Source organism: Echiichthys vipera, assembly GCF_963691815.1.
Source record: "Echiichthys vipera genome assembly, chromosome: 8".
In the NCBI taxonomy this organism is placed as follows: Eukaryota; Metazoa; Chordata; class Actinopteri; order Perciformes; family Trachinidae; genus Echiichthys; species Echiichthys vipera.
The window spans coordinates 14,872,692-14,944,780 of NC_139833.1; the positions used below are offsets into that span (position 1 = coordinate 14,872,692).

The 72,089-nt window shown below is 41.1% G+C and overlaps 3 protein-coding genes across 6 annotated transcripts; 2 read left to right on the forward strand and 1 right to left on the reverse strand.

The window, feature by feature from the left end:
- The first annotated feature begins 5,735 nt into the window (after positions 1–5,735).
- On the forward strand, positions 5,736–9,124 carry frrs1l (ferric-chelate reductase 1-like). Its single transcript, XM_083918307.1, has 5 exons — positions 5,736–6,045; positions 6,405–6,489; positions 6,763–6,901; positions 7,857–8,103; positions 8,192–9,124. The coding sequence occupies exons 1-5, from the start codon at positions 5,841–5,843 to the stop codon at positions 8,362–8,364; spliced, it is 849 nt and encodes a 282-aa protein (XP_083774433.1). The 5' UTR covers positions 5,736–5,840; the 3' UTR covers positions 8,365–9,124.
- Positions 9,125–10,379: 1,255 nt separating this feature from the next.
- On the forward strand, positions 10,380–26,273 carry tmem245 (transmembrane protein 245). 4 transcript variants are annotated; one of them, XM_083917650.1, is made up of 19 exons: positions 10,380–10,990; positions 13,687–13,804; positions 14,404–14,499; positions 15,810–15,917; positions 16,744–16,947; positions 17,032–17,201; positions 18,480–18,503; positions 20,950–21,054; positions 21,154–21,236; positions 21,326–21,416; positions 21,515–21,613; positions 21,704–21,835; positions 21,969–22,007; positions 22,102–22,224; positions 23,071–23,216; positions 23,314–23,414; positions 23,522–23,696; positions 24,611–24,805; positions 24,887–26,273. In XM_083917650.1, exons 1-19 carry the CDS (start codon positions 10,391–10,393, stop codon positions 24,933–24,935), a joined length of 2,658 nt encoding a protein of 885 aa, XP_083773776.1. In that variant the 5' UTR covers positions 10,380–10,390; the 3' UTR covers positions 24,936–26,273. The 4 variants fall into 4 exon arrangements, with proteins under 4 accessions (XP_083773776.1, XP_083773778.1, XP_083773777.1 ...); XM_083917652.1 differs by lacking the exon at positions 21,969–22,007; XM_083917651.1 differs by lacking the exon at positions 18,480–18,503.
- Positions 26,274–29,989: 3,716 nt separating this feature from the next.
- galnt1 (UDP-N-acetyl-alpha-D-galactosamine:polypeptide N-acetylgalactosaminyltransferase 1) lies at positions 29,990–48,393 on the reverse strand. Its single transcript, XM_083919073.1, has 12 exons — positions 48,253–48,393; positions 47,998–48,165; positions 41,323–41,489; positions 40,563–40,690; positions 40,383–40,462; positions 39,877–40,047; positions 36,749–36,866; positions 36,254–36,434; positions 34,674–34,813; positions 34,398–34,496; positions 33,767–33,901; positions 29,990–32,199 (listed from the first exon to the last, which is right to left on the reverse strand). Exons 2-12 carry the CDS (start codon positions 48,087–48,089, stop codon positions 32,053–32,055), a joined length of 1,458 nt encoding a protein of 485 aa, XP_083775199.1. The 5' UTR covers positions 48,090–48,165; positions 48,253–48,393; the 3' UTR covers positions 29,990–32,052.
- Positions 48,394–72,089: the final 23,696 nt, after the last annotated feature.

A 72,089-nucleotide genomic window follows, 5' to 3' on the forward strand; every position in this document is an offset into this window, starting at 1 on the left:
TTGACAGTGTGTCATTCTGTGTGTGTCTCATTACCATGCATCTCGTGTCAGTGTTGTCCAGGAGGCTGAGCCTCTGTGTGGTGCTCCAGGGGAGAGTTATAGATTACTGGCTGGAGCAGTCAGGGGCCAGGGGAGCCACTGGAGCCCAGACCCGAGAACTGCAGGCTGGGCACGGCTCTCAGCTCATCAGCCTGTCTCTTGAGGCTGCGGAGCTTAACCTGGAGCAATGCTCTGATTAACCAGACTAATGATGGTGCAGCCCCCAGCTCCCACTGCCCAACACCATAATCACTGCTTAAGGCCCTGGCCGGTCGACATGTCTATATGGAGAGAGAGAGAGCAGTGTCACAGCTTAATGGATAAGTCTACGACAACAAGCATTTTAAGTCAGCTGTCAATACAAGCTTTTAGAGTCACTCACATGGCAGGAGACCAATGTATGAGAGGCTCGAATGAGATCAAATACATTCAGGGCTTAAATAAATGTTTCTGTGTTTATCAGCTGTATGTGTTCATGTGACCGAGTGTGTGCATGTGAATGTGTATCACCACAGTTGGAGATGTTTAATGAGTGTTGATCGATGTTTCATCTGTGCCTCCTTATCTCCAAAGCAAACATTTCATCAGCACAATGGATGCATTCAGCCTTTGGTACACACAGAGACCCCAACAGACAAACTGCACAAACCAAACAAAGTATGCAAATAAGATAAAGACAGACATGCTTTTGTACACATCCATACTCTTACAGAGAACTACCTAATAAGTGTAATGAGCATACACCAGTAAGGATGCATGTCTTTGTAGTGTCTTTGTGGTTGTTAAGGTGGGAGGGGTGGGGTGTAGGTGCATTTGCACTGCAGGCAGAAGAACATGCCAATAGTGCCTACTGTCCTCTGTGAGTAAAGTGATTTCTGACAACTCCTAAATGAAGCCCTGGGGGTGGGGAGGCCTGCGGCTAGATCACAGACCTGCTTTATTACTGTTTGTGTGTGTGAGAGGGTTAGAGACAGGGGTAATAGCTTTGTGTTATAAGAGTGGGTAAGTCGATAAGTGATCTAGCCACTCTCCGATAGAGAATGAGGTGGGAGGTAGCCAACATTGAGTTTAGACGTCAAATTAAGGCTAAATCTACAGGTTTATTTCTGCAGCTCTATGAGAGAATAACATAAGACCTCTGCAATTCTACTACACATACCATACAGCAATAGCCACCGAACAGAATAAAGGGAATGAGGAGAGGTGAAGAAGATATACAGTCAAACAACAGGCAGACCTGGATTAAATAATGAGGCTAAAGTTGTTCTGCTGTTTTTTCCCCCTTATTTTACTTATTGTCAACCAAAAACAGCAATATGAACTATGCCTCTCAATACAATTAATTCAGCCCCGAACACATTTGTTCGTACAATAGAAAACTGTAAAGCATTTTTATTTCTGAAAAAGGGATCATTAACAATACATAAAACTCACACAAATACAGATTTGGTGCACTACATGGCACTTGTTGCGCCTCTCGTGTATCACAATTTGGGAGTGAAATAAAATACAGTGCCTATGTTCATCTTGATGAAACATGTAATTCATTCATTTTTTAATAGTTTTTGGCCAATAACCTCTATGGCACAGAGGAATAAGCTACATCATGCTTTGGTGACGCAAACAATGCTGTTCGTAGGATCAATTCATTGTTGGTTATAGACCTGTCATAGGATTTTTGATAACATATATTAAAATAGTATTTTCCTGACAACAGAACATGAGACCGATAATCTGTAACAAAATCTCACTCCTGCAAGATTCCACTACGCTCCACAGCCAGTCAGAGCTGAGGAGGCCCTAACGCAGTGTCAAAGAAAGTTTGTAACCCTGGTAGCCATGTTGAAAACAATTTACTTACCGGCCCAGTGGAACAGCACACTGAAATATGTTTTTAAAAACATTTGAGGCAGTCACTGACACTGCATTAGAAACTCCTCATCTCTGAATGGCTGTTGTACTTATGCTGTCCGGATATAGTGACAGCTTCAAGTTCTTTATCAAAGTTACCAACTGCAGATTTGTGAGAAATATAGAATCTAATCAACTTTATAATTTTAGGTGACTAGGGGAAGAGAAGAAGCAGGGGCAGAGTGGATATGAGTATGCAGGACGTATGTTCAGTGTCTTTACCAGTCTACAGGGGCTGTTATTGACTGACAGCCCTGACTAAGCCACCCACATCACTGCTGATCCTCCATAACATCCAGGGCTTACCTTGTGTGTCCGGACGTACAGTTGTGGGTGGCTGGATGTCGCCAGCCATGCATTTTCCTATTAATATGTGTTAAATTGTGTGTATGTGTTTAGCTGTGCCTTTAGAAGCGCTGGTTGATGTCTAAGCAGAAGACAGATCCAGACATGCACCAGGCAGAAACACAGCTGTGTTTCTGAATGGATCCAGCGGCCATTGTTCTCCTGTCACTAACTCATCTCTCAGGCCCAGGAGACCCACCGCTGACATTTACCAGACCCCCCCCCCTCCCTCACTCTGCCTGCCTCACCCTCTCCTCATCGCTTCTCTCCCGCCATCCCCTTTCTCTCTCCTGTCTCATTCTCTCTTTCTCTCCCTTCTACTGCTTCCATCATGTACCACGCTCACTCTCTCTTAACGTCACTCCATCCCTTCCTGTGGCACGATATGCAGGGACAGATGTGTGTGGTTAGGTGTGTGTGTGTGTCTGAGAGAGAGAGACAGAGTGAGTGTTTTTGTTAATGAGTGGCCCTTTAAGGCTATTAAGATAAGATTGCTACACCCAGAGTCCCTCATTACCCAGCAAGCATTGCCCCCTACACGGAATGGTAATTGGGAAGGAGAAAGAGAGAGAGGGAGAGAGAGAGAGAGAGAGAGAGAGAGAGACAGAGAGACTGAGAGGGTGGTAGAAGTGGAAATAATAGGAGGATAAACGAGTGATAATTGGGCGGATCAAGAACAAGAGGAGCGATTGATCAGGTTGATTTGTGTCTGCAGAGAAGAGAGGAAGGGTTAAAGGTCATACACTTTTGTACGTACAAACATGTATTATGTGCATGCATCATACAGTAACACACATCTTACATGCATTATGCTCTTTAGACTTATATACTGAACAATGTAAACTTAAAAACACAAACCCACAGACATGTTACAACATACATGGAAACCCTGCTGTAGTTTTCTAATTTTTAAATTGATCTTAAATTGTCTCTGTTTTAGCTTTTTGCAATTGCCATTTCTTGTTGTTTTGCTATTGTTAAGTTACTATTGCTTTGCTGTTCATGTTGTTTACTTACAGCACTTTGGTGAAATTTTTTTTTTATATTGCTTGTTAAGGTTGCTTGTGTGTGTGTGTGTGTGTGTGTGTGTGTGTGTGTGTGTGTGTGTGTGTGTGTGTGTGTGTGTGTGTGTGTGTGTGTGTGTGTGTGTGTGTGTGTGTGTGTTGTGTGTGTGTGTGTGTGTGTGTGTGTGTGTGTGTGTGTGTGTGTGTGTGTGTGTGTGTGTGTGTGTGTGTGTGTGTGTGTGTGTGTGTGTGTGTGTGTGTGTGTGTGTGTGTGTGTGTCAGTCAGCCTCTTTGACAGTCTATTTACACTTTTACTTTTACTTGTTTCAGATTGTGTAACACCAGCATCACCTACAGGACACAGACGGTTTCTCAGTCTTCGTGCCTCCCTCTACTGTCCCTGCTAATATAAATCTGAATTTGGCCAAATACTGAACAAACTTGAACAGTTGAAGTGACTTTTTATATCATATATTGAAGCCATTTAGATAAGCAAAACCAGCATACCAAACGTGCTTTATTTGTGAGTAGAGGTGTGTTGTGATGATCCATTAAATATGATTGTCTACTGTCTGCACAATCTGTTACTAAAGAAATTAAATATTACGTATTACATTCATTTCTAGGGATCTGGTTGCCATAATTATGATTCCTATATGATTCTGATGCTAACTTGATTTCCTTTGAGATGGTCTGTTAAGCTTGCAAACAGTGTTAAACTTTCACTGTACTGTTTACACTTCTGAGAGTGTCGACTAAATGGACTGACTCATGGCGTATTAAGTGCTAAGAAAATGTGAATATGATGACTGGACACAGGAAGTGTGCAACTATTCATTTCACTGTCACCCATCATGAGTCAGAGGCATTTGAAATACTGTAATGTTTATTTGTAGAGGCACAGTAATGATTGATCATTGGCTATTCTCCTAATTCCTTCTGTATATCTGAATTATGGTAATCCATAATTAAGTATGCTCATAATATGTAGTGAAGTGAATGAATTCTTTAAAAATATCTAGGTAAAACTTTGTTTGTTGTTTGTCCTACAGCTTCACTGAAGGTAAGATAGAAAAGTTGATGAGGCATCTATTTCTAACCCACGGCAGCTCGATATCTCATGCATTGCATTAGTTGGAAAGTGGTTTTCTGTGGAAGTAAAGAGATAGTGGCCTAAGAAGAGACTCCCTAAGCTGACTTGAACATTAAGTTCAAACCATGGCTTTATATCACCACCAAGTGGCAGGACTGTGCACAACCACTGAAAAAAAGCAGAGGATGCAGTAACTGTTTGAGGATGTGAGTAAGGACGGTTAGATTATACTTTTTGTTCAGTTAATATTCAATATTCCCACATTATGTACACATTCATGTCTGTCTTATAATTGTGTATGAATTTAGAAATTCACCAGTAGGTTTACCAACTGTGCTGCCATGTTCCTAAAACAGTTGGAATGAGATATACTGTGACATTGTGAACTAAATACTCAAATTAAAGCAAAAGTGCACAAAATTAAATGAATAATGCATTCAGAGAGTGCATGCAAGACTGCACAATCTGCAATCATTTTTCAGTTGCATCTAGATTTGGATCTGCATTAAAATAATAGAAGACAGTCACGGGATGCACTTTTTTTTCATCAGGAGATTTGAGTACTTTAAACAAAGATTTGGGGATTAAAAACATGGTGAGTACACGTTTTATATATTGATTTCAGTATTTTGAGACAAAGTACACTTAAATTTAACTTTTAGCTAAATAAATAAAGAATTTCTCTTGAAGAATGTTATATATGGTGAAGAGGGCCTTGAAACACTTGACAGTTACAGAAAATGTAGGATAATTGCACAAATAACTGACTAAGAATACGAAAAAATGTAAATAAATAGGCTAATTTTAGAGACTTCATTAGTCTTAGTTTAGGGGGACTAAAATCGTGGCTATAACAATAAGTTTTATTTCAGATCATCCTATTTATTTCAGCCTTTCCATGCTTCTACTCCAAATCTCTGAAAGATTGTGTGTGAACTGATTTGTAAACAGCTTCTCTGTCTCTGACTGTGGGGCATAAATAATCCCCAATTGATTGATCCTGATATCAGCACGTAGCAGCTCCTCATTGGATCTTATAGTGATGGACTGCGGAGGGAGGAGAGAGAGGGAAGGCCGGGCGAAACCATTCATCCGGCCAATACTCCGACCGAACAATATGTGAAGATTATTCAGCACTGCTTGGCATCTAGATTCGGATTTCAAAGAGGATTATGGGCGCGTATCTGAATTAGATGGTGCGATTACAAATATGGGTAATTTAGGAATGGATTAGCCTTGCGATCACACGGTCATCGGCGCCGAATCCCCCCCTCACACTCCTGCGAATAAACAGCCAAACAGGCAACGGGGATGCGGGGATGATTTTTGGTGACGCTGCGATGGGTCCCTGCGAAAATACCAAAATTCAAACAATAATGGGGATCCGATTTGATTTCAAGTTGCTTTAGTCGATTTTTTAATCGCTTCTTTGTTGACGTTATTTGGCCATGGTTTCCAAGCGGGGGCTCGTGCAGCTGTTAGTGCTGCTGATCCAGAGCGAATATAGGGGGGTCGCGCCGAGCCCCACCGACGAGGGAGCACTCCGGACGGGCCACGGGGAGCACGGAGAGCCGGGACACCAGGAGCCTCACAAGGACTCCTACAGCACCTTCGCCTCCGAATTCCTGGAGTCCAGATATCTGTCCGATGACGGTGAGGATCTGATGCATTGTACTAAAGATTCTTATTTGGTGCGTTTTGTTGACATGTTGTTGACAAGCAGACAAACTTCTATCATACGAGCTTAAAACATAAACAGAGCTAATAAACAGAAAGCAGTGACTGAACATGTTTATTTTGTCTCGAGTACAACCTTCCAACCTGTGCAAGGCCTTTCAGCACCAAGGCCAGCTCCCCCTAGCTGCCCCCCCCCCCCCCCCCCCCACACACACACACACATACACGCACACACAGATGGCCTCCCCTGTAGTTGGCCCTTTGACTGTCTTGAAAACGCACCAACTGTTTTTTTTTGTGTGGAACCAACAGAGTGCTGATTTTGCCTCTTGCAGGTTACCCATTCCCCACAGCCCCGCCAGTGGATCCCTTTGCCAGGATCAAAGTCACTGACTGTGGAGTAACCAAAGGCTGCATAAGGTGAGAGAAGGATACATCTTTTGCCAGCTCTCACTTTCTGAACAGATGCAGCTGTATTCTCCTGGGTTGCTTTATCCTAGATGCTGGCCCCGACTTCAGAGAGAAGGAGCTTAACATGGACTATACTCCAACTGTATAGTCTTTGTTCTCTGAAACCTGGGGGAAATTCATTTAAAAAGTGCCCTAGTTTGGTCCTTAATATTGTGACTCTCACCTTCTCAACATAGATCTGCACTGCCTTCAAAGTGAAAGTTTGTATTTGTCTGTATACAGATATGGGAAGCCAGGGTGTGATGCAGAAACATGTGACTACTTTCTGAGTTATCGTCGCATCGGGACAGATGTGGAGTATGAGATGAGTGCAGACACAGACGGCTGGGTGGCCGTAGGCTTCTCCTCTGACAAGAAAATGGTGAGTAGCTGCACAACAAGACCTGTAAACTATTATTGTTTAAAATATATATTTGATCATAATTAGCTGTTTTGTTGCACTTGCATACCAATCACTTTTTTTTACAAGCATTATAGATGCAATCAAATGTTTAGAGCCCCATAATAAAGGTTTGGCACCATATCAATATTTATTATGTATTGTCTGATATCTCGAGGGATGCGGTGGTTAGCACTATTGCCTCACAGCAAGAGAGTTCTGGGTTCAAACCCCCGGCCCATTGGTGTGGAGTTTGCTTGTTCCCTCTGTGGGAGTGTGGGTTTTCACCTGGTCCTTAGACTTCCTCCCACAGCCCAAAGACATGCAGGTTTGTCTAAACTGTGCATAGGTGTGAATGTGAGTGTGTATGGTCGTCTGTCTCTGTGTGTCAGCCCTGTGATGAACTGGTGACCTGTCAACGGAGTACTCCACCACTCGCCAATGTAGCTGCGATCAGCTCAAGCTCCTCACAACCCTGTAATGGATAAGCAGTTACAGATAATAACAATTCAAAGCACTTACAAAATGAATCTCCCACGAATGGACTTTGACATATCTGCCAGCTGAAGATTGGTTTGATATCCATTATGATGGACATCAATCAAACAGTGAACTCGAGTATATCAATATTTAAAGGAGTTTTGACAATTGCTTTTTTTAATTTAATTTTTCCTTTACTGCCTATTGCTACAGGAAAACCAACTGAAGACTAGACATAGCACTTGTTCATTTTCACAAACATTTTGTTCAAATTTAAGAGAATCAGTTTTAGAGTCAAAATATGCCTGCAGTATCATTTCGGCCTTCCTGCATTAATAATAGCATCTGTCCCAATTACTATATTTATACTTTGTATTAGAATCTAACCTTTTTTTTTTTCAAGAAATGAATATGTAGCAATTAAGAATAAAGTTCTTATTCCTTGCTATTTCCTCAGGGAGGGGACGATGTTATGGGATGCGTCCATGATGACAACGGACGCGTACGGATTCATCACTTCTACAACGTCGGCCAGTGGGCAAAGGAAATAAAAAGGAACCCTGCTAGAGACGAAGAGGGCATTTTTGAGAACAACCGCGTGACCTGCCGCTTCAAACGGCCGTTATACGTCCCCAGAGAGGAAACACTCGTGGACTTACACCTGTCATGGTATTACCTGTTTGCATGGGGACCTGCCATACAAGGTGATTGATCTAGTTGTATGAAGTTAACTGTCTTTGTGGGTTTTTTGGTCTTTCATGACATCTTACTGCGTCTTACCTTTTCCAACAGGTTCCATCACGAGGCATGACATTGACAATCCACCTGTCAGTGACCGCATGATCAGCATCTATAAGTATGAGGACATCTTCATGCCTTCTACGGCCTACCAGACCTTCAACTCTCCCCTCTGCTTACTCCTCATTGTAGCCCTCACCTTCTACTTACTAATGGGAACGCCGTAATGAAGCACAGTGGAGCGCATAGTGGAAAAAGGAGGAAAGAGAAGATGAAGCAGCAATAAAAAAAAAGTTGTCTGAGGCCACATTCAAGTGTGCACAAAGAGACACTGTATTAGATATATTAAACACAACAGAGAGTATATATTCATTACTCTGAACTCATACAGAGGATCTCTACAAAGTATTAAACATATATTGTAGAGGTATCGTGTACTGGTGTCAGTACAAAACAAGAGGTCTGATAAAAGAGTAGTGTTGTAGTATAAATTGGCCAATTATTTTCAGTGTTGATGATAGCTTCCAAGTATTTAAAAAAATATGAGGATTACTTATGACAATAAATAAATCTCACAAGTCTTCGAAATACTGCATGCACTGGGAAATCTGGAAATGATTTCAAAGACCTGCTGTTCTCTGATGATGAGAAGACAGTGCCTCACATTGTACTCGGCTGAATGCAAAGGTTTTCTGAGGACGAAAGAAAACAAGCAGCTCACAGCTGTATGCACACACTCTTCCTGTCCCTTCACCCTCTTACGTTCATGGATATCATGCAAAAGCAAAACAATTATTTATTTATTGTTTGTGCCATCACAAAATATAATTTCCAAGAGTTTAGGGACTGCCTACAGTATGTGTTTACCATGCAAAATGTTTTCATAAACTTGTTGCTCATCTCACTTTTCCTCAGTTTCCTTTTAATAAGATCTTTTCCTCTTCCCAACCACAGTGGTTGTTATGTTTGTTTATCAGTACTGCGGCACTGTGACTGCGTTTAACAGACAGAGAGAGAGACTGCTATGAGTTACTGTTGTTGACAATAACACACTGATCAGGAGCAAACTGTGGATTGAAGAACAGTTTGCTTGGACGTGGACATTTTTTCTTCCCCAGGCTGTTATTGTAGCCTTTTGATCTGTATTAAAAATGGATGGATATGTTAAAATGCCTCCCACTGAAACAATCTGCCACAGTTGCGTTTGGAGACCTGTGAAGAAATAAAAAAAACTTACACAAGACAGTACAGATCTTGCTGTGCATGAACAGACAGATCTGTCACAGTATACAAGTCATAAGAGATGATTTTTAATAGAATTAAAAATAATTATACTTCATATCTACCATCGAGGACATTGATGTCATGTCCTCAACCTCAACAACCTGTTATGTGTAACTTTAGATTAAGTGGAAATCAGGTGTGGAAATAGTCTTCCATGGTAAGGATCAGTGACTACTCCAACTAACATTCAACGTTTTTAAATGAATAATAATTAAAAAAAATAGCAATTCATCTTTGAAAATACAAATAACGGTTTAGTTAAAAGCTTCAAAACTCACACATGCCATATACTGTATTATTGATTAAATACGTATTTTACAATACATTCAACCATCAACATTTTTGAAAGGGGCCTGCTTTCTTGGCTTCCATGCACAAATTGTATGCAGTATTTACATAAAATAAAAAATAAGACCTGTTAATAAAAATGTGTCGTGTTATGATCAAATAGTGGCTGTTACCATGAGCCAACTGTAAAGTCATTGTTCTAACCACACCAGATAAAAACACTTGGTATCTATGAAGGCCACATGCACAGCATGGCAAACATGACATACTCCCTCCTTTTTAAAATACCAACATTAAATGAAAACATACATACATACATACTATTTATTTTAAATAATAGACTTAATACATCATGCAGCACCACACTTTAAAACAAAACCAAAACATCATGTGTTTATTTAGATAAAATGCTTAAGTTATCATTATTATTAGTATTATTATTAAGAATATATTTTTTAAATCTATTATTATAATAACAATACATAGTGATAAGAGTAAATAAACAATTCAACACCGAACAAAAAAAGTCAAATAAAAGTAAAATCTTTTTTTTTTGTTTCTCTGACTACAATACCCATGGTGCTCTTGGGCTTTATCTTAGTGCTACGTCACATGTTTTCCTCCCTCACGCGGTTGATCTCTCTGGTAGACTCTCGACTGCCGACGCGGAATCAGGGAAACATGGCAGACGAGGAGGACTCGGCACCGGAGCCTGCCGCTGTCTCTTCCCCGGAGACCCCCCTCACTGGGCGGCCTCACTCTGTCTTTTTCTCCGAGAGCGTGCAGCCAGCCGTCGGGATGGTGAGCCAGCTGCTGAGCCAGCCGTCCTCCCTGAAGTTTGATAAAAACATCAAACAGGCCTTCTACAACACGGGGGCGATGATATTTGTGGCTATATGCTGCGGGGCCACTGTCCTTGTCTACTTCATCCTGGAGGCCTTCCTCCGCCCGCTGCTCTGGGCGGTGCTCTGCGGGACCTTCCTGCACCCCTTCAAGTACTCCCTGGCTCGGCTCGGCCGCTCGTGGCTCAGCGGGCTGCAGGAAACGGGGACGCCCATCGTGCTGGGGACGCTGCTGATCCCCGTGTGGTGTGTGAACTTCGGGGTGGAGGCGATGGGCAGGCTGGTGCTGGAGAGGCTCACGGTGCTGCTGGTGATCGGGGCAGGGGCGCCGCTGGTCTACTTCCTGTACCTTTTCTGGAGTGTCATCGGTATGCAGGTGATCCTCGGACACGTCTGTGGGATCATCGGGGCCGCGCTGGACTGTTTCCACACTGTGTGGGTGAGTGAATGGACAGTGGAAACTACTTGGGTAGTACTGCCCCCCCTGTAACGATGACTAAAGACCCTCTGTGTCACTCAGCATGATAGCATCAGAGTGGATGCTGCTGGGCGAGGTCCTCTCTGACATCTGGATCAGGCTGCTCAGAGTGGAGCCGGTTCAAATGGTTGAAATATCACAATATTAATAAGAATTTGTTTCCAATACTGTCTGGAACATAATGTACAATCCAGAGATGAAAAAAGTACACAGAGCTTTTACTAATACCACACTGTAGAAATACTCTGTTACAAGTAAAAGTCCTGCATTCAAAATGTTACTTAAGTAAAAGTACAAAAGTATCAGCATCGTAGTATATTACTCATGATACAGAATGGGTTATTTCAGAATATTAGATTATTAGATCATAATTATCCTTAGATCAGTGTTAATATCACTTTAATGCTGCAGCTGGTGAAGGTGTGGCTAATTTCAAATATCAAATAAATGTAGTGGAATCAAAAGTACAGTGTTTCCTCTGAAATGTAGTGGAGTAGGAGTGTAAGGTAGATTCAAATGGAATTACTCTAGTCAAAAGTACAAGTACCTCAGAATTATACTTAAGTACAGTACTTGAGTAAGAGTACTTTGTTACTTTACACCACTGGTACAATCACATGATTCTGAAATGGATGCAGTTCATCAGATGTAGTAGAATACAATAATAAATAAATAAAACATTTAAAACAAGAAGTTAAAGTCAGAGCTTAAACAACTAATTGATTAGTTGATGGACAAAAAATTCAGCAACAAGTTCGATGCTCATTCATCATTCAGATCTTTTCTTAAAGTAAGAAAGTGCCCTGGTTCTTGCTGCTCCGGGTGTCACTACCTGCTGGTTTCTATGATATTTAATTATTTTTGATTGATTGGCATTTTTCATTTTAATCTAACACTTTATAGACTAACTTATTAGTTGAGAAATAATATGTGGAGTGAATTATAATACAAAATAAGCGTTTGTTGCAGCCCTACTTAAATTAGTGTTTGTATTTTAATTAAATTGAGCCCAGAATCATTAATGTACAAGTTCCATTATTAAGGATGACACTTTGATATTATCGTCCCAACATAACTCTGTGAATGATGATCAAACTGAACTGAAAGCTTTGCAGAATGACAAATCACTGCAAAAAGTCGGTATAGCGTTTCCTTGAATGTGCCTCATAATGGGTTATTCCATTAACCTAATTTTCTTGGAATACACGCCTAAACTTTTATCTCAGCTAATCAGATTTCCTGCAGTTTCAGTGTCTGATCGATCAGTACCTTATTATTCTAAAACAGCTGCAGGGGCCTGAGTCCAGGTACACTCTGACTAGATACTAATTGAATTAAATGTTCCTCCTCAGACAGCACGTCCTTTCTCTAAACGCAGTCGACTGACACGGGCCCTTGTTCAAAAATAGGATTGAGGACACCGTATTAAATTACAGCGAAAGATGTCTTTGTGTGGAGTAGATCCAGCTGAAACCTTTGTGAGCAGCTGACCACAGATGGAGGATTGTGTTTCAGGCTTTTCCTCCCAAACAGCGGCAGATTGTCGGTAATTCAAGTCTGGGAAAGTCCAAAAAGTACAGTTTGATCACTTCGAGGTCTTTATTTGTTATGTTTTCTAATCTATTTTATTCATAAATATTTTTAAAATGTGTTTAGAAAAGAGATCAGGAATATAGTGAGATATTAGCCGACACTCTTGATATCATGTGATATTTCTATGTTGAGCTAAGAACTGATGTCGTCTTGTTGACAATCAATCTTTGCCGCGAGCTTCATAGCACTCGCCAGCCAGTGTGGTTGGAATCAGTATCATGATATTATAATATTCATCACAATATGGCACATTTATGCAACATTACATATGAAATAATGAGATGGATATTCAGTACAATGAGTTATGTTCTATTGTTACGCATTATAGTAGACAAAAATCTTCAAATTAGGGCCGCAACAGGCGATTATTCATTCATTCATTCATCTTCAACCGCTTATCCCGGGGCCAGGGTCGCGGGGGGCTGGAGCCGATCCCAGCTGACATCGGGCGTGAGGCGGGGTACACCCTGGACAGGACGCCAGTTTATCGCAGGGCACATAGAGACGAATAGAGACAGACGACCATTCACACTTAAGGGCAATTCTTAGAGAAATCAATTAACCTAACACGTGCATGTCTTTGGACTGTGGGAGGAAACCGGAGAACCCAGGGGAAACCCACGCAGACACGGGGAGAACATGCAAACTCCACACAGAAAGGCCCAGGCCGGGATTTCTTGATTAATCAATGAATTGTTTTAGCTATAAAATAGTGAAAAATGGTCAACACAAGCAATTAAACATACAATATGCAAGATATTCAATTGATGATCAAGTGGGACACATCATTAGATTTAAATGTTTAAACTTTATTATTTTTCTATTGACTAATAGATTAAAAATGCCACCTCTAAATGTGTAAAATGACGAAAGTAAACTCTGCTTTGAATGATTGCTGAGCTCTTCTTTCTGAGTATAAACCATAAACTCTGACCAAAATGAAATAATACTGTGTGTTAAAGAAGCGTTGACTGAGCAGCAGAAGTTAAACCACTTGCCTTTATCTGATTGTGCCCCGTGCCCCCTCTTATTTTTTATTATCTTGGTCTTTTGTTTCCTCTCAGGTGTGCACTGTGGTGTTTGGCTACTTGTTGGCGGTTTGTTTCAAGTGGCGACCTCACACTGAGCACTACCTGAGGGCTCTGGCTCTTCCTGTCTGGGCCGTCCTGCTCTTCTACATTGGTGAGTGTGCGGAGTCTGCTCAGACATGTTTGTTGTCATTCCACACTTTTATTCAAACTCCCTCTTTGCCTCTGGAAAAGATCTCTTCAGATTTTTGGATACTTGGCAGGTAGCTTGAAGCAGGGTTTCAGAAAATGAAGCTGAACTCTGTGTTCGTCCTAAGTGGAGCGAGTGAAGTCATTTTCTGGTATCCATTAGACAGAGCACATGCGGAGTTGCATGGTGAGATGATAAAGTCTCCAGTATTTTTAGCACACTTAAGGCGTGCTGAAGAGAGGTGTTGACCTTAAGCCGTGAAATGTTAAAAGTGACTGAGAGCTGTTGAGAAGAAGTTCTGCTCAAGAGGAGAGCAAGGAGGGTTGTGACATGACTGTGGGCAAATCTGGCAAAATGCTCTCTGTTTGGTATTGTGAACAATAAATCTATCATTTTAAATAAGCCTTATATACGTGATCATTTTATTTCAAAACATCTAGACATATGTTCCGCCTGACACAGTCACGCACCAGAGAAAATTTCACACAGTTTAAGGGCCTCATGTTTCTCCACAATAGCGAGAAACCCCTCATGACCAGTCTGATTCCTGCATCTGTTTTTAGTATCTCTGACCGGCTCGTGGAGAGTTCCGATATTCGTGGTCGTGGTTATACTCGTCATCGTGGGCTCCCAGGAGAAACCACCTGTCCCTGGCCGAGGTGAAGATTTATGGACACACACACATTCACATTTACCACAGTAAGAAGCCTCTGCTCCCCGTCAACTGGGCATTCATAAATATGGTATAAAAGAGTACCGGTAAATGTATGAATTAAAGTTGTACTCTTTAAGATTTTCATCTGTTTAATTGTCTTTTTAGTTACTATCTATCAAAGAGTGAGTTAAAACAATGGTGACTGATCATATGAACCACTGATGACAGCACTTCTACTTGCCTTTTTGCTGATTATTATAATATATGTGTCTGTGGCGACATTCCCTATCTAAATGTAAATAATTCGCAATGTGAGTGACGCTGCTGACAGTGGTTGGTCTGCCAGACCTGATCGTCACTAATGATTATGCTGCATTCACTTTGGAAATTGGGAATTTCCAACTTCTGAGTCAGGCTTGTAGTAAGGGCAGAAGTGTAATAGAATAGAATAGAATAGAATTACTTTAATGATCCCAGACTAGGATGAAATTATTTTGTAACAGCAGTAGTAGTGGGTCAGCAAATAAACACTTATAGCACACTAATAGGAACATAGCTGTGTATATGGATTTGTGTAAGAGGGTAACATATAGGGAATGGACTGGAAGTACAGAGGTGAATGTGTTTCAATAAAGTTTACAAAAGAGCTAAAAACACACATAGTGACCAGTAAGGTGACAAGGTGGAGGGCTCTGAGAGAACAGGCTCTCTTGCAATTACATCTTACAGCCAAAGAGACCGCTTTATACAATAAAGATGTAACATATTATACTTTGTGATCCTTTGTGAGCTTTAGGTACAGTAGGGGGGATTTAGCTCCCTTTGCACAGAGCTAGGCTAGCTATTTCACCATGTTTATAGTATTTATGCTAAGCTAAGCTAACTGGGTGCAGCTAGCTGTAACTTCATATTTACTGTACAACATGAGGGTGGTGTCAATCTTCTCATCCATCTCTCAGCATTACAGCAAACAAGTTCCCAAAATGTCAAAGTATTGCTTTTAAGGTCAAGGGGGTCAAATCAGCTTATAATTAACTCTGATGAACTGCCTTAGAAAACAATCTTGTTTAATAGCTATTATACTTTTAACAGCGTAAAACATTATTATAATTTTAAGTTTCTACTCCTCAAGCTCAATCGGCATTTTAGATTAAGTTATACAGTATCTCAATACAGGTTTTCCTAAACTATAAGCAACTGAAGGTGGACTGTTTGGCCCATTAGACCATTTGAGGAACACACAAAGAAATGTGTTGCTTTTTGCTCTGCCATTATGTGTCATCTTTTTTCTTTGGTCTCTCTTCATATCTCCAGGAGAGCTGTCGGGGCAAGTTCTGTCCTTCGCTGCTAACACTATTTACATGGCAATCTCCTGTAGCAACCTTCAGGTGAAGACTGAGCCCAGTGAAAACTCCGCCACGGGTAAGAGAGCTCACTTTCAACTCTGCACAGAGGCAATGTGTTATAGATACACTGGGCCTCATACAACACCATCCTTTTTCTGCGAAGAGAAAAAGTCATAGAAGTCAACTCCAGATGCACCAAATGTTCTTTACCATCCAAATCTGCTTTAATGCAGATGTGCAGAATCCCACTTGACCATAAATTGTTTATTAGCATTGGTAATGCCCCACTAAGCATTATATTAGGGCAGAACCGGCCCAGTGAAGGGTCCAGTCTGTCCCACTGGATGACTTAGCAAAGTGTTAAAATTGCAGAGAAGTCATTAAATTCAAGTTTCATAATAAAATGCCATAAAGGAGAAAAGTGGAGCCTGAGGGTGAGTTTGTGAAGACATGCTGAAGACTGCAGAATATTCATGCCCCGACAAGGTCTTTGCCAACATCAGCCTGAAGAGAAACTCTGCGGCAGAAAGGATTTCGTAATTAGCTGCAGTGGTTTTTCTGGTCCGGCCTACTGGAAAATATACTGGGCTGCAAGTGGCCCATCAGTTGGTCAACACTGCACTAAAGCATACTGTTTTATACATGTTAATATCTCTTTAATGGGGTTTAATCTGGCCATTACTTTTTAATAGAGAAATTTAATTTTTATTATTTATTTTCAACATTTTCCGACTCATCTTCTAGCAGCCAACAGGGGATCTGCAGCTCAAGACACTTCTGCTTTGGCTTCACCATTTAGCTATGGTGGTTTGCACTTGTGCGACAAACCTATGTCCATCCTCATTGCGCTGTTCTGCCTTTCTCTTCCTCTCATGGGTTTTCTCTACCACATCTCCTCCAAGGTGATGTGCAGTCTGTGGGCCCCCTTCCCTCCACACCGGGGCTCCCTCGAGGCTCTCGTTCATTCCCAGCTGGCCTCTTCCAGAAAGAGAAAAGCTCCCACAGAGCCAGTGATATCTACTTTATCCTGCTAGTCTGGGCCATTATACTGGTTCAGGTGTGGCTCAACCTCTGGATTCTACAACTGCTGCCTATCCCTGTGGCTGGTAACATACACACATGCACACCCCCTTTCACATGCTTCCTCTCAGATCTGCTGTACTCAAACTAATCTTGCATTGTTACTTTAGTGTGGGTGCTGAAGAAGCTGGTGGTCCATTTTGGTCTGAAGGGCTTTGCAGAGCGGACTCTCATCTCATGGTGGGCGGTGCTGGAGAAGCTTGGACGTGAGCGAGAGGAGGCCCTGCTGCCCGGACCAATCAAAGGCCTGGCTCAGTTCCTGCTGCGTATCGACACTAAGGTAACGTCTCTGACCGATCTGCCGGTGCCACTGGTGCGGGCGCTTCCTCTTTCTTTGATTTCACACATCCTCTTCCAGCCACGAACATATTTTCTGTTCCACTTGTACGTCTTTCTTGTGTTCATATAGTATATTCATCACTCTCCACGTCAAAGACTCTCAGTGGCTGTCAAGGACTTTTTGGACCACAAATGTTGAAGTATTCTACTAGTATGGAAATAGTTGAGCAAAAATGAGAATTCTGTGTGTAGGGGAATTGAATTGTTCACTAAGAAGGGATCCCCAACTTTATCTGAAGTTATCTAGGACTAAGATTCAGGTGTTTTTCGGTCAATGTGTGGGATCCTCTCTTTATCATTTGTCCTGATGGAGCCTTTGATGCACCTATTCCACAGGACTTCAGTACATGAATGCAGGAGGACGTCTTGCATATATAATCTGCGATATAACACGATATTACTTTATTGTCAGAACAAGGCAAAAACAAAACAAATAATACTGGCACAAAATAGATAAAGTTCAAAAGCATTTTAAGATCAAAACCAACTAGGTTTTGGCAGTTTATTTGTGCCATGTTATACTCTTAAAATTATTTTTCTGATACAAATGTATTTCTTTAATTTAGTCAATGCAAACGATGGAGCTGCACTAATCAAGATTTTTACATTAGAAACGTATCAAAGTATGATGTGAAAGGTGTCCCACAGAGAATTATCACCGGACTTTGCATTTCCCTGTCACTTCTACAGAGGTTTCTAACGTCTTTCAGCTCATTGGTTTGGTACATCCTACAATTACGTTTCCATTTAGTCTCAATGCCCACATCGCGCCGTTTCGAGACGCAGCAGGCAGCTGTTTTAAAAAATAAAAAGGAATAAAAAGAAGCTCTGATAAAACCAACCTTAGTATCAAACAGTTGACATAACTAGTAACTAGCTGGCAAACATCCAAGTAAATAATCAAGCTGCTACATGTCTGCTGGATGTATAAGTAGGCAACATGTTCGTCATAAAAACTTGGCAGCTGGCACCTTTTACACTACAAGATGTCTTTCTCATGGTGTTTTTGGGATGTCGTTGTGTTTTGTGTTTATAAACAATGATTTGCGTCTCACGGTATAGCCAGTCCACACTCTGTAGTGACTCTTGCCACTCTCCACTTCCTGGTCCCTCACTGCCTGAACCCAAAGAGGTTGTGTCGCACGGGTACATGTGATGACTGCTGCACAGGTCTTTCCAATAATAATCTTCCCAATGTCTCTTTGTCTCCTCCCCCAAGCTCTGGCATTGGCTTAACAAGCAGGTAATGATTTGAAGGAGCAGAGTGCTGAGAGAAAGAGAGACTGACAGGAAGAGTGTGCATGAGAGAAAGCAACAGAAGAAGTGTGTGTGTGTGCGTGCGTGTGTGCGTGCGTGTATGTGTGCGTGCGTGCGTGCTTAGACTGGCGCTTTACTCATCCACTGTCATCACCCTCTCATCCCGCCCAGTGTCTGTCCTCTCGCTGCTTCCTGCTTTTATTTTTTACAGGAAGCTACAGACGGGGAGGAGGGACTCTTAGGTCCCTCGGCCTCGTCCGTACCTTCCCTGCTGTGCTCTAACTGGCAGGTTTGGCTTGAGAGTGTATAAGCTGCATGTAGAGATGGCCGACGTAAACGGTGCAGAGCTGAGTGGGTGGAGAGGGCAGTGTTTCTGAAAACGTGTGTCCGCCAATGAACTTGGTGTTAACTACGTTTTTTTATAGAGATGTAAGAAACGCTGCCTGTGGATCCCTTGCAGAGATGTGGTTACGCTTCAGGAGCTTTTATGGATTGGAATACGGCTGGGGATGGACAAAATGATGGAAACACCTAACAGTTTTTCAATAGGACGCACTAAATAAACTGTCTTTGGCCCTCTTTTACCTTTTTAGAAGAACTTTACTTCTCCTTGTGGTGCTGTTATATGAGGCCTGGACTGTACGTAGCAGCATATTAGTGTTGCCTGTGTATCCAAAGTAAATATTGAGAAAGACTGAGATATAACTTGTTGGTTTTTCATGTTCAATGTTGGGGCAATGTTGAGATTTCTGAATACATAGTTTGTAATATTAATGATTTACTTTTATTTCTCGTGTTTAACTATAGCTGGCCTTTTTAGATTTAGATTTATTAGTGGTCTTGTGTTGCAAAAAGGGTGTGATTTGGTGTTTCCATTTTTTTGTTTACCTTTTTTTTTGTTGCTGTACTGGATTTAATCCACATCAATTAGCCTACGAAGTATCTTCTGTGACGTAAGGCGAGATTCTTATAGATGGTCAGAAAAAAAGCTGTTTATCTAGAATAATATACTATTTATTCTGAACTTTAGGATATTTTCTCCAACCAACCATGTAAGACCTACATATATTGAATTTATATGAAAATCTCTTTTACTCAACTAGAAGTACTAATACTACAACTAGAAGTAAATGTCCTGTATTTGAAATCTTGGTCAATGAATGGCTGAGATATTAAATATTATGACAGCATTACTGACACAATAGTGTGACTTTAATGTTGTAGTGTGAGCTCATTTGAACTACTTTTACATATTTTTGGGTAGTTAACTATCCTGATGTTAAATGTATTACACTTTTAAGACTTTTAAGCCCTCTCCATACATTTGAATATAAAACAAGCATAGAAAGTCATAGTATAATGTCTTAAAGAAGTAAAAAGAAAAGTCATGGTATAGTACAGTATGTCATAAGTTTGCTTTAAAAGTCATATTATAGTATGTCATATTTTTTTAAAGTGTAGTAAAGTACATTGAAAAAGTAAAAAAAAATTATAGTATGTCATAACAAAATAAAAAAAAAAAAGACTTGGTATGTCCATTTGTTTTTTAAAGTCACTACATTGTATAAAAAAGAAAAAAAACCTCATTAACATAGTATGTCATAAAAATGTTATAGTATATCTCATACAAATGTCATATAATGTGTTTATTCTGAACATCGGGACTGTATCAAATTGTGTTGCTGAAATGCAGCAGGACCTTTGCTCATCATTTCACCATCAATATAATGGCAAACCATTAGAACATGGCCTTACAGTAGAGAGGTGTCCACTAACGATGACTAACCATTGACTCCAGTGACTTGATGTTAACACATGGTTTGTGTGACATTAACACACACACACACACACACACACACACACACACACACACACACACACACACACACACACACACACACACACACACACACACACACACACACACACACACACACACACACACACACACACACACACACAGAAACGGAGACTAAAGCTGGCAGTTGATGTAGTTTTGAAGCATTGAGAAACCTGAGTTAAGAAATTCACCACCTTTCAATAGAATGAACTTTGAAAGAATGATGGATGGGGCTTGCAACAGTTTTCAAACACAATATACTGAAAGAAAAAAGTCATGCATTCAAAGGAACACGCAGCCTGAGTTTTTCCACTTGCATGTTTCTATGTTTAAGTGCAAGGATGTGTGCATGCATGTGTGCAAATATCCTGGCTCACTCAGTCGACTACCTTGCTTTTTTCTCTGGGACCAAGGGGGCAATTTTTTTAGATCCAAAATGGCTTCTTCGCATCGTGGGAAGGACACAGGTTTCTCCATGTGTTTGATCACTGTATGTTTACAACCCCATTTGGAATTGTTCTGACTTTGTATCAACTCTCTGTCACCTCCCTGTTTCCACCCTTCCTGTCTGTCCTCCTCTGTGTGTGTGTAGATGATTGTGTGGCTAGAGCGATCTCTGGATAAAATCATCAGCATCTTCATCATCTTCCTCCTGGTCACCGGGACCTTGCTCATGGCTCTGCTGCTCACCGCTATGGTACAGTTTTTGTACCTTTTAAAAAAAAATAAAATAAATGTTTACTTTAGAAGGCACTGACGTCGTCATGGATAACAAAGTGACTTTTTTTCTTTCTAGGTTCACCATGAAAGTGTTCACATCATCGACGTAACCAGTAACCTCATCAACGAAACTGTGTCTAACCATCCAGAATGGGCCAAGTATGATCTTTTTTATTTGTTTTCTTTTGTGTTTGGATATTACTATTTGTCAATTCTAATCTTTTTTTTCCTACATTGTCCTCCTCTAGTTGGCTCCCAGAGGCTCGTGTGGTGCAGAAGGCTCTGAACTCAGCTGCTACTAATGTTTATCAACACGGTAGAGAATGGATAACGCAGAAGGTAAGACTAATAATTGCCTATATGTTTTCCATTGATTTCTTATCGTCAAATACTTTTTTTTAACTTGTTATGCATTCACTCTTCCTTCTTTTGTGCAGCTCCATAAGATGTTAGGAGACAAAGTGAACAACACCGCTGTGATTGAGAAACAGGTTTTGGAGCTCTGGGACAGACTGTACCACTCCTGGTTTGTGAAGGTCAGACCAGTCCATTTGACTTATTGATATTGGGGACAGGTTTGTCCTCTAAAACTATTATATGAAAAAGAGAATCCATGTATTTTCCAGAACATGACCCACCCTGGACGCCACCGCGGTCAGAAGATGATGGTTCAGAGAGGGAACAGCTGGCTAGGTGACATCCTGGACTGGAAGGATATCGCCTCCTTTCTGCAGGAAAATATTGAGACTTTGCTTTCTGTAAGTATGACTGCATAAAATGCCATCTTCTGTATGACGCAGATCATTTGCAACACACTTCATTGTACAAGTTTGAAAAGCCAAGGGGGGGTTCTACCTCATTTATTTGTCCTGTCCTATTTGTTTGTATCAGACCCTGATTGGTTTACAGCGGGCGGTTCAACAACAGCAGGTCATAAGTCGTGACATATTTAACTGTGTGGCTCAGAGAGGTGTACATTTTTTCCTATTGATGAAGTGTTTACTGTTGCCTCGTTGTTTTGTAGATCCTGGAGTCTCTGTGGGTGGTGATGAGTAGAAACGTTGGCCTCCTCATCTCCACCACGACCACTCTCCTCACCGTCTTGTTCCACAGCGGCACGGCTCTGCTCAACTTTGTCCTGAGTCTGGTATGAAACACAACCATCTAATACAAAATGACATGGAGTGAGATTGTCGACAAGTTTATTAATTTGCTTTAAAACCAGCGAAAAGTCCAACCGAGGTAAAACTGCCTTGCACTCAGAAAAAAAATCTCTTTTGAAGTTTGCACGTATGCAGCATCTTTATTCTTACAATTAGTAACTAGCACAAAGATTTGAGCTGATGTAATATGTTTATTAGAAAACAACATATCAGGCTTTATCAGAGATGGGACAATATTATTTGAGTTTTTGTTACTGCTGTTGGCACAGTCCACCGACATTAAAACAAACCTTGTTTGCTTAAGGTGAGAGTTGGTGGGGGATCCATCACATACGGCTTTATGCATGGGTTTAAAAGAAACGTGTTCTTTGTCCAGATAGTGCAGTAAATTATTTTATTTATCCCTCAAAGGTTGTAAAAAGTGAGTGTTTTTCTTATAAAGCACGTCTAGGTGCGTTATACATATTGTAAAAGTATCAAAACACTCAATCCATGAAGATCCAATCCTATATTCAGAAACTGTGTCTTCTTGAACGTTTAAAGCTTGCAAACATGATTTTCTAGAAACCCAAAATACAAGTTTGAAACTGAAGATGAGCATGATATAAGACCTTTAATTTTCACTTGGACATCTAGAAGTTACAGAACACTTCTGCAGACTGGTCTTAATGGAAACAGTTGGAACAGATCTTGAAGTTTGATACATCTGTGAAGGTCATGATTATTCTTAGTGGTACATGCTTTAGGGGTTAAGTAGACATCCCACATGTACAAAGTCCACTCTGTTCAAGTACAGGTTGGATAATCTGAATTTGTTTGTACTCTTTCAGGTGATTTTCCTGACCACTCTCTTCTACCTGCTAAGCTCCAGTGGTGAATACTATAAACCTGTCAAATGGGTGATCCGCCTGACCCCCCTCTCTCAGCCTGGACCCTCCTCAAATATCATAGGCCAGTCTGTAGAAGAGGCCATCAGGTAGTCACACACACACACACACACAAAAACAATTTAAACAATGTAAACACGAACCTAAAGAAGATCATTTTTGACCTTGTGTGTGTTTGTTTTGAAGAGGAGTGTTTGACGCCTCTCTGAAGATGGCTGGCTTCTACGGCCTCTACACTTGGCTCACTCACACCATCTTTGGCATCAACATAGTTTTCATTCCTTCTGGTGAGTCAGCGTGTTCACAGCAGCATCGCGCCGTCACCGTAACTGCACTTGCCAAGCCACAGACAGTGTATTCTCATTCTTTGAATCTCTTTCCTCTTGGCCTGAAGCTCTGGCTGCCATCCTGGGTGCGGTGCCGTTCCTGGGGACCTACTGGGCCGCGGTGCCGGCAATGTGTGATCTGTGGTTGGTGCAGGGCGAAGGCGTCAAGGCCCTGCTGCTGCTGATCTTCCATCTGCTCCCAACCTATTTTGTAGATACAGCGATCTACTCTGACATATCAGGGTAAGTAAGTGTGACACAAGCTTGTATTTTTTTCTTTGAGTTTCCCCCTGTAGTGTTGACACATTTGACCACCCGATTTCAAAGAGCCAACTGCCTAGTTGGTACCAGAATATGGCTTTGAAAGGAAATAATTATAAACAGTGTGTCCACTTGCCTTGGTCAGTTTCAGAAACAGACAGCGGGCCACATAATGCTCCATCTCAGCTGTGGTTGGGTTAGGGTTATGCTCGGCATGAAGATACGTTTTTTTGGACACACTGTAATATGACTTTTCTTGACTTTTTTTCAATAAATTATGCTATGCTTATTTATGCATTTTTTGGGAATATTATATCTTGACTTGACTTTTTTTTTTTTTGCTTTTTTGGACGCAATACTATGACTTTTCTTGACTTTTTCTGAGAAAATATGTTGTGATTGGCATAGACACGATATGTTGTGACTGATTTAAGCATTTTTTGGACATATTATATTTTTCCCTTTTTTTTTAAACTTAGGTTAATGTCGGGTTATAATTAGGTGTCAGAAAAAAAGTCATAGAGTAAAAAAAAGTTCTGTAGTATGTCAGTATGTAGTTTGGATTTGGCTCAACGTAAAGGGAAACACAGTTATGGAGGAACTGACTACAGTCAGGTATAATTAGGGTTGCGGCGGTGTATCGTAATATGAAAATTGATGGTTATCATTCCACATACGTTTGCTTATGTATGATATTAAAAATACATTTCATTAATTTCCATTAAAGTGATTTCAAGTTTGTTACAATAAAGGTTTGTTTTGTTTTCATTCATTTTAGGGTCATTGTAATTATGTAAGAATTCCACTACCCATTTCTCTAAATAGATATTTTCTAATTTCAGTCATTTTCTTGGAATTAATTTGTATCGATCTGTTTTCATGTCTCCCTGCCTCAGGGGGGGACACCCGTATCTGACAGGTCTGGCGGTGGCAGGTGGAGCGTACTATCTGGGTCTGGAGGGCGCCATCATCGGGCCCATCCTCCTCTGCATCCTGGTAGTTGCAGCCAACATCTACAGTGCCATGCTGATGAGTCCCAGCTCTGCTGCGCCGACACCGGTGCAGCAGAGCTGGCCGCACAACCCCATCAGGTAAAGATCAAATCTGGAACACATTCAAAAGAACTGAACAAATCTAGAGAAAGATTTACTATCATTGCCTATTGCTCTCAGGACCTTCACAGACTCCACTCCCTCTGTCCTGAAGAAGACTAGTGAGTGAGAGCGAGAGGGTGTGTTCCTGTGGAATGCCACTCCCTATTGGCTGATTCCTCGGGAGGGGGGCGCTCCCCTCCCTGAAGCCCTTCCCTACGCCGCCCGGCACCGACGAGAAGAGATGGCGGCGTAATGGCTGGTCACCCATGATGCTGTCTGCTTACCAGAGCTGTTTCTCTGAGCACCGTGGCATCAACTGCTCTAGTTCAAGACCCTAAAATTACAGATGCGAGCGTTCATCCTGACCCCTAACATGGACCAATCACAACACACTGGGCATGGCGATTATGAATGATGTCGACGTTAATGCTAATTCCATTATCTCTCAAAACTCCAGTGCCTAAATTGATTTTGTAATGTTTAGAAATGCCTAAAATGAGCGTGCGGTTGGTAAGATATTATATTTTATCTACAAAGGCCCCTGATTTCCACCCTGGCTGTGTTCGAGGCATCAGTATGTGGTTGGGCAGTAGTTGTACTCCCTACCTCTCTACTCATGGAGCCTCACGTAGAGCCCCTTCGCCTGGCTCAGTAAAAGGAGTCGTTGACTGTTTTGTAGTTTAACTCAATGTGTCATTCACGTTTCAGTGATAACAGCTGTGAGTTTGCAACACTAGATCTCTGCTTTTACAGAGATTGACACTCCTGCACCAGGCTTTGTTAGCACTGTTTCACTTTTTTTAGTGTCTGCAGTTGAATCACAGCCAATGTGTTATTTTTAGATGGTTAACTTCTTTAGTGGATCACTCTGGTCTGTATCCAGGACCAGAAGATTACTGAGGGATTGTGTTTTTACATTTTGAATTTATCTGAAGCTTTAGTTTGTTAACTGGGAGCTTTTCATTTTTTAAACAAGCTTAGCTGATCCGTCAGTATTGAAGCACGTTTACACTCAGAATAACTTGATATTGACAAGTTTGATTGAGTATTTCTGTGAGCACTTTAAAGTTTGGTAACTGTCATCCCCATCACATTGTTTCATTATAGTTTTAACCTCACACACCTCAAATCTGTTCGAAATGTCTTTGTATGTATGTTCTTCTCAGCTCATCCACTCCCGCACTTGTCCACTCCATACTTTTCTGTACAGAGAGTATGAAGTAATTAACATAATTTGAAGCTTTAATAAATGAGCTGTACAGATGAATTGTGTATGTAATGTGACACATTGATTATACATGGCTACTGTGTTAGCTGTCTGAGGGCTGTGATGTGTTCTGGGTTGGGACAAGTGTTGAGTTTAGTAACAGTTTCACTGTTTAACTAAATGAGTGTAGTTTTCATTCGGTACTGTTTTTTTTTTTTAGTAACAACGGATATGCACTGACACAATAAACATTATTAAACTGCAGAAGCTTCTTTGGATGCCTTATTACAGGTTTGCTCTTTGACTGAATCATGATTTTTGTTTTATACACTTATCAAATGTTTGTTCTATAAAATCTTAGGAAATGGTGACGAATTTCAATTTCCTAGGTGACATTTTCTACTGCCAACTTTACTACAAGGTATGTCATTAAAAGTCATGGTATAATATGTCATAAAAAAGGGAAAAAAGTAATTGTATAGTATGGCAAAGATTTAATAGAAATTTAGTAGTCTGTCATAAAAAGTCATGGCATAGTATGTCATTTTTTATAAAAAGCCATAGAATAGTATGTCATAAAAAGTCAGTATAGTATGTCATAACGTTTTTATAAAAAGTCACGGTAAAGTATGTTATGAAAATGTATTAAAAAGTCATAGTATAGGTCATAAAAACCCCAGTACAGTATGTCAAAAGAGTAAAAAAAGTCATGTATACTATGTCATAAAATTAAAAAAAGTAAATTGTATAGTTTGTTGAAAATTAAATAGAAAGTCATTGAGTGTCAATAAAGTCATAAGAGTACCATAGATAAGTTATAGTATGTCACAAAAAAATATAATTAGTATGTTATAAAAATGTAAAAGTTCTGGTAAACTTTACAATTACATGCACATGTCTAATGCCCCTTTAATAAGTAGTAACTCCTTCAGAACGCCTGCAGTGGAGGACAGAGTTGCATTGGGCAGCTTCCAGATATTTGAGAAGCATTAGCATAATGTTTAACTGAACCATTGTGATGGAAATTACAATTTACATGTTGTGGGCTAAAACACAAAACACATTCTAGCCTCCTGGCGCAGAAGTTCTTTATCTGGGCGTGCAATGTTCAGCTCTGGAAAACGCACAGAAAACAAAACATATCTACATCAGGATGAGTTTAAAGTTTATCTTGTGAGATACTGCATGACACTGCTCCATCTGCTACTGTATCCTGTGATACAAGTATGACTAAGTTTATTGCCTGATTGCATGCTACTGAGAAATCCTATGATATGAATGTGACTAATGTTACTGCTTCACCTTGTAGCCTACGTCTCCCATCTAAACGCTGATTCATGTTCTGTATAACATATAACTGCCCTCAGCTCTGGGTCTGTCTCTCTACCAGCCTGTGTTTGTGTGTGTGTGTAGAGCACAGTCCTTTCCTGCAGGAAAACTTGAAAATAAAACCACGGAGAGTAGCAAAAACTTGTTTGGTGTCTGATCTTTGCAGGACGGATGCAGGGTGAATTTTCCTATATTCATTGATATTCATCTACGCCAACTTTCCCTTGATAAATCAAAGTTAAAACTTCCTTCTGTGTTCACATGAGTCGAGTCAGACAGTTTCATCTGTTCTGTGAAGTCTAGCGAAGAGGAATGCAAGATAGTAAATGTGGATGTTGACATTAAAAATATTTCAAAAAGCACATTTTCAAATGATTTGAGGATGAACAGAATCAAATCAATGGAAACCCACAGTACAGCTGCCGCTACAGCCAGACATGCTTTACCTCAAGTCTCCAGTAAACTAATCAGAAAAACACATTACTCACATTGCATCTCGATTACTAATATGATATAGATCATGTTGCAGGACGTAGAGGATGTAATTCTTGATAAACGTTAAAGTACATTTCTATTTAACTGACAGAAGTCAGATCTAAGAAAGGTGTCTGTGCTGAATGTGGGACACCAGAAAATGTGGGCCAACGGTTGGATACTAGTGGTGGACAGTGGAGGGCGTGTGAAAGTTACAAATATGTATTATATCCTAGGAAGGTTATATTGTAATTGATGATGACCACATTAAGACTACAGCGTATAAAAAAGTAAAATAAAAATAATACATTCAACATTATCCTACCTGAGAGCTGATGCTAAATGTATGGCCGCAACTTCACACACGGATAACCTGTAAAAAAGCAACTTTTTTTATTGTTAAAAAGTCATTTTCCACAGTTTGGAGACTTCATCAATTGATAGAAGAAAAGAGGAAAGGGACACAAAATAATGCATTTTATTAACCTCAGTTAAACTCCACATGGATGCTGTTGCTGGTCCCCGTCCCTCAGTTTCAGGCTTAAACTATTTAAAGTGAGCTTGGTGACTTGTAAAAGCTGCAAATGTAAAATCTGGTCAAACACGAACAAAAAAAGATTTCTAAACTCCTGATGCTTTTCTTATCCTTCCAAAATATTGCTTTACTACTCAAAATTGTTAATATCACTACATATGAGCTAAAAACCCACTCATATTATGAAGAAATAACTGCTGATTGAATAAGAAGTCATTCCATTATCTAGCCATAATTTATAACTCCATTTCTTTGTGAGAAAACATTCGACCAATCCGTCCAGAAATGCAACATATAACCCAGTTCCACTCCACCAAATATGAGCCTAATTAAAGTGTCAGCGTAGCATCTTAATAATAAAATATAAAGCCTATTTGACAAACAAGGATCAATAAAACATTAAAAGTATTCAATTAGATGGACACACGTCTAAGTTTATAAATTCACTCTGTTCCTCTGAACACGATTCAATATTCTGTCTTTTCTTGGATGTTTCCCTTCGGGGAGCAGTCTGATTCAGCTTTGATCCATTTCTCCAGATCAAAGACTGCACACAGTTCTTCTGAAGTCTACAGCACAAACCAGAGCGGAGTCTTCCCGAGCCCACTGCTCTAAATCTCCTTAACGACAGAATAACTCATTTCATTTGCACAGAGTGACCAGGGTGAGGTGTCTCCTTGAAGAAGACCATCTGATCTTAAGAGAAGATTAGTCTTCATCGAGGACCAGGAGGAAACGGGAACTCTGCAGATTGACTTTTTGACATCCGAGTTGTCAATTTAGAGAGACTGATATATATTTTTGGCTTTACTCGTGACAACAAGAATGTCTGGCAATAGTAGGCCTAGTATGCCAATATCCAATTTGAATGCATGAGGTGCTTTGACAAAAAAAAAAGCAGAGAATCAGCATCTTTTCTTAAAGACGTATATGCAAAACACTGTTGTCTAATATGTCTTCCCGGTGGCACTCTGTGGGTCTAATCCAGACACATGAATGATTCAACAGATCAAAGCTGAATAATCCAGTCTCCACAAAATATGCAGTGAGCCTGCTCCTCAGCTCCATTGCCTTCTCTGCAGGGCCATTTTTATAAAAAAAAAAAGACAAGAGTCCCATTTCCCCACAAGACTTGAGACACTGATCTCTTCACATGGGTGCCTCATGCAACAGTGGTCACATCCCATGACCATGTGGTTGCCACTGAGTCAAACTCTTCCTCTTTCTGTTAAATACTAAGTTTTTACGAATGCCTTCCCATTTTGTTTGAACGTTTGGTGTCGTAACCAAGAAATGTAGTAATTTGCCAAGAAAAGGTAGCGAAGAGGAATGCAAGATAGTAAATGTGGATGTTGACAATGTGTGATTAAAAATATTTCAAAAAGCACATTTTCAAGCGATTTGAGGAAGGAAATGCATTCATGACCTCAAGGATACACACAGTGCCTTTTATCCAGAAACACTAAATGTAAACTTCACTTTTGTTTACCCCCAAAAAAAGCTTAACTCTTGTTTCTTAACTCTGTTTTATGAGTGGGTGTACAGGCAAAAAGAGACTGAAATCATCATTTTCCTCGTATCATTCTGTAAACTTTTTCACCTTTATTTTCTACATTTGGATCAGCTCAGTGTGGAAGCCTGGACATGTCAGTTAACTTCAAACCCTCCCCCCCAAAAAACAAACACAAAATCTGAACAATCGTTACACTCCTTCTGTCTCACAATCAAAAAAACGTTTGCATCTTCCCTTAGCAGTCACTCTTTCAGACATGAAATCCGTCGATGGCGTCCTCTCGCCATCGTGTCCAGTACAAAGATGAACCAGGGTCCTATGTGTTAACCCCATCCTCCACTGGAGGAAGCCCAAATGGTTAAAACCTTTTAAGAAATCACCTCTCCTGCTCTGACTCACAAGACTGATACAAAAAAATTAAAATAAAAAGGAAGCATGATGGCTGAAATGAAATGACACACGTGTAACCATCCAGCTGTCTGGTTCACTGAGATATGAAAAGTGAAATACTGTAGGTGAGCTTGCAAAGTGAGATATGAAGTTATGGATTAAGATATGTCTGCTGCTGCGCTTTTTGTAATCCACAGTTGAACTCTTTACTCCCTTCAACTTTCTACAACTATAATTCTGTCCCTGATTAAGTCTCCTAACACACCTGTGTAACGTCTCCTTGATACTGTAAAAAATGCTTCCCAGGCTTTCATTTCCTACTGTAGATATGTCCTTAGGAGAGTGCAGAGACTCTTGCTCTCTTTAGAAAATAAAAGCAGCTTTTGCTCTTTTGTACAACGGACGTAGGGATACGCTAATCTGACGTCAATCTACGCTACAGGCTCCGTTTGTCGACAGCGAAGAATTTGAGTCCTAGAAAACAGGGAGCTGATGGACTGGGGGATTAGTACTGAAGACACATGCGCGCACGCACGCACATGCACACACACTGACGCATCCATCCACACACTCCACTGGAGGAAAGAAGCCCTTGGAGTGTATTTTTTAAGAGGTCATTGAGAAGAAGATATGACAAAATGGATTAAAGTATCAGGCTAGTGCAGCCTTTTTTCCTATATGTATACAGGATGTGTGTGTGTGCCTTATGGGAGAGTTCCCCATAGTTTAACACTACATTAGGCAGTGAATGAACATCAGTTACATATGCAGAGTCCTCTGTGTGTGTGTGTGTGTGTGTGTGTGTGTGTGTGTGTGTGTGTGTGTGTGTGTGTGTGTGTGTGTGTGTGTGTGTGTGTGTGTGTGTGTGTGTGTGTGTGTGTGTGTGTGTGTGTGTGTGTGTGTGTGTGTGTGTGTGAGTGAAACATCTTTAAAGACAACAGAGACGGACAGACTAGGATTACTGCTCTGTGGCACTCTCACAGTTATGTAGAAACAGACAAAGCCATGTAAAAACTTGACATATAAATCTCAAGATATCACAAACATCATAATTCTCTATCTCTAGATCAAAGACGTCGTTGACACACGTCGGGTCCTTGTGTTCCGTCGTCTCGTATGTTTTTATGTGCAGTCCCTTGGAAATTCAGGTTTCAGTCTGTAGAATGAGATGCCGAGGAGTAACACCAGAGGGAGACATACACTGCTGCAAGACTGTAGGAGTTCATTTTTAAAATCCATTTCAAAATTAAATTAAAAAAAGAAAATAAGGAATTCAGCCCCCTTCTCAAAGCATACATTCGTCTCAGAGCACACACACACACACACACACACACACGCACACTTACATAAGTGCACACACTCGCTCATAAGAGGCAGTCAGTAAACGTTAAGTGATGAGTTGAGGGGTGGACTGCGTTGTCCAGGGAAGCTGTGAGTGCAATCCTTGACTCCACTGGCCAGTTCAATAGTTTTCATATTTGCGCCCAGTAATCGAGTCACTCTCCACGGTTAAAATCTCTTTAAAAAAACAACAAACGCACGTAAAACAACAGCCATCGTCTCCTAGGGGGAGTCTGTCTTCCTTTCTCGTTCTGAGGAGAGTCAAACACACTCCTCCCTCTGATCTCTGGCAGAGGTAGTACCATCCCATCCGTCCTCCTCTCTTCCCGAATCCCCTCATGGGAAGTCTTTCCTTTCCTTGTGCCCAGTTTTAATAAACACATCGGTTCCCCGGATTGCTTACTCTGGGCCGCTGTGTGTGTGAGTGTGTGTGTTTGTGAGTGTGTGGAGTGTGGTCAGAAGACCTCTGGTAGTGTGACGTTGCGGAGTAGCCACTGTTGGGAGCGTGCGTGTGTGCAGTCTTTGACGCTGGGCACCTGGCTGTCCTCCTCGCTGGCCTTGTCCAGACACTGGTTACTGTTGACGTGGATCAGGGTGAGCTTCTGCACAGTGGAGAAACACAGACACAGTATGTGTGAGAGGTGTGTATGTGTGTGTGTGTGTGTGTGTGTGTGTGTGGGGGGGAGAAATAAAATAAATACATATTCATATATATGCAGATTATATTTTCAAAATTCCATGTCAGACTTTAATCTTGAAGTTCCACTTAGTTTCGGCTTTGCTCTCAGCGTGAGGCATGTGTCAACTAGGATATATATCAGCCTAAAACTGAATATTCCACTTACTGAAATGACAGCTGCGCTTAAATATATGTAGTTGGAATATACACCGTTTATCAGGTTTTGGCTCGACCGCAGGAGGGCCAGCCATATGAAGGCAACTGTCGCTGACTGACTGACTCAGGCTTGTCACACAGAGATTCCGCAACAGTGCCTGCAATCACGCCCGTAAAGTATACGAATATCCCATGTGTTTGTGTTACGGTGCTGGCTGCAACGAAAGAATGCTAGAACTCCGGCATTTTGGCAAAGAGGCCTCGGTATCTAGTGTGTGTGAGCCGACCCGACCCAAAAGCTGTCAACTTCATACATTATTGTGACACAACTGTCAGTAGACAGAAGGACAGGGACAGACTGCAGCGCCACAGCACACGCCTATGGGTTTGTTAGATGGAGAGAAAGAGAAAAGCGAGAGGGGAAGAGATGTTGGACTATTGCATGCAATGTGTCTGTAAGTTATTAAGTACTATTCTGAATGATGATTTGTCACTTTTTGACCTCGTTCCGCCCTTCCGGCTTTCCCATTCACACAGATGTCAGTTTGACACTGTTGCGGCTGTGACTCTCTCTGTTGCCGACTCAAAGGCGCTACAGATCTTTCCCCTCGTTCCGTCTCAGTGCCCAGCCCCCAAAATGAAAAGGCAGCGTGAAACGGCTAACTGACTGAGTGAGTGAGTGAAAGAGTTACACCATTAGTTGGGGTAGTCAGCTGGTATTGGTATCCACTTCCTATAACAGAGCGCATTTAAGCCCTGCCACGTGAATATAGGCAATAGGACGTGAGGACGAATAACAGGAAGAATGGGAAAACTGTCAAATATCCAAAGGTCAGTTTTTTCTAACTATGCTTTTTTACTGTAAACACATGCCTCTCTAAGTATGAGCACACACGTTTTACAAGCACTTGAAGTGGAACCTTTTGTCTGGATGATATCGTGATGCTAATTTCCATAAGTGCTTTATTGGTAATTCCCAGCATATGTTAGCACTGACTATTGTATATCAGTCAACATTGAAGTGATACAAATTAACTGTTACAGTTTCTCTACTTCGTTAAATACATTTTGGAGCTTAAGCAGCAACTCAGTTGTGTTTTATCCTATTTTCATGTTAACTGTAAACTGCAGTGATCAGTGTCTTTTTAAGACAGGAAACACTGAAAATCAATCAGAACAACCTAGTCTCCAGTACATTGAAGAGCTGGACAAGAACCCTCTGCGGATGTTCATATGTGCAGATTTAATAAATCGGTTAATCTGTGTATTTATCATGTCCTCACATACACACTAACATATACAGTGCATGCATATTTATCATTTCTTCCACTCACCACAGGGTCATACTCCCACAGCTGGTTGCCTTTGAGGTGATGGCACTTGAGCATCATGACAGGTCCGTTTAGCTTCGATACATCTAGACACAAGTCGTCTGTTCTGATCTCCTTATTTGCCGTGTAAGAGAAAACCTGCACGTCACACAAACAGATTCCAGGTTTTAAAACACGTTTCCATCTTTCTTTTCTCTTTCATGATTACTGCTAGGAATGGCCGTAATTTCTCTGAGGAAGGGGTCACTGTTAGGAGCAACGGCTCTACTCTAAGCTCCCTCCGAGCTGAGCTCCTCACCTGTCTGAGGCCTAGAGTCTGAGACCTAGAGACACATGCGTCGTTTACCACCTGGAAAACGCAAGGTCGGGCATTTTTGTGCACAGGTTTAAGAGTGCAGAGGCCAGTTACGCCTGACGTTGATAAGTGACCATAGCCACCTAACTGTATCATCTCCATCATACATAAAATAACAGAGCCATGAAGCCTGATGAATCGTACCATACTTGAACACGATGTTTGAAGTCCAATAACTTTTAGATAAGGCAGGTCATAAAATCATTTAAAAAAGTGTAAACGATTTACAGTTTTTCAGTCATTTTGTGTCAGTATTTGTTTTTTTTCTTCTTCAGATACCTGGTTGCCTCCCATGCCGTGGCAGTTGAAGATGCCGACTTTTTCATTCTCCTTGCGGGCCATGTTGTCCAAGCATTGGTTGGTCTCCACGTTACGGATCTGAGCAGAATACACAGAGAAACCACATGAAGCAACATCATTCCTTGAACATAAAACCACACCCTTTAATTCAATTCACACAGATTAAGAATGATTGTGTCGGCTTGAATTTCAGCCCTAGGCAGTGAATCACAGATGCATCTGTGACTGTCTGTGTGTGTGTGTGTATGAGTATACCTCTCCCAGGGAGTAATAGTGTCTGGGGATCTGAGAATCAGGGTAGACGTTCTCCAAGTACCAACTGAAGGGTTTACATTGAAGCTTCTGTCTAAGAGCTGAGCGAGACGTGATATCCCCATAGTCGACTTTGGTCACACCTGGACACACACACAAACAGGGTGGTCAGTAACTAAGACATCGAACTTTACTGATGCAGAAGGTTTACAGAAAGACCCAATATCCCTGAATTGCAAAGTTCACATGTCTGATGTTCAAGAACATGAAAAGGCCTATTGTTGAAGTGACACATGAATAGAGGCTTCACAACTCTCCAAATGCACTATTTTAAGGTCACAATTTGTTTCAATAAAGAAAAGAAAATTCAGTGCAGACAGCTTTGCAAATATTAGATTAGGGAGTCTTAATTTGTATAAATCAACATGTGAATGACCATTTGACAATGGTCATTCACATTTTCTAATTCTTCTTTAAAGGTGCTGTACTCGAAATGCAGAAGGATGCCGAAAGGTTGCCTCCACATGGTTTTCATCCCATAACACCAAATACCGATGATTTAGGACGGCCCTCGGCATCTGATTCCGACCCACAGGCACTCCCATGCACGGCTATCAAAACAAAGAGAAACCCTGATTACGCACGTACGCACGCACGCACCTGTAGAGATCAACATCATCTTTTTTAATCAGGCTGAGAAAAAGTATTTTTCTGATGTAAATTTGGGCAGTCTAACATCGGGGTCTCTGAGGAATGACTTGCTTTTGGGGGCAGCTTCTACGTTGGCCTAATTTTTTAGCTTTGGATGTTACTGCTTGGAGTCATCTAACATGAAAAAACCTTAAACCAATATCCTGGATTAACAATGCTACGTTAACCGCGCTGAGCAATGGTTACCACTAACGTCTTATGTGTTGACTCAAATTACTTTTACAGGACAGACACATCAGTTACTGCTGATGGCAAAATAATACCCCATGAACACATACAATCTCACATCTAATAATGACGTGAAAAGAGAATAATCAGGCCCCATGCTGAAACTGTTAAAGTCACTGCATGCAGGTGGTTAAGTGTTAAGATTGCATCAACTGTTACTCTCTTTGCCTGTAGGTGGCCACATCAACAAGTCTACATCTGCAAATCCAACTAGCTCCTGCTGTTACTTTCCTTTCTTGAAGGTCGCACAGATTTAGCAAGTTAAAAACCGGTTTGAGGATAACAGATCAGCTCCCCCATGGGTGAATCTGCAGCCTGCTAAACAAAAATTGAGTATTGGTTTTCGAATGACTAACGAGCTAGTTCAAAAATATTCTCCATTTAGGGACTTTTGCTTTACTTTTGATCGTCTCTCCTTTGCTGGCGTGTGCGAGGGTGTATGTGCAAGTCAATAGATGCTTTGTAGCGTGAAATTAATCCCCCCCCCCCCCATCCCGCACTGTTGGGTCACCACTGCAATATCGCACTGTCACCGGGTTAATGGATAGATCACACCTGCCACAGAGAGTAAACTCCACACATGAGCACATACATGCATACTTACATGAGCGCAAATACACACATTCACTCGCATACACTCTCACCAGGAGAGATGATGTAGAAGAAGTTTTTAAATTCATCCATCCAGACTTCTGCCAGGCGTCGGTTGTTTTTGTTGATGATCTGTCCCGTTCCTCCAGGAAATGTGTAAGGTGTTGCCTTTCTGAACACGTGGCCCACATGGGAACATGTGACAATCTCTAGAGTCCCACCGCACTGCCAAATCTGTGAAATACAACATGTTTGGCATCAACACACATATACTGTACAGTATACTGTGTAGAATAGACATACTGTAAGGCCTCAGCTGGGAGATGGGTGACGTAGTCTGGTCCCGTCTGTGTTGTGACTGAATAAGTTTGATTGAATGCCAGTCAGGATGACGTCTGACAAACTATTAGTCAAGTCAACAATTTAGTCAGAGAAGTCAAGTGTAATGTGCATGAGTGTGTTTCTGAACCCAAGCAGACACTCCTGAATGTCTGCCAGTGCATGGAAGAATAAAGTCATGTCAATTGGCTGCGGGTGTGTTCACTCACTCTGAAAGAGATTTCCAGGTTCTCTCCACCCCAAATGTCCATGCCTGCGTCATATGTGCCGATCTCCTGGAAATAATCTCTGTCTATGGAGAATAAGCCACCTGCCATGGTGGGAGTCCTGGAGAGAGACAAGACAGCAGGGTAAATTAAGAGTGAGGTGGGTAAGGAGCACTTGATTCACTAAAGACCTGCTTTTTAAAAGGTTACACAGTATCTACAGATCCCATCAGAGTTTTAGGTTTCGCCACTCTCACCCCCTGTTCTTTACTGTTTTCCTGTGTTTTTCATTCTCTGTTTTTCTGCTAACTTCTCTATTGCGTGTCAGTGTTTAATGGCCTTAAGGCCCCCCCCGTTTCTGCTGCTGACAGAATGGTTTCCTCCTTTTTAGATCAGGCTTATTTTCTTTACTGCCTGTTTTTGCATTTGTTTGCCACAAGTTCCCTTACCAACACAATATCTTGCAAACAAACAGATTAAACATATCCTGAGAGCACAGAGGGTAAACTTCTGAGAGCAAGAAATAATGAGCAACACAAATACTACAGAAGCTTATTGAAGAACACACAGATGTGACTTAACAAAAACAGAAAATCAGTGTAAAACTAAAACAAAGTGGTGAAGTATGGCAATGTTAATGTGTGCTTCTGTGTGCTGTAAACATGCCAAAGCTCTCTTAACTCTTCAGCTCAGAAATAACCTTTTTTACAAGACTCAAGCACATCACAGTAAAACAAAAACCCACAAAAAACGTATGTACATTTGCACAGTACTGTCAATAACAAGGTAGACAAGCCCCTAACAACAAATTCAGCCGTTGAGGTGTCCTCCTGTTCCATCACTATCTGAGGCTCCTTGCTATGAATTGGCTAATGAAGAACAACTCTCAAGGCAGTAATATTATATTAGCTGACATGACACACCAGATGCACCGTCATTGGAAACCGTTTGGAGAAAGGCAGGCACTTAAAAAAAAAAATTGGCAGGTGTTTGGCAGGAACATACATCTATCAAACTCGCTGAAGTCACGTTGGAGAAGAATTAAAACATCTTTTCCATTGAGAAAAGCCTTACGTTCTCTCAGTGAAGATCTGATATAACTGATGCTACACTAACCTCTTTAGAAGCCGCCATTTTTGAAAGATTTTTTATGACGAATCGCCTCCCTGTGTTGTCACTCACACTTAAACCACACAGGACACTGATTGGTGTAAGCCAGAGTGGCTCGTACACAAACACATTACTTAAAGCATGGTATGGCTCACTGGCTGTACACTACTGTGAAAAGGCATTTCCCCCCTTACAGATTTTCTCTGTTCTTGCTTTTTTGTCACACTTACATGCTTCAGATCATCAAACAAATTTCAATATCAAACATGATTCCATTTATTAAGGGAAAAAAAGCTATCTAAACCAACCCCTATGTGAATCTGTTAAATTATTAATTAGTTCAGTCTGGAAAGGGTTACAAAGCCATTTCTAAGGCTTTGGGACTTTAGTGAACCACAGTGAGAGCAGTAGTGAACCTTCCCAGGAGTGGCCGGCCGACAAAAATTACCCCAGGAACCCAGAACAACACCTAAAGAACTGCAGACCTCCCTTGCCTCAGTTAAGGTCAGTGTTCATGATTCAACAATAAGAAAGAGACGGGGCAAAAATGGCATTCATGGGAGAGTTCCAAGGCAAAAACCACTGCTGACCAAAAATAACACAGCAGCCTATGTCAAAAAAAAAAGCAGCATCTTGATGATCCCCAAGTCTTTGGGTAAGTATTCTGTGGACTAACAAGTTGAAAGTGGAATTTTTTGGAAGTTGTGGATCCTGAACATCATACCAACAGTCAAACATGGTGGTGGAAGAGTGACGGTCTGGGGCTGCTTGGCTGCCTTAGGACCTGGAGACTTGCCGTAATTGATGAAATCATAAATTCTGCTCTCGACCAGACAATCCTGCAGGAGAACGTCCGGCCATCAGTTTGTGACCTTGAACTCAAGGGCACTTGGGCTATACAATGGGACACTAGCAAGTCCACCAAACAAGCCTTAAACAGGCCGTTCATGCTCCAAAACCCTCCATTGTGGCTGAATTAAAACAATTCGGCCACAAGTATGGGCCAAAATCCTTTCTGAAGCCATGTACGACTCCTTGCCAGTTATCGTAAACACTTGATGGCAGCTGTTGCCGCCAAGGGTTGCACAACCAATTATTAGGATTGGGGGTAATTACTTTTTTCACATAGGGCTTGGCAGGTTGTTTTGGATAGCTTTTTTTTCCCTTAACAAATTAAATCATCAACTGCATTTTGTATGTACTCAGGTTATCTTTGTCTGATATTAAAATGTGTTTGTTGATCTCAAACATGTAAGTATGACAAAAAAGCAAGAACGGAAGAAACCTGTAAGGGGGCAAATACTTTTTCAAGGCATTGTACAGTGCTCGGATAAAGTCTAAATGACTTCTATCTTTTTTTTTCCAACCGTGACCCTACAACCCATTTTTGTTTTTCAGGCCAGCCACAAGTCCCCCTGAGGGAGGTTTTGCCACGCACAACTGTGAAAAACAACCGAAAACAGGAGAAGAGTGTTACATAAGTTATATGATGTGTGTGTGACCTTGAATAATGGCGTCAAGCGTGCTTAGAAACAAGAGCAGGAAGAAGAGATGATAGACAGGCAGTAATAAGCTCTTGATTTTCGTTCCAAGGCCTGAGCCATGAGAAATGATAGAGAACAAAACTACACAGAATCTTAATAAACACCTCGACTTAAGCTGCACAGGAAAGTTCAATCTCCTCTTCCATTATTTCTGCAGTAAGGACATTTTACGATTATTAACTGCGGTAAATTAAATGGTGAAGTATGATTACTCTGCACACATCAATTGTAAAAGCCTGTCAGTAACGCTGAAACTCTCAGGCTATAAGTTATTTTTAACCGCTGACTGACAGAGTGGTTGATAGTGTTTATGTATGATCATGTGGTATTTGTCTAATGATTCGAGTTTGCCCCTTTAGGCAAATTCTCTTCTCACTTGACCAACAAAGAGGAGTAAGGGTCAGCTGCACAACAGCAACCCTGGAGCTGGTAGGGATGAAATAAAACAGGCCCGGATGGTCCCACTGTATCACCAACCTGACAGGCAGCGTGCGGTCTCCTTTGCGGCGGTCCATCTCTCTCTGGGGTACCGGGTACCAGCGGAAGTTGAGCTTCCAGTTGAAGCCCCCGTAAGTCATGTCAGATCCTGCCATGTACTCAAAAGTATCATCACTGATCACGTCGATGATGGGACACACCACCGTTCTCCTACAGACACACAAATACACATTCATCAGCCTGCTGTCCATAACCTTGGGGGGGGGGGGACTACATGCCCATCTGCATTTTGTGACACCTCCAGGATTTAATGCATTTAAACGATGGACCATGCTGTGACATCACATCATCACTTATCACACTTCTCTCTTAAACCCTGCGTCTGTGTGTGTGTGTGTGTGTGTTTCTATTACAGGAAGCAGTAAACAAGGAATAAGTAATTAAGCATCAAATTAACACAGGGGCAAGCCCCCTGTAGGCTTAACAATAGATTATGTTTTTTAAGTGCTTGTTATAGGTGTATACGTCTTTTGCGTGTGTCTTACTTGTCTTGCTTGATGCGGGCGAGCAGAGGCTCTAGCCACCCTGTTGTGCATTCACAATGAGCATCCAGAAAGGTTATGACCTAGAAACATGGAGAAAAAATAAACATTAGATAAACCCAACAGTGCACGCACCATATGGTGAGCACATCACTGGCTAGTGGATGTTACGCGCACACACACCTGGCCAGTGGAGATGGACGCTCCCTTGAGGCGAGCACGAATAAGTCCAGACCGCTGCTCCATCCTCACCACTCTGACAGGGACTTCCAGCCTTCTGACATATTGCTCCAATGGCCGCTTTAGGAAATCTTTGACATACAAACAAACATATATGCAATAAAAGAATCCAAGAAACACACGTAAGCACCCAAGACAGACGAAAACACACAAACGCACAACAGAAGACGGATTACGAGTCACTCCTCCGAACTATTTCCTTTGTAGCGACAGAGATCAAAGGTGAGAGCATGCTTGGGTTTTTGCTTGCGTGATTGTGCCTCAGCATGCCTGCCGACATCCCTTCTATCTAAAGAGAGCTCCTGTACCTGCATTCACCCGCCATCCCACCCCACCGCACACACACATCCTCTGATTTGCACCATCCAACCTGAGATCCCATAGGGTAAAATGATGCTGTGTGGTGGCGGATGGTGGGGATTGAGGGTAATAACAGAGTGTAATCCCTACGGCTGGCGAATTAAAGACCTAATCTCCCCCAAACAGGGATTAGCAACATTGCACAGGGTGGAGTGGCGCACACAGGCCATATATGCTGACTGGGTGTTGGGCACCAACACAGACACTTATACACACATGCACAAACACAGCTACACACACACAAACCTGGCAAAATCATAGAGTAGGTCTAAAAAATAGGCTAAGCCCCAAACAAGAGGGAAAAGCACTAAAGGAATTATCTGCAGTGTGTGAGTGTGTATACCTCTCTCGCTGGCATCGTCCACCAGGACGATTTCCTCCAGCAGAGTGTGTGGAGAGCGGTCAATGACTGAGTGGACAGTTCGCAGCAGTGTGCTCCACGCCTCATTGTGAAATACAATCACCACGCTGGTTCGAGGAAGATTATCGGGGTATAACTTGTTCTTACACCTACAAAGAGAAGAGAACAAAAATGCAACTTAATGCAAATACGTATATGGGGGAAAAAAAAGCAAAATTAAATCACTCCAACACTGAACATTGAAGGATGTTAGGAAAACACTGAACAGTGAGTTTCAAAAAATTATCTCTTGACAACAAAATGGCTACTATGCAGACTAAAATGATCACACATGAATACAATTGGGCTCACTGAATCCACAAGAGCCTCAGATTTCCAGTCATACCCAATTTATTCAATTCCAAGACTGTTCATGGAATGCAGAAATATTCAAATACACCATTTTTAGAGCAGCCAAAATAACACATGTACACTGCATGCAAAAAAATCCATGGTTATTGCCCCAAACTGCATGGGATTAACATACATGTCAGTAAAGGGATACTTCTGTGTACGCACAGAAGCCATTTTTATTCACATATCTTGGGACCCATATAAAAAAGGCCATTCCAGTTTTTCCATGCCGAAATTAAGCCTAACTACAGTAGAGAGCGTTATTAAGCCCCCTTTTTGGTGAGCTAGCACGGCAGTTGGTATTAATGGATTCCTTAAGTTTTCTAGTTTCGTATGATGTCATCATCATGTCATCCTGACAGCACAATCTGTGAAAAGGTAATGTACCTCTCCCTCCACCTGCTGCTCCCTGAGTGCCCCTAATGACATCTGAAAGATTCCTCCTCAGCCGACCTAAAACAACCAATCAGAGCTAAGGAGTCTCTGATGAAGTGTCAATGACTGCTTATGAACTCCGATCAAACCTGAAAACTAAATATGAATGAATATGCTGTTACTGTATTGCCTATTTCTCGCATAAAGTGTTTTTAGAAATATATTTTAGTTTTCTGTTCAGCCTGTTTTTTAAAATGAGAAGGTTTGTGACCAAGTGCAGCAGGCAATACAGTAACAGTTGATCAGCGCGCAAGGAGTTCACAAGGCAGAGTTACAGGACTTTTTCACAGATTGTCTGACAGGAAATAGTGACAGTGTCAACCACTAAGAAAAAAAAACTTAAATATAAAGTTACCTACTTCCGCTTTTAAACTGAGATACAGCCTCTTAAACATAATAATGTTGGCCAAGATCACCAGCGGTCCTGCGAGTTTTAGGTGGTTTATAAAAAATGTGTTTTTGTGAATCGATACAGCTTCACAAATCCGAATATCACCATACTCAAGTTTATTGATCTGTCCTTACACCCCTATGACACACTATCAAATGACCCAGAAAATGGCATGGTACACTAACAGGAAGTGTGACAATTTCATCGGAAATCAACATAGATGTGGTTACACAAACTAACCACATGTGCACTAAGTGAAGTTTTTCGTCTTTGTACACAGACAAAACTGAACTGACAGAGACAGAGTGAGAAAAGCGAAAAACACTCTAGTAGAGACATCACAATCCTGCCTCTGTCTTATTGTAAGAGACAGCTACAGAGTGCTACAGCTGAAGTGAGTCTATACAAAGGGAGAGCTGAACAAGAGGGAAATCGCTGGGACTTAAACATCAACTAAACCGCATTAGTCTGTCATGGAATCGCTGCATTAATCAGATCATCCTTTATGACCTCGTGAAAAATCGAATTTTTATCGACTTCAAACGCTGAAAACTGAGGGTGAAAAATGAGCAAGCAGCTGAGCGCATATCCCCAGATTTAGACAGAGAAAGACAGACACATAGAAATAGTGGGTCAGCATGATGACAGTTGATTAGTGATGCTAATTAGAGTGAGTCATTATCATAGCAGTGTAGAGCACACACATCAAACGCTCTTATTGAGAGACACACAGGGATGTAAACGTGTAACAGAGGAGAGCAGGCATGAGTGGAGATGAGAAGATGTATATTAGTGTCAAAAGACTAATTTAAATAGTTCTCCACAGTATTCACTGTAATACTTCAATGATCATACTGATTGGTTTTCATTGTTTAGGTCATTAATAAAAACAAAGTCTGTGATGTCTAGATAACACCTGACCACTTAGTTATGGTTTTTAAGATTCACTTTGTACCTCACAGACAGCCACTGATTAAGGTTTATTTTAGTACCTATTTAACCTGCTTGATGTAGCAACTTCAAAACATAGTGAACCTTTACAGCAGTTGCTTTATAGGTTCAAAACAAATCAAATTTATTTACATAGCACATTTCAACAGCAAGACACTTTAAAGTGCTTTGCATAAAACAAAAGGTAATGGTTTAAATATAATTCAAAACAATTATTAAAGAGCCAAGATAAATAAAACAACAAAAACAAGCTATAAATATATATATATATATATATATATATATATATATATATATATATATATATATATATATATATATATATATATATATATATATATATATATATATATTTATATATATATATGCACATGTGCAGACAGCACGCATTCCCATAGGGCTATTTTATCTATAAAATGATTCTCAAGTGAATATCCAGAACATCTACTGCTGTATTATAATGATATTTATCATGTTTAATGATACATCATAAACAGTGACAGAAGACTGTATCGATTCTGCAGCTTATAAATACTTTTATTATTTTGGCCAACAAAATCAGTTTTGGGGTTCTATGAAAGACAATCTTTAAATCTGCGGGTTCTTACAAGAGTGATTGATGACATTTTTATATTTAAGAAACAAGAGCAGGAAGAAAAGGATGATAGGCAGTAATAGGCTCTAGGTTTTGTTTCATGCTGCACGTAATACCACACTTTCACTGCAATATTTACATACAAAAGACATCACTAAATAGTGTTACAAAGAACGTACATTGCTGTTTTGCTGAAGTTTTACTGTTGCATCATATCCATACAAGGATCTCATAATGATCTCATCCAGCAATATTAACCAAATAATTTTCTTGAAAGCATGCTCTATTCATTGGGAATAATACACATATTACAGGTGGATTGATTTGCATAACAGATGGCAGAGAATAGGGACTAATCCAATTCCAAATTCATGTAAAATGAAACTCTCCAAATAAAAAAACTCGAGACCATCTCGCGATGGGATTTCACCAGCCGTGATGCCAAATCGGGCCAGGGGTGTAAAGTTGTGTGATAGTGGCCACTTCCCTACTTCATATCCACCTATTGATGGCTCCCTTGCTCAGACCACACCCATCTTTGAACTCAGCCTTTATTTTGATCTGAACCACACGTCTGTAAAATCTTGTGACGCCATCAAGTTATCAGGCCAGGGCTGTAAAGTGGGAGGGGGGCTTATCCCTGCCCCCTTGCTCACACCCACAAAGTTTTGTGACGGTTGCGACACTATTACAGTGACAAAATCTGGCCACAGATAGACATATAAACACCTGGCTAAATACTCAAACCACCTGATAAAGCACATGTCAGTTTTGCTGGAGAACAAGTTAAAGCATACCTCTGTACGGCACAAAACACTGCAGCCTGCCATGATACCTGCCTGCAAGCTCTCTGACGTTAAACTGTCTCAAAGTCAAAGTATTTTGTCAAAAGACGCTCAGTGAAACATTCAACTCTCACAATAGCCAGATGAAATATGACATCCCATAATTCCCTCCCTCCTTGTGATTATCCAGAGCGCTGAAATGCTTCCTTTCTCTCTCTGCTACTTATTCTGACAGAAGGAATGTAACAGCGACGGAGGAGAGGAGGTCAAGAATATATTCTCTCTCTCTCGTGCATGTGTGCTCGTGCTCGTACTCTCTACAAGGAAGGGAAGTTGATGATCACACAAGATGATTCACTGTAAAAACAGAGACACCCCTGGGGTCTTTCAACTTTTATACACATCAGTTATTTTTTCTCTCTGTTCTCACTAACAAACAAACAAAGAAACAAATGGAACAACCAACACTTTCCAGACACAATTGTCACTGTGCATCTGATATAAAACAAGACCTCCGTGTGTCCAACGAAACAACATGTGTTGACATATGCTGGCAAACGCATCGTGTCTCATGATGTGTGTTAAAACGTGAGGAGTGGTTGTGATTGTGTATCCAAACAGTTGCCAGAGCAACATTTGGCAACAGCAAACCAGGGTAATGAGTTACAGGCTGTTTCTCCAGTCAGTGGATTGTGGGGATAGCAGACTGGTTCTGATTATACGGCGACAGTACACACACACATATATACACTATATATATATATATGTGCATTCACATAAAAATGTTGCAGTCAAAATCTAAAAAAGGAGAAAATGTCAAGTTGTCTGAAAGGTGTGGTCATGGAAAGAAAACACACACACACACACACACACACACACACACACACACACACACACACACACACACACACACACACACACACACACACACACACACACACACACACACACACACACACACACACACACACACACACACACACACACACACACACACACACACACACACACACACACACACACACACACACACACACACACACACACACACACACACACACACACACACACACACACACACACACACACACACACACACACCCTGTCTTCTCCTGTTTATTTTCTTTAAACTTAACGACTGCACTGCTGACAATAATGAAAATAAACCATCAGTGAGTTTCCACTTCAAAGTTGCAGCTAATGGTGACCTGCTTGGCGATGATGAATTCATTCACACATTTTCCCTAAACCATCCGATCCACACACGGACACATTTTCTTGCTCGATATTGACTCGGCCTTATCTCCTAATTGGAAAAGCAGATAGACGGAGAGAAGGCTGAGTGAAAACACACCTAGTAATCAACTCTTGCTCAAAGACTAAAACCCATTTCACGGATCAATGTCCCCTGTCTTTCCCAGCCTGTCTAGTGTGCATGTGCCCCTGCCTGTCAGTCTTGTGTCTGTCAGTCAGTTTTTCTCTCTATCGCGCTGAAAACCTTCATTACTGATCCATGCAAGTTCCTCTACTGAAGCACATAAAGGGGCAGAGGGGGATGGGGAGCCGAGCTGGTTTCCTCCTGCTTGAACTAACCTTAAAATATTTCTAAGCTGCTGGACCGATGCACACCTGTCTGCTGTTCTCTCTCTCTATGGTATCATTACCTCCTTAATGTGATGTATTTCCTTTTGAAAAAGGACAGTAATTGATCAATCTTTAGGGTAAATCAATGGTCTATTAGTCATCGAGAGAAAGGCATTTGACATTACAGGCAGGAAGGTGGGATGGTTATAAAATCTGTCATAACTGTATTGGTTGGACCTTTTAGTAAAGTCTGCGTAGGCAGCATGAGGTCACCACATAAAATCGAGATAGTAGTGTTCACAGCGGAAACGTGACAAAATAATACTCATAACTGTCTCTGTGCACACTGACAGCGTTTTCACCTGCAGTTTGTTTCATTTCTTTACACAGACTGATGGGAAACTCACAGGAGAGTTTTGGCCACTGTCACCCTGCATCATCAGTGTAACATGAAGCAACATGGGGGGGAAATCAAAATGCTGCATTTTAACTGTATGTTTGCTGATGTCACAATGAAGTATGAATAGACTGTAAGTTGACCCCAAACAGATTTGAGGTGGGACAAAAATGAGTAGTCTGGTATAGCAATAGAAAAAATTGTACAAAAAGTACTAATAGGACACAAGCATAACACACCACGGTTTGAGCTACTTCTGACTATCCTGATCAGGGAAAATCCCGCACTAATGCTAAAATGCATACGTACATACCCCTTACTGTGTGATTTGCATTAAATATGCATGGCTGATACGGGCCGCATGTCATGACAACACTTCCTGTTCACACTCAGCTAAAGGTTTAACGGTCGGTTTCAGTCTGGTTTTTAGTCATCGAAAGAGTTCAACTGAAAGCTTTCACACCCACAAATGTACTTTACCTCACAGCTGGAAAAAAATGTAAATGAATTGTGGACAATATGTAGAGTATGTATGTATGTATGTATGTATGTATGTATGTATGTATGTATATTGTATGTATTTATGCAAGTCTATGGATGCCATGGATTCTTTCAGGCCACGGCACTGTTTGGTTCTCTGTCTAAGATTTATTGTTTTAATTGCTTCGTAAGGCATACATTTATGTACCATTATCTAACATATGATTTTGAATGTTTTACAGTGTTTTTTTATTTATATATATGTGTATATATACATATAAATACACAAACACACATATACATACGGTATAGATGGTATATTATGTCCTTTAGTAAAACACTTGCAGATAAATATAAAAGTAAAAAATAAATTATAGTTATTGTCTTCCCTAAGTTATGCATCCATACATGTGTCTCGCTCTGTGTTGTTAACTCATTAACTTCATATCTAATATTTACAGAACACCAGTTGCTCACTGTGTGACTGATGGTGCAGCTTTCATGCCAGACGTCTGGCTTGTTGTTTATAACTGATAATCAGTGTGAACTATCCCATCAGTGGATGCCAGTGAGAGTCATTTTGAGGGGAACGTAATGAGTGGAGTAAGTGACAGGTCAGATGATTAGCTGAAGGGAGGCTGCTCACCCTTCCAGGCGGACATCAGGCAGTGACCGATTGAGAGCAATCATCTCGGAGGCCATGAGGTTGAACTGGTTGATCTTAAACATCTCCTTCATCTTGTCCTGGTTCTCTTAGGGATCACCACAGGCTTCCCCCCTTCACCAGGTCCGTCCCTCGGTCTGGTCAGGGCATCTGCAACATAAAACACGCAGAGGATGCTGGAGGATGCAAGACTGTGTCTCTGCGATCACATGTATATGTTTGGCAATTTACACTCACCTTGTCTACCAGGCAGTCCTCTCTCCTTTTTGTCGTCACACTTGTTGCACTCACTGAAGTAGAGTAGAATGAACATGTCCAGCATCACCCACACCAGAGAGGTGGCCAAAACCACCTTACAGTAGGCAAACCTCGCATCCTAACAAAGTAATGAGAGACAGGAGGGGTTAGAGAGAAATTGACTGTACATGTTAGTAATGTTGAGTCCTGAGGTGCACACAATCACAGGCCTTTCCAAAACTCTGCAGAAGAGATCACACTTTATTTCTCCTCATATCTCCGTGCCTTTCTACTCACTCCGCTCAACCTCCACCCCCACCGCTCTAGCCTGCCTGCCTGCCCGCCCGCCTGCCTCACTCTCACTCTTATCTGTCGGTTGTTTATCAGTGCCTCTCCAAACGGTCACCTTCACACTCAAAATGAGCCTCAAAATAAGCACTGTGCATTGCTGGATTTCTGTCTTTTATCACTGCAGAAGAAAAATAGAAAATCTATGAGGGCTTTTGTAAAAGTGTATCGGTTAAGTTAGTGTCTGGCACCATTATAAGCACAGTGAACTTTGACATTCGTTTCATGGTATCTAAGCAAAGCTTTAGGTGATTTCAAGTTTCGAACAAAGTTCCAAGGTGGAAATAGACTTTTTTCTGTGTCAGAATTCCCAAACATCCAGCAGTGTACAAGCCAATCTACCCTTTATGCGATGTAACATACCAAATACCGGCGTGCTTACACTAACAGACACACACACAGAGAGAGAGAGAGAGAGAGAGAGAGAGAGAGAGAGAGAGAGAGAGAGAGAGAGAGAGAGAGAGAGAGAGAGAGAGAGAGAGAGAGAGAGAGAGAGAGAGAGAGAGAGAGAGAGAGAGAGAGAGAGAGAGAGAGAGAGAGAGAGAGAGAGAGAGAGAGAGAGAGAGAGAGAACCTGCGATAGTAATTGCTTTTCTTTGGCAGCAGCGAGAGACAGACACAGCCACATTAAAATTCCTCTGCTCCCCTTTCCTTCGCTCCTCCAGCCCCATCTCTCGTCTCTTTGGCTGATTCTCTGCCTCAGTGATCCCTCAGGTTGCAACAGCACAAGCAGAAGGGAGAAATTAATTTGGCCACAGCAATTTCTCTTGTGCCCCTGGTCGAAAAAAATGTTTGTGCATAGCTAGCTTAGCTTAGCTTAGCTTTGCTTAGCTTAGCGGCCACAGAGGATGGAGAACTGCAGAGCAGCATTTTAAATTCCAGCTGATAGGATTCTGGTTGCACAAAGTGCCGTCCACAGCAGAAAACAAGAGTGAAAATGTGCATGTTCTCACAAAGACTGTCTTTTCTCAGACTTCTGTGCGTGAGCCACATTGTCATGTCATGACAATGCAGGTTGACCATATCTAGCAGGTTAAAGCTATGTCCTGTAGATATGTATGTAAAGCCAGGGAAGTACACTCTGGTTTTATATATATACAAAATATAATACTGAATGGGGCCCTACCACAAATAGACACTATAATCATGCTTGTTGTAATGAGAGATTAGGGCTGCAAGAAAAAGTCAATAACAAGGAGCACTATCATTTGACAAGATCGAGTCAACTGCAGCAGTTTGATAAAAAAAACAACTTCCGGGGCTCTTTTTGACCCTGAGACTTAAGATTTCATATCTTGTCAAGCTTTTCATGCGATTCACGGGAGTTTCGCAACCTTGCAAGATGTTATCTCTCAGGTTAACAAAGAAACTAGAGCAGAGACGGCACCAGCGGATACATGCAACGTGCTGATTGCTAGGCACAGAGAAGAAAATATTTCAATCAAATCAAGTTAACAGCAACAAGGGCATTAAGCTGGCACCAGGCTGCTATGGATCCAATTAAATTTAAAATGGGACCCTTGGTTTACAAGTCTCTTATTGGTCTCCCATCTAAATGAAGAACCATTCATGTCAGATCATTGGAGAGTGGCCTTTTTTAACTTTATCAGTATATCAGCTTTACTGACACCTCTGGAGCTCCTCTTAGAAATTCTCAGACAGACGGAGATGGTTTAAATAAAAATACCCTCTGTCAATTTGATTAAGATGATCTAATGATCCGTCCTACACAGTTTAACATTAATAATAACTCAATTAGACCATTAATTAATCTGACTGACAAAAAATGATTTAAGCTTCTCAATTGTGAAGCTTTGCTGCTTTTCTGTTTCTTATGTGAAGTTAAACTATAGTAGTGTTAGTCAGACAAAACTAGAAATTTCAATCAGACCAAACAATTAATGGATTAAGCGAGAAACCATCAGCAGAATAACTGGCATTGAAACTATTTGTTAGTTGCACCCCTAGTGTCTTGAAGTGTTTACTGTATTATATTATAGTTGTATTCAAATGAGATTTGCAAAGCATTTTAAGATGCTATCATGTGCTTCCTTTAGAAAGCAGTTCTTTATTTAATTAATATATACATTAAAAAGTAGTAGTATGATTACTGTTTTTTCCAAATCTATTTTAGAACACAACGCATCTTCTTGCAGGAATAATGATGCACAGCAAAACAGCCTACCCTACACCTAATGCTTATTCTCAATCAAAACAGTCACCTTTACCCTTTAAGGATTTATTTTCTCAAAACCACAACTTCAAAACACTGTTTCCTTACAAAACATAATTAAATCCACATTCGCATTCTGTTAATGATCAGCCCCGCTGTGGAGAACACACTCAAGTGCTGTTGCTTACCAAGCGAGTTCATTTTTAAATAAGGACTACTCAAGGAATCGATCAGTCACGCCCATCCCTAACATTAATCAATACAATAAAGGTTAGTTGCAGTCCTGAGCACATATTACACACATTTATTTTTAATATAGTAGATTGTATAGATTGTATAGTATATAATCTCAAATACAGTGACGGTATTTACACATGCGTTCTGTGTGTGTGTTCGCACAAACAAGTGTTACTCTTTGCAGTAAGACAGCACATGGGTAATGGCAGAGTGCTATAAAAAATTGGCATGCTGTACGTCACTGTATGTATTAGCTTTAGCCCTTACTGTTTAATGAGTCTACTTTCTTCTCTGATATATATAGCCTGTGTTTTTCTGTAATCTACAGTTAAGTACCCAGGTTTTCTCGATGTTTGAGGGTTACCACCCCATCCCTGATACACTTTAAACTCTAAGACAGTTTGGTGTTACACTAAAGTCAGAACGGCTCTGGGGAAAACCAACATAAAACAAAATAAACTTGGTAGGAGTTATGAAATGCATTATGGTATATTCCTGCAAAGTAACAGCAAGTTAATTCACAGATCCTCTCGGATATCCTCAAAGACTTTGTCAAATTGCTTGTCTCACTGTTTGAATCACTCCTCACAGAATTCTTGAAATTCCAGGATGAGTGGGAAGCCTGAAATTCAGTCCCTGCTCTAAAATCTCTGCTCTTGGTTTCTCTGACCGCTGCTGGATTGTGCCGGCCTGGCTTGAACTCCACACAGTAACATGACACAACCTGATATCACAGCAGAAACTTGGATTACTTTCTCCTTTCCTGACACACATGCAGAGCTAGGCACATATGCCAAACACATAACAGTGCAGAAAGACACCCACATGGAGGCACACCATCAGAGAAACACACACACACACACACACACTGCGCAAAGTCATGTCAAAATGATGTCAGAGATGTCAACTGTTTTTCTTGAATGCTACTTGATCGGAGCAGATGTAAAAGAAGTAGACAGCAGCGCCCCAAGCAGTAGCAGAGAAGATTTATTGCATATATTGACTTAACACACTTTCCCATCGTTGTCTCTCAGCCTTGCCTCTCCACTCACTGCATTTCTAATCAGGCATGGCAGAGGACACCTCAGGTCTCCTCTGTGCTCACTGCAGCCCCGGGCCCTGCTCATCTGTGTGTGTTGCATGTGTGCAAGTGTGTGTCGGTTTTAGTTTATGTTGGGCGCTAGTCTCTTTGAAGTCTCTTTTAAACAGCTTGGCTCCCTATGACATTAAACAGAAACACAAATCTCCATCCCTCCATCTCCACGCTCTCTCCCTAATCCATTAACATATCACGTTCTCTCCATCTTTCTTTTTTATCTCCATCCTGGACCTCTCGCTCTTTCTCTCTCAGTTACCGCCTGCTATCCCCCTCCCCCTCCCCCTCCCCTGTTCGTCTCCTAGTGATGCCGTCTCCTTTCAAGAGCGGTTGCCATCACTACTTCCCTACAAGAACACAATTTCCCCCTTCACATCCTTCTCTGTGTCTCTCTTCATATCCCCTCCTCTCCTCTTCTCTACAGGCTTAATCCCTCTTTAGAGATTGCACAACCAGAGTTTCTCACAACCACTTGGAAAAACTGTGGAGCGAGAGGATCCAGAACTTCACTCGTTTCACACTTTATGACTTTAGGAGTGGGGAGCCTCCCTTCTGGAGATTTATGTTTATCATGTGTAAAAGAAAATTAAGAGGGAGGAGAGATAGTGTTTATATGAGGGAGTGTCAATGAGAGAGGAGGATTTATGGGTTACTAATCAACACAAAGTTTGTGCTGCTAATTCATATAATAAACTACAAACTGTTAATTTGCTTGCTCTCTGTGCAGCCTAGTTTATGAAACCAGATGCCTTTTAATCAACCCACTTTCTCCGGTATAAACAAGTGCGTAAAAATACATGTTGCTGTTTCAAGCATCTTAGATGAGAAAACAGAAAAACAGAGTTGGTGCTATTGAAGTGTGCAAGCTGTCCTTGGGTCATATGGGCATGATAAGCTCAACCGTTTCCAAGACAACGCAGATGGGAGTGGTGATTTTCACAACAGTTGTAATGCCTCTCAACTGGAGCAGAACGAGGAACAAGCTAATATTAGGGAAGTGAAACAGAACAAGGAAGTCTGAAGCCCCATCTCCATTGCTCTCTATGGAGTAGCCGAGGTGCACAGCTGCTCCTGTCAAAAAGGCTGGGGTCACTTCATTTTCAGTTCGCAACCTTGACAGCAAACATGAACTGATCCGACATAGGAAGTAAAACGAGACACGAAAGTGTACTGGAAATCATATATCGTACATAATATTAATAGTATATATATTAGCAATTACACTCACTCACTCACTCCTCATCTTCAACTACTTAACCGGAGTCAGGTCGCAGGGGCAGCAGCTCTAGCAGTGGACCCAAAACTTCCTTTTCCCGGGCCACATTAACCAGCTCTAACTTGGGGATCCCGAGGTGTTCCCCGGCAAGTGTAGAGATATAATCTCTCCACCTCGTCTTGGGTCTTCCCTGAGGCCTTCTTCCAGCTGGACGTGCCTGGAATACCTCCCTAGGGGGGCGCCAGGGAGCATCCTTACCAGGTGCCCGAACTACCTCAACTGGCTCTGAGTTCCTCACTGATGACCGAACTTCTCACTCTATATGTAAGGGAGACTCTAGCAACCCTCCTGAGAAAACCTATTTCGGCCGCTTTTACCCGGGACCTCGTTCTTTCCGTCATAACCCAGCTTTTATGACCATAGGTGAGTGTAGGAACAAAGATTGACCCGTAGAATGAGAGCTTCACCTTGCGGCTCGTCTCTCTTTTCGTCACAACTCTGCGGTAGAGCATTTACATATGCATATGTACAACTTATTGGTTTGCCACAGTGTTTTATGGTGAAGGTGGGTCCCTTCCAACCACCTCCTCATAAAAGTTAATAGACTTTTATGAAATAAAACATTAACCTTTAGTGAAAAAAAGCTGAGGTGCTATTTCACACTGCAAACACCATAAACAGTTATTTTGTAAATGCGGCCTTTGTTTACACCTGTTTCCAGAAACTTAATCAATCACAGAGAGAATCAAGAACAAATAGACCAGGGAGTGTAAAGCTTACCACCATGAAACCCTGATTTATTTATATTTTTCACTTGACTCGTCACGGATGTTGAATATTAGAGTTATCCCCTAAATGTTGATGATGATTCATCTTCATTCTCGAAGCCCCCCAGAGTTGAGCTCCTCCTTTTTATAAGCTATGTCAATGTGGTCAGAGCAACGCAGATTAACCACATGGCAGGCTATAAACTTTTACAAACCGGTCCGGTATGACTGACACTTTGGATGAAAGCCTGTCAGTAGCCAACGTATGCAGACTCCTTAGTGCATTAGTACCTTTTAAAAGGAGGCACACTTTTTAATTTTTTAAATCTGACGTTTTCAGACCAGATTCGATGATGATCGAAGGCAGATTAAACATGAGTTAGAGGAGTTTAGTGTGGGGTGGTAGCTACCGCAGGTGTACTGGACTGTACTGTAACTGCGCATGAGTCATGAATAATATAATTATCATGACTGTAGGTGAGGTTCACAGATTTGATTGTTTTGTCAAAAGTACTATTTCCGAGGAATAAATTTAAAGAGCAGAAACAAATTTTGTTAAAAACTCATCGTAAATAATGCAAAGAGTGAAGCCAACAGAACTGCCATGGCAGCGTAAAAGTCCCAACTGAAATAGATTACCAATGCAAAGCTTGGCACAGGGCAAAGTGGAATTAAACACTTCAATCTCCAATCACTTGGGTATTTTGGTCCACAATCAATATACATTATTGTCCCAGAGGGTGTTCCCTTAACAGTTGGAGAGAGTGCAGCTGCCTGGCTATACAGTACCAGCAAACCACAGACAACCACACAGCACATGTATACAAATAAATAAACGGACATAATAACTCACAAAACACAACATTATGCCTTTTGGTCTGTGCTGTAACTGCACATTTAACAACTCGTATCATACGAAGTGGAGGTTTCGATGACACGGACACAGTTGAAGAAAAAAAGTATAATACATCTATTTACACAATTAACACATGATAAAAGACAGTGTGTTAATTGGTGTTAACTCACTCTCTCTCACACATACACACAAAAACAAATCCCAATACTGACAGTCTGAGCTGTTTGACCTGGCAGGTTTGTATGTCTGGCCTCTGCTGTGTGTCAGCTGCTCTCAGCTCTGCTACTCTTACCACTACTAAGGCCAAGCAGGCAGGATTTATGAGCCTTCGGCATCACAGTAGGGTGTTCCTGGCTATTAACCCCTTCAATGGTCTACCTGGATTTACATTACACTATGCTTTTAATTTTCTATACAGGAATTTGTTCTTTTGCAACCATACTATTTGACTGTTTAAATCTTTTTACAGCACCATGGGCAAAAAAAGAGCAACTCCCATGAATCTTAAATCAGTATCTGGAAGTAATAGGTTTCTTGAACTGGGAATACTGGGAGAAAACTGATGCCGCTGAAAAGAAAAAAAGGTTTAAACACAGTGTGTTTAAAATATATATAATGTATTGTTTACACAATTGCCCAGTTACTCAAAGCACAAGAAGGGAAAATAATTTACAGAAACATAAAACTTGATTGAACTTGGTACAACTTTACAGTAAATATATTAAAAGTAAATGCTGACACATGGAACACTTGATTCCAGGGCAACAAAACATAACCAAATATTGCTAAAAGGATAAATTGATTTTGACTGCTTCTTGCATTATAAATTAATTTGTTCAGCAGCCAAACATTGTTATTGTGTTGTTTTTGCATCACTAAACTATATTATAATAGAACAATTTGTTTATTTATAAACATACTGCCTTGGATTTTATGCAAATCTTAAATTTGGGCCATTCAAATAGTATAATAGAGTATTTGTAATATAATAGAGAGAACAACCCTTTATATGTACCCACACACAAAACACTACCTACTGTAAGAAGTAAGCAAAAAAAATGCCTGAAAAGGCAGTCAAACAACCACAATTGAAAGCATCTGCAATGCGTCAGAGACCCCAAGAAAAACAATTCATCACTAACGATGGATTCTGATTGTATATCACAACTAAATTTTAACAATACAGCAGTACAGTATTAACTAGAGTTATTCCAATACCCGTACCAGTATCATGAATGCTTCAGATACTGCCCAAAATGCTGGAATTGGTATCTGCGAGTATGCAACTCTGCCTCAACCCGATACCAAGTAATTTAGCCCTGAATCTACTTTTTCACTTATGACTGACTAGATAATAAAATAAAGTTTTGTGGCATTCATTCTCTGTATGCATTTGTTCATGTTTTACGAATGGTTTAATCTGAAACAGAGCAATGGAATTGGTATAAGGAAAAAAAAAAGTTTACTCTAATCTGAGCACCAGGGGTTATTCTGCTGAAAGTACATAGTCCTTGAAAACACATGAACCATACAGATTTTAGAGATAGCTTTAAACATACATTAACAATGCATTTCAGCAAAATAAAAAATACCAAAAGCTTCAACACATAAGAAAATGGTTAAGGTGGTGGGGGGAGCTACAGCAGCAAGCGTTATTGGGTATTGAGTATACTTGACACTGAATGATACTCTTCTGACATCTGCTGTTTTATATTAATTGTCTTTCTGTTTATTGTCTCGTCTGTATGTCGCCTATTTATTTTGGTGTTTTAGATCTTTGTTTTTGCAAGAATGCATTGTGAAGTTTGGCTGAAGCTAATATGAGGCCTCTCCAGTCGAACCTCAGATTGAAGAGGAGGAATCGGAGCAGCGGGGGCGGTCACCATTGTGACGAAAAGAGAGCTGAGCCGGAAGGCAAAGCTCTCGATCTACCGGTCAATCTTTGTTCCTACCCTCACCTATGGTCATGAAAGCTGGGTCATGACCGAAAGAACGAGGTCGCGGGTACAAGCGGCCGAAATGGGTTTTCTCAGGAGGGTGGCTGGAGTCTCCCTTAGAGATAGGGTGAGAAGTTCAGCCATCCGTGAGGAAATCGGAGTAGAGTCGCTGCTCCTTTGCGTTGAAAGGAGCCAGTTGAGGTGGTTCGGGCATCTAGTAAGGATCCCCCTGGGCACCTCCCTAGGGAGGTGTTACAGGCACGTCCAGCTGGGAGGAGGCCTCGAGGAAGACCCAGGACTAGGTGGAGAGATTATATCTCCACACTGGCCTGGGAACGCCTCGGGATCCCCCAGTTAGAGCTGGTTAATGTGGCCCGGGAAAGGGAAGTTTGGGGTCCCCTGCTAAAGCTGCTGCCCCCGCGACCCGACCCCGGATAAACGGATGAAGATGAGATGAGATAATATGAGACCCCTGACCTAACCTAAAGCTCGAGTTTATGTAGCCTAGTCATATATACTCATACCTTTCCAAGTGACTAAAGGGGTCTTTAGTCAGATGTGCAGGTTGCTCCACCAGCAGAGGAGGCGGAGCGTCAGAGATCCCACTTCCCCGTTTGCTCGTCACTCAAACATGCTCCTTGAACAAGAGAGAAACAAAAACAGAATTAAAAAATTGAATTGTGAAAGAGCAGAATGTGATGCAGTTATCTGCAAAATTTACTGCATGATCTTGAGAACAAGAATCTTTCAGGAAATAATCTGAAGGAACTTCGTCTTGCTATTCATTTATCTCTTTTAACATTCCAGTTACGATATGTGGATTGGGGTTTATGGTCAACAACATGGAAAAAAAAACGAGTGTTCCAACCGCTCTTCGAGGGCGCAAAACCGCAAAGCGACCACAGGAAGACCAGAGATGAGCTGTTTCTCAACGGCCTCAGACATACTTCCTGGCTGCAGACGCACAATAATAACTCCCATCTCTCTCGCATAATCACACAGTCAGAGTCACAATGTCACCAGGCATGTTTCCAGTTGCACCAAAAGTTCCAGGTGTTAGTGGAAATGCGTCATCTTTCAGTCGAACCCGTCTGAATAGCGGACTCTGGAAAGTTGTCAATCACTTACAAATTGTTAGCCTGGCTCTGTATCTGTTTGAATTGAATTGTGTCCATCATCTTTCCTCCTTCCACACCCACCTGAAGGTCACACATAACCAAAGACTATGCCCGCCTTGGAGCAGGGTAAAGAGAGAGGAAGAGAGATGACAGAAGGATGAAAGGGTAGAGGAATGAGGACGGAAAACTTACAGATGAGCTCCTCATTTCACTGGATTAATCTGCTATTTTTTAAAAATACGCAGAGAATAAAAGATAAGAGAGAATATGACTCAGTATGGGTTTATAGTATGTGTAAGTGCGCGTGTGCGTGTGTGTGTGTGTGTGTGTGTGTGTGTGTGTGTGTGTGTGTGTGTGTGTGTGTGTGTGTGTGTGTGTGTGTGTGTGTCCTTCAATCTGGTCCTTGGCCTAGTTTAAAGCCAAGTCATCATTCTGTTCTACTGGGACCTCATATTGCCAGCCTGTGTATATGTGTGTGTATTAAGAGTTTGTATTACAAGAAGAACCATACCATAAATCTCTTCCTGCCAGCCCACACACTCTGCGTTAGTGAGGGTGAGGAGGCTGTACTGCAGTGCAGGTATGCTTCAGTATGTGAAGGGTTCTGGCCACCAAAGTTGTCTGCCTGTCTTCTCCTGGGTGAGTCATCATTTCCCACTGTTCTCCCTCTCTCACTCACTCACTGTCACATGTCACAAACTGTCTCTTTCCATCCCTCTTATCTCTCCCTTCATCTTACACAAACCTCTACAAAGTTTGAGTGGAATGTAATCCATCTGCAAATTGGAAGCAGGACAAGCAAGAGCTTCTATAAATACTTGTCAGATTCCCCTGACAATCACAAAATAAACCTAAAGAAACACAGACAACACTGCAGCGGAAATAGCAATCCATCTCTGTTGCTGTCTGCAGAAACCTCTTCCTCTCCTCATTCTTCATTCTGCCCGCCTCATGCTGTAGTCATTGCATAAGGAGGAAAACAACCAAAGCCCCTTTTCTATGTGATGCGCTGGCTTGGCTTGACTCGCTGCATCAGTCCAGCAGGCATTTGCATCTCCATTACAACAAGGCTTTCAGCTTGAATGTGTGTTTTTAACTGTAACGTGCATTCCTTAAGTTGTTTTAGAGAGTGGCTGACAAAAGGTGGTTAACCTAAGGCTTGAGGATATGGCCAAAGTCTTCTATCCATGTATATACAGTGGAGATCAAAATTAGAGAACAAAGTATTAATTCTTGATTTATTCTGAAATAACTATATTTTTTATAGTTTATAATTTGCTAGAATATCCACTGTGGCTATAACACTGCTGTACTAGCATGTTTTTATTATTGACCTTTACTTTGTGGGGAAAAAAAACAGTGCGCAAAATTAGAGAACAATAACCAGTGTCAAAAGAGAGATTTAAGCAATGTTTTCTTAGGGCTATAGGATTGACGAAGGAATAGGAAGTTTAGAGGTTATTGCTTTGAATGACTTCAGCACGTCTGCGCCCACAGGACATCACTAGTTTCTCACACTGCTCTGGTTTGATCTTGGTCCATTCTTCTTGCAGTCTCTTCCACAGTTCAGTAACTGTAGCAGGTTTCTTTGACTTAGATTACTTTGTCACCAAGGATTTTCCAGAGATTCTCTATGTGGTTTAGATCTGGACTCTGGGCTGGCCATTTCATTCATTCAATATTCTGAGCTTCAAGGAACTGCTTAACCTGTTTTGCAGTGTGAAAGGGGCCATTGTCTTGCAGGCAAATTGTGGGCTGATTTGGAAACAATCGCAGTGAGGGTATTGCATGTTGCTAAAGGAGGTTCACATAAACATTTGCATTCACCCAACCATGTAGCTGTACAAGAGGCCCAACTCCTGCTGCAGAAAACATCCCCCAAACCACCTCCTCCAAATTTAACTGACTTCTTTACACACTTTGGGTTCAGTCTTTCCCCAGTCCTACACTGAACATAATGTCTCTCATCAGACCCCAAAAAAACGTACTCCCATCACCGAAGTGCACTCTGGACCAGTTCTCCTATGTCCACACAACATGCTCCTCAGCAAAGGCAAGTTTAGCCTTTCTTTCTGCTAATGAGAGTTTTGGTCACTGCAAAGTGGACTTCAGTCTAAAAAGTCTTACATTGTGACACCGTGCCGAGACAGATCCTTGCCCTGTTCAGCACTGAACCAGCTGAAGTGTTGAACCGATTCCCTATTAAGTCTTTGTGTAATCCTCTCCTCAATCCTTGTCGTTCACTTGTTTTACATGGGCCGGCCTGTTTGAGGGACTTAAATGATTCTGTGTCCTTGGTAAGTTTCAATATTCACAGACTTGGACCGACCAACCTCTATTGCAATGGCGGAGAGGGTCATCCCTTTGGCCTTCATCTGGACAACCTGCTGCCGCAGGGTTTCAGGGTTTCAAATGTTAAATGTCCAACAATTAAGTAAATTGTCACATGGTGCCAGATTTACTCCAATAACTGGGAGGGTTCTGAAAGTGTTCTCTAATTTTGCCTACTGCTTTTTTCATAAAATAAAGTTTTTTGTGTCAATGGCCATGGTAAGTTAAAAATATCATTCTGATACAGCAGTGAAATAGCCACAGAGGATAGTCTATAAATTAACAGTAAAGAATAACAGTATTTCAGAATAAATCAAGAATTAAAATTTTGTTCTCTAGTTTTGATCTCAATTGTATGTAGATCATTTCATATCTTGATAACGATAAATATCACGATATAGCATGTTTTCTGACAATTCAATAAATAAGAAGTGTATATAAAAATAGCCATATAGTGAAGCCTATTTTTGTATTGTTTTTCCTTTGTGAATTTAATAAGTTAACAAATGAGAAATATTGAGTATTTTATCGAGAACTTTGTGCAAAATGTAAACAAAATATTTCACATCAAATTTTCTGGAAAATCTGAGTTAGTGTGTGTTTATCAATTTATATGACATAATTGTTTATCACAATATTTTGTTATACGATTTCATCACAATACAATTCCACTGAACAACGACAAATGATCACATCTAATTATCACCCAACTCTACGATAAACACATTTAATTTCTATAAATTCTTATCACAATAAATGTCACGTTATTTGTTATTTTAAACCTTTTATTATGAGGCCGCAAAACCAGGAAATGTTGGGTCTTCATCAGCAGTAATTTAACACTCCTAGACAGCTGAAAGGTAGGTCTCTTTTTTAAAATGTCATTTCAAACAAAACAAAAAAATCAGTGGACTAGGTGCAGCCAAAAGTGACATTGGAAAAACACAAGACAGCAACTACAACAGCAAGAGAGACGAAACATGAAACACATTGAGACAGAGTATGAAGAAATAAACCTTGTTTCTTGTTGGAAATACTTATTGTCATGCAAAAAAAACCAAGAATAATTTAAATGAGATAATGTTGCTCCAGCAGTTGAGCAACGTTGGGAGGTATTCCAACATATGCAGCTACCTCAGCTTTTCCTCCCCCGGGTATTAACTGTTCTCTTATTAAATGTAAACCTAGACTGCAGTCCCTTACAAACAGAAAAAGTAGTATAATGGATACTGCCGCTGTAAGACAGACTGGATTTCATACACACAAATATGGTGACTTTCAACACAAAGTTGTACACAACTCATACACCTAGTACATCGAGATGTCACGCCTCAGTGGCTAGGCGAACAGATGGACACTTAGTCAGATGTGTAATGCAGAGCAAGTGAGCATTGATGGACCTGTCCAAACAGGGAGCTGTGCCAGTGGAACATGACATTATTTAGGCCAAAACTGCAGTGAAAAGCATCCAGTGAGCAAAGGCAGAAATATACTGTCCACTTTGTTGCAGGTTATGAGGATTGGCGTTGTCAGGCCCAGTTTTACTGTAACTGTCCCAAAACAACCATTTTCTGTAGGAATACACTGCTACAATCTGTCAGACTCAGTGCCAATACTGACCTTATTAAACAAATCAAATATCGACCAGAAGTGAGCAACGGTAAAAATAATGATGTTGATACACGGTGGTTACAAAATCTCTTTAACCGTCTAGCATCATTATTAAATGAAAATGACTGTGCATGAACGTCTACACTTATAGTTCAACACAGTGAGACAGCATTGTATTCATTTTTAATGTGGGCAAACAGATCCTGGTACCATTTTCTGTATTAGCAGAAACCCTGAGTTTAAGGGCTCAAAAAAAGTTGGATCAGTACATCCAAAATTCACTGCTTATTACAGTAATCACTCTCATTTGTACACCACCTAACTTTAGTACCAGCTGTGATCGGCTGAGAACCAATGCAGAGAATGCAGCATCGCAGCCAAAAGGCTGGGTCCTCATCTTCGTCATCCCCTACGCTTGCCACTATCTCTGTCCTACAGACCACTCCCTATTATTAATCCACAAAGTTTTTCTTCTCCCACGCCGTCTCTTTCCATTCAGTCTGGGTCGACGTAATCCCTGTAGTAAATCCAAAACCAGTGACTGAGGCAGACTAACAAATACGGAGGTAAGGTGGAGCTCATGGGTGAACTAATGATGAAATCTCTGCTGGCAAGCACAAGTTCTCTTTCAGGAGGCACAAATCACGCACATCATGTGGTTTATGCACGTCTGCACCAACATAACGCCCTGCAAGCTAAAGTTCGCATGCTAAAGCTTGAGGCCTCTGAGGTTTCAAAGCAGGACTGAAGCCAAACAAGGTTGAGGAGCTACATAACGACCTTTGTTCTGGACAATTTAGAAGGTAGTGTGGGCTGAGCTAAAACTAACAGACAGTCGAATCACTCCTTCCCAATTCCCCAAGCTCAGCGTGAACACACTGTGACCAACCAGCCATACAGAAGCATTAAACCTAAAGACTGTAGTGTCGGAGGAAGACACAGAGGAGAGAGAAGAAACTGAGTAAGACAGGAAAAAAGGTTTCTGTGTGATAGTTTGCTATGAACATGAAGTGTGTGCATGTCTTTGTGTGTGTTTGGATCCCAGCCAGCATTTTTGCATTCGTTATGTGACTATGTTTGTAGCATATGCTGTAACAGAGGGAGTCCAAAGATGACATCTTTGGTCTTAGTAACAACAAACAGTGCAGCCCTAATCCTGTGCCAACTGCACCTCCTTCCAGCCCTCCCTACGACCCCCTGTTCTGTCAAACACCCCATGCCTCCAGTGGTGTGGGAAAGGAAGTACCTGAAGTGCCTGCAGCACCTCATGCATACACAAACACCAAATCCATGCTAAATAGGGACAAGAGGAAAGGTAACAAAAGATGACAACAACAGTTTCACAGGCAAACTATAGCTGTAGCTCACCATCTCTGACAGCTTTCCAGGGGAAGCCCAGAGAGGAAAAACAGGAATGCCAGGAATAGAGCAAGGAGAAAATAGGTAAGAAGCAGATGGTACAACCTCCCTGGACACGCCACTATGTCACACTTATCCTGGAAAATATGTCTCGCACGACAGCCTGTTTTGCTTTCCATAATAAGGACGTGCTGTGGGAACTTGGGGCCTGTCACTTTCTAGATATACTGTATGTACTCACAGAGGGAGGCTGGGTAGTTAGAGGAAAACAGAGAAACGGGCAAACAGAAAAGGACAGATGAAAGGAGAGAGTCACAGAGGGAAAGACAGAGATCTGCTTCCTGTTTATGGAGAGTAGAGAGCACTAGAAACACACACACACACACACACACACACACACACACACACACACACACACACACACACACACACACACACACACACACACACACACACACACACACACACACACACACACACACACACACACACACACACACACACACACACACACACACACACACACACACACACACACACACACACACACACACACACACACACACACACACACACACACACACACACACTTTTCTCAAATGCCACAGGAAGGTCAAAATATAGAATAGAATTGGATCTACAAACTTTACACAGAACAACATATCTCCATGTGATTACATGGAAGATACTCAGCCCAAAACTTTCCCATCCATCTCTGTGTCTTCTTGGTAACATCTGGAGGCTTGTGATTTGTTCTTGGTTTCATATCTCCCTGCTGCCTTTGCTCTGGCCAGCAGCCGTGATAACAAGATCAAGCTTAAGTGCGTGCATGCCCCCAGCTCCATGCTCAAACGCTACAGGCAAAATTTTCAATCCAGGACAGATTTCCTAGCAATTCCTCACAGCATGCAATCTCCTCCTCTTCTGGTGTTGAGATTAACGCATTTTCTGTACATAAGCTAGTTCTTAGCTGCATACACTGTGATAACATTGAACTTTTTTTTCCATGAACTGTAGCACTAAAAAACAAATAAGTGCTTTGAATCTAACACAACTTCAGTATGGCCAGAGTTAGGATGACATATGAGGAATGGACATTTAAGACCCCATATGATAGAACTGCAAGCTCAGTGTGTTGAGTCACTGCATACACACACTGTATAAAATCTACAGCATCTGACTTCAACAAAAAGCAAATCTGTTGTTCTTTCACAGGAGACAATTACATTTTTCATCTCATTGTTCAAACATTGCCGTCTGTCATTGGCAGTCAGCAGCATCATGTAACCTACCTGTCTGTTTACACACTCTGTCTTCATTATTCTTGCTATTTAACACTACGGCGCCACTTCAAGTGGTTTGATCTTGAGTGTGTTCAATCAGTGTCAGAAAATGGTACTATTGGCTGCAGCAAAATGCACAATCAACCCCTGGACATAGTTCTAAATATACACTACAACCTTCAGCAAGCTTTCATTGTGAGTTCCAAATGTTATATATATATATATATATATATATATATATATATATATATGGAACTGCAAGCTCAGTATATATAAAATATACGTATGTTTGTCTGACCACACAGAAAAAAAAAGAAAGCTATAAAGACTTAAACAGCCAAAGCTTTGATTTGTGTTAAAATACAAAAATAAATCAAATCTCAAGTTGCATTTTTGTGAAACATGTTTTTACCCAGTTGTTATCCTGCTGCTGTCTCTCCCCGCAGAGCTGTAGCCACACTGACCCACATCCCAGCCTCTAGCAGATTACACTGTAGCCCATAAAACACACACACGCACACGCACACGCACACACACACGCAGACAAGTGCAATGCATCTGACATTTGTGGGTCGTAGAAATGCAATTTCTGATGGCTTAGCATACAAACCCATGCGCACACACTCAGAAAACACAATGAGCCTGTTGTTCTGCAGTCCATCAGCCAGGAGTAACTGTTGATATGGTTATCAGTGTGACCGGGCCAGAACAACTCCACTCAAAGAGTCTTCAGACACACAAACACACAGACCCACATGCAAACAGACACTCACGAGTAGCAGCATGGTAGGAGATAAGAGGTAGAGATAGATGGTTGTGTGTATGCAGGCTCAGAGGGGAGTGCTGTAACTTGGTCAGGGTGAGCCTGGGGCAGATATTTCGCTCTGTCACACAACTAATGATAGATCACAGAGCTGCCACAGCAGAGGTCTGTCCTTTCTGCCCTCCTCCAATTCTCTTCTTTCCTCTATATTCAAAAGTTACAGACTTTATTTGGGACACACATTTTGCCTACGGTTATGTCTGAAACACTGAAGGATCTAAACAACCTTGAGAGCGCAGTAACACTGTTCACAGTGCAGTCCCACTTCTGATTTCTTCATTTGTAGAGACAATTTATTTATGACAATGTATGTTGTGAAAAGATCAGCTCTTCAAAGAGGTCTATTATTATCTGTACCAAAACGAACATAGCAAACATATCGGGCAGACAATTTTGATTCATGTTGGTCTTTTTAGTCGATAACTGTACTTTTGTGTGAAACTGTTGCTCATCCACCTGTCATCCGTTATCTATACATGTTTTGTTATATAACTTTTAAAATCCCTTCACCTCTTCCTATACACACACTGTGAATGCAGTGAATAATACTTGTTTTGTCCGGATCATTGGTTTGTATTAAAATTTTGCTCACTCACACACACACACACACCATGAAACTGCTAAAAGATTATTCACTGAATATTATTTTGGCATCATGCTTTATTGAAATTTCTTTCTCCCCTCATTAATTTGTATTTATTTATTCACTCATTCGTCCACTCGTTTTTTTCCCACTGAGTATTTTGTTTGTTTTTGTTTTTAATGCTGCCCCAAATCACCAATGATCATCATTAATGACTCAAATATTTGTATGATCAAACTGACTCCACACAGCTGCTTTCCTACAAACATTTTTCACCACACATCCTCTCCATGCGCATACTGTATGTAGAAATCTCTCTATTTCAATAATCTACATGTTGTTAACCTGTATCCATCTCTACCTTTCTATCTGTATGTCATCCATGTGTTTGTGTTGTTGTTGCAAATAAAAGGAAGAGGAAAGACAACAAAAGGAGAGAAAAATCAGCATCATGCAAAACAAATGACTTTTATTTACAACAAGGTCCTTCTTCTGTGCATTGCTCTAAGTAGCAAATGTCTCCTTGTGAAAGCACTGAACAAAGATCAGTCAAGAACTGTCATCCAGGTACAGACACAGTTCTCTTCTTAAGGATGAAAGCAGTGAGAATGGAGTGGTAAATCTCTATATATCCTCTCTGAGCTTACTTGAGTTAGCAGCTCTGTGGATACGGCAGATCAGTGACTCAATATTAAGCAGTCACCTCACAGCAAGAAGGTCCTGGGTTTGAACCCTAGGTTGACTTTGTGACAAGTAGGGCGATATCGCCTATAACTAATATTGCAATATTTTTATTCCATATCACGATACAATGAAATATTGCAATATAGCACTTCATAAGTGCTCAATTTAACCTTTTAATGCAAACAATCACACCAGCATGATGCTTCTAGTATCCCCTGCATCATGTCTGCATTGACATTCTTGTTTATATTCATTAGCGGTTTCTGTTGGAACTATTTTAGACCTACATGCAAAGAGTGTCAAACACACCACATAACTTTTCTGTTTAAACCTATCATTATGACGTTAATGTTGATCGTAAATTTATGGCTATAGAAAAATGACACCACAGACATTTAGATTGGTTTTCTATAAGCCTCGCTTTCACTATGCAATTCTTTCTTCCTGTGAGTCGGAACTCCCGGTGAAATGACGACTCGCTTTACAGCCCAAAGGAAGAGGAAAGCACTTGCGTTGTGCCTGTACTCATGAAGATGATAACACAGAGGCTTCACAGTCTGAACAAAGACAGCAAACTTCTTCCCCTCCCACATCGTCAAACAGGCCTACACGCTGGATGGACAAGCAAAAATACACTCACAAACAAACTGTGTCAAACACAATCAACACACAATAAACCATTCCAGGTCCGAGTGAGGGGAGACATCTGTGTGCAAGCGTGTGTCACACAACTGTTTCTCCATGAGTCAGCAGGAATTGGACATATTCCACTTCCTCCTATGGCGGGTGTGAGGAGGGGGATGGGCAAGGAGCGAGCCTCGTCGCCATGGAAACTATGTCTTTTCCTGTTGGGTCATATCTCAGAGTGAAACAGATGCTGTGAGTAACATACGGACGCAGGAACAGTACACTCCTACAAAGGAGGGAATTGTTGGAGCTAAGCTGAGCAGAATGTATAGGGTTACTCAATGCTAAAAGGCTGAGTTGTTGCAGTGCTTATGATTTCACTATGTTCACAGGTATTCCTTATGCTTCTTAAAGCTTTGTACAATCCAAACAGGGGACCGGTGTATGAAGTCATGCATGTACTAAGTCAAAGCCAACTGCGCTTAAAACAACAAGTCAGTTGCAATTGCAGATCCAATTGGATTTTGCTCAAGTTAAAGTTCCATTGACATGTCTAGGTGTAAAAAGAAAAGACAAAGAAATAGGATTTGGATATTATCCTGACAACAAAAATAAGTATAAGTAGTACCCAACATTGACATGAATTTTATTTACTGAAATCTATTGTCTTTCCAAACAAATGCTAGATTCTTGTGCATTTTATTCACTCTCAGAACATTAAAGTACCAAAAACGGACTAATCTCACATGGTCGTCAGCCATAGTATTCCAGCCGCTCATCTTTTTGATTTGTGTATTTCTGATCTACGTCACTGGGATTGGTGATTCCTTGCTGATCACAGATTGCGTTTTATCCTTAAACCTGCAGGAGCTGATTTTCAATTTGCAAGCTGAATATTCTCTTGTGGTTTGTAGTAATGCATTTTGGTATTCTTGGATTAATCTCTGTATTCTCCGATCGTTTCCTCAAGTAGTCCTCGTTTAAAATTAACTCTGAAGTCTTTTTTATTTTATGTGCACGCGTGTGTGAATACCTCTTGCTTCAGCGCTTCACCTCACCATCCCAGAGAAGTTGCCTAACCTACATGACAGGGTTACTGTGCAAGGCCCAGATGACATGGAGGGGGAAAGCAGTGACATGAGGGGGCTGCAACCTCGAGGCACTGGACATCCTCTTCGGGGAGGACTCGTTCGAAAAAATGGATGTCAATGAGCTAGAAGCTTGTTTCAGTGAGCCATGCATTCAAAATAGAAAAAAAAAACTGCGCGTTGTGGCAATGCAGCACATGCTGATACCTGCCACCTCTGTGCCAGCAGAGCGCGTGTTCTCCACAGCGGGACTGATCATTTTCATTTGGTTAAAAATTAAAAGGGTAACTGTGACTGTTTTTAGGGCTGCAGTTATCGAATCTTTTTGTAATCGAGTATTCCACCGATTATTCCATCGATTAATTAATGGGGTAAAAAAATATACATATAATTTTGCGTAAAAATTTATTATATTTTGCAAAAAATATATTACGTCTGGGGTAGGCCTATTTGGTGTTGTAACCTAACAGAGGTGGGTGTGTGTGTGTGTGTGTTTGTTTGCGTTTGTGTGTGCACAAGTGCGTTAGGGAGAGAGACAGCCGAGATGTGTGTGGTGAAGGCAATACACTTGCAATTAACCATGAATAGGTTTACTGTTTAAACAATTGTGGATAAAAGTGCATAAAATTCTACGTGACTCACATGTTTACTCAAACAGGTTTCAAAGACAAATAGATTTATTTAGAAAAAGAATTAGAGATAGATATTATCAAGAAGAGCGACTCGCTCTCTTCCTGTTTACCATAACAACAAACAACATACAAAACGCGACTGACACATTTCCTCAAACAAAACTATAAAGAGTGATCAGGTAGGTAACGCTATGTTTTACATTGTAATGAACAACTAAACAGAGGCATTCACAAGAACAGCTACGCATTCACTTCCTGTTTTTAACATCTGCCATCACTGTGGCAAGCACCCTCCTTAAATTGAAACAGCGGCGCTAGGTGAAGTGGCCTCAACAACGGGCTGCTTTCGGCTCATACGCTGAATCATTGATGTCGTGCTGTTGTGGTATAACAGTTCTAGTTTGCAGTGGACACTTTGCACCTTTTGGGCTTCTTTTTTAAGTGTGACATGACCCCAAACTTATTCTCTGCCTTTTCCAGGCTGTAGTGGTGTGCATTCGCAAAAATGGTCTGTGTGGAACAATGATCCCTGCATTGAACAGGCCGTATAACACGCAAGATAGGAATGAAATTAATCATCGATGCAGAGATTTTGTCTAAAGGGTTTTTTGTAAGATTTGGAAAAACAAGTACTCGATTGGCCCTCAAGAAATTGATGCGATCCTTCGCTCTTGGAATTAACTACTCGTGCCCATCCCTACTTATAACATATCTAACCTGTTCTCAAGCATGATACATGTTATAGTTTCTTGTGAGGAACTCATCATTCTACTGGAATGTGGATCACTTGCAAGTTGAGTCTTGTTTCTTGGAAATATTTGTATTCTGATCCACAATCAAACATCACAGATTTAGGTTCTCCACCAAAAGCTATTTACTGTGAGTGGTCACGCAGTCAACACTGTGGGGGAAGAGACTGTGTAAATAATAAATACAGAACAGTATTTGCTGCTGACCACTTGAAATCCTGCCCATTTTCACACCTAAGCACACCTGGCCACTGGCTGCAGAAATTGGGAACAGAACCAGAAGACCTCCTTATTTGTTCGAAAGTAACAGTCACTTCATCTGGAGCAGCAGCTTTTATTTGATTTGGATGGAAGTTAAGTGTGATCTCTGCCCTATTGTGCAATAACTCAGTCTTATGCTTATATTATTGTCTACTTATTACCTCATGATATCACCTCAATTCAACAATGCAGGAACATGATGGGCAAGCAAACTGAGAACAGAAATAGATCACTTATTCATTGTCAGAGGAGAACCAATGCAGATACAAACTATTATATAAATATAAACCAGATATTGCAGCTAGGAGATGAATACTGAATACTGTGCTAAATCCTACTGCCTTATTATTAAGGCAGCAGAAACACTATCCGGCTGAGAAACACTGAGTGCGACAGGCTCTGAATCATATGTAGAGGCCCTATATGCAGTCTAAACATACTACGCCATAGCTTCAGCTTGCTGCTCTTTTTGCCTTCACAGCTTTACAGTAACTCAGTTTCCAGCAAAGCTGTTCATAAGGAGTCAAAGTACAGTGAACAAGGCCGGGGTATGTTAGGTCAATGAATTAGAACAGCAAAGATCACACTCTGTGTCTGCATAGCACACCAACAATCAATACCCACAAACCATACATACACCTATACTGAACACACATGCACAAAACTGAAGTCCCTGTGTTTGTGTTGGACTTTAGTTGGTTCAAGTCTGAAAGGGAGCAGAGAGTTGGCAAGAATCCCTGGTGGCACCGGTTGACCCACTTCTATGCAACTCTATCCCTAATGTGACCCACTGGAAAGCCAGAGGACACAAACGCATAGGCATGCACATATGCGTGCGCACACACACACAAAATTGCCTGCCTACAAACCCTAGAGGACTGAGAGGCAGAACTACTAAATGCTGCTGATAGCCATCTCTCTCTCCTTCTCATCCTTCTCCGTTTTCTGTTTCTCTCACTTTGTCTGAAGATCAACCAATTAGGTCTCTGCTATCTGATCCAGCTTAACTAGCTATCAACATCCAGAGTGAGTTTCTGGAAGGTCTACACTAAATCTAGGCTTCCAGTTTCAAGTAGAAAAGTCAATCTTAAGACCATTTCACACATGACCTGAAAACCTGGAATTATCTAGACATTACCAGGCTGGGCTGTATATTAGAACGCAAACATCAGATTCAGTCCTACTGGGCATTAAATCGAGTTTAACCTCTCAGCTCTCTAGTATAAAGACGTGAAGAGAAACGTTTATGCTGCCGCAAACAGCAGAAAAAAACAGATCTCCGACGGTGAAGAAGAAGGGTGACATACACAAAGACAGGAACAAAAACGTCTAACTGGAGAGGCGATGAGATAAGGGAATTTATGTCTATAAGGACTGATGCCAACTCAAATCCTCAGTAAAATATCTAAGAACTGCAAGCAACTCCGTTGTATATGACCAAATTGAAAACTGGCACCATGGGAGCTGTGTATTCAAGAGAATTTGCAGTAAGTGAGAACGCATCTGACACAGTTAATCTCTGGTTCTGTGCTGCATGTGTTAAAGAGAAATACTGGACTATCTCTGGACCTGATTCTCCTGACGTTGGCTGGAGGTCATATGTGAAAACAGATTAATCATGCTAAAAGTAATGTTAAGATTTGGTGGATTAATGGCATCTTGAGCTGAGAATGAAGTCACTCTCCCTCTGTGTGTGTTGTAATTTGAGTTTCTCTGTTTTGATAGCCTGTCCGGCTGCACGTGCATGTGAGTGCATAATAGAGGTGCACTAATCCCGTTTTTTCCAATCCAACCCAATACCTTGGCTAAGTGTATCAGCCGATGCCCGATATCGATCCGATTCCACTGTTGAATGAATGAACTGTATACCTTGCCATGAGAGTGAAGGCATCAGGCTTGACATAAACATTTAGCCTTGTTTAAAAAAAAGAAGAAGAAAGAAACAAGTTAAAAACAAATTAACACAGATGTTATGTACTGAATATTATTAATTAAGAAATAAAGTGTACGTTAGCAGCAAAAATAAATAAATAACACTTCCATGTAAAGTGCACTGCAA

Excerpts from the sequence above, each read along its gene's own strand:
- frrs1l (XM_083918307.1), top strand. The coding sequence starts at position 5,841 with ATGGTTTCCAAGCGGGGGCTCGTGCAGCTGTTAGTGCTGCTGATCCAG. Across the intron at positions 6,046-6,404 it reads CAGATATCTGTCCGATGACG|GTTACCCATTCCCCACAGCC; the intron begins GTGAGGATCTGA and ends TGCCTCTTGCAG. Across the intron at positions 6,490-6,762 it reads GTAACCAAAGGCTGCATAAG|ATATGGGAAGCCAGGGTGTG; the intron begins GTGAGAGAAGGA and ends GTCTGTATACAG.
- tmem245 (XM_083917650.1), top strand. The coding sequence starts at position 10,391 with ATGGCAGACGAGGAGGACTCGGCACCGGAGCCTGCCGCTGTCTCTTCC. Across the intron at positions 14,500-15,809 it reads ACCACCTGTCCCTGGCCGAG|GAGAGCTGTCGGGGCAAGTT; the intron begins GTGAAGATTTAT and ends TCATATCTCCAG. Across the intron at positions 15,918-16,743 it reads CAGTGAAAACTCCGCCACGG|GTGATGTGCAGTCTGTGGGC; the intron begins GTAAGAGAGCTC and ends ATCTCCTCCAAG.
- galnt1 (XM_083919073.1), bottom strand. The coding sequence starts at position 48,089 with ATGAAGGAGATGTTTAAGATCAACCAGTTCAACCTCATGGCCTCCGAG. Across the intron at positions 36,867-39,876 it reads GACCGCACGCTGCCTGTCAG|GACTCCCACCATGGCAGGTG; the intron begins GTTGGTGATACA and ends GTCTCTCTCCAG. Across the intron at positions 34,814-36,253 it reads CTTCTACATCATCTCTCCTG|GTGTGACCAAAGTCGACTAT; the intron begins GTGAGAGTGTAT and ends GTGTGTGTCCAG.